This window comes from Primulina huaijiensis, chromosome 15 (genome assembly GCF_012295235.1).
Source record: "Primulina huaijiensis isolate GDHJ02 chromosome 15, ASM1229523v2, whole genome shotgun sequence".
NCBI lineage: Eukaryota > Viridiplantae > Streptophyta > Magnoliopsida > Lamiales > Gesneriaceae > Primulina > Primulina huaijiensis.
The window spans coordinates 13,687,505-13,759,593 of NC_133320.1; the positions used below are offsets into that span (position 1 = coordinate 13,687,505).

General features: G+C 38.3%; 1 protein-coding gene and 1 pseudogene across 1 annotated transcript; one reads left to right on the top strand and one right to left on the bottom strand.

The window, feature by feature from the left end:
• Nucleotides 1–11,511: 11,511 nt before the first annotated feature.
• LOC140959313 (uncharacterized) lies at nt 11,512–12,202 on the bottom strand. The gene is made up of 2 exons (XM_073417176.1): nt 11,941–12,202; nt 11,512–11,780 (listed from the first exon to the last, which is right to left on the bottom strand). Exons 1-2 carry the CDS (start codon nt 12,200–12,202, stop codon nt 11,512–11,514), a joined length of 531 nt encoding a protein of 176 aa, XP_073273277.1.
• A 7,465-nt stretch (nt 12,203–19,667) lies between these two features.
• LOC140959314 (autophagy-related protein 16-like) lies at nt 19,668–39,194 on the top strand (annotated as a pseudogene).
• The last annotated feature ends 32,895 nt before the right edge of the window (nt 39,195–72,089 follow it).

Here is a 72,089-nt window from a genome sequence, read left to right on the forward strand (position 1 = left end):
CGATAGAGGTTAGTTTCTGTCAGACCGTCTAGTGGGAAGCCGTTTAATTTTTAGGCAGCTAGACATCAGCCGATGTCGCACGCCACTTCCTGCTTGTGTGCGAGGAAGCTTATGAAGAGAGGCTACCAGGCATTCCTAGCTAGTATTGTAGCAGTGACAGAGCCAATCAGTCAGAGGCTGGATAATGTGGATGTAGTAAGTGAGTTCTCTAGTGTTTTCCCTAACGACGTTTTAGGCGTTCCACGAGACAGAGAGGTGGAATTCTCTATTGAGCTCATGCCAGGCACAATACCAATATCTAAAGCACCTTATCGATTAGGACCTGCAGAGATGAAAGAGCTCAAGGATCAGATTTAGGATCTGTTACACAAGGGTTTCATTCGCCCCAGCTTTTCTACATGGGGCACACCAGTTCTGTTTGTCAAAAAGAAAGATTACAGCAAGCGACTATGCATTGACTACCGAGAGCTGAACAGGGTCACAGTCAAGAATAAGTATCCGTTGCAAAGGATCGAGGATTTGTTTGATCAGCTGCAAGGAGCATCAATGTTCTCCAAGAAAGATCTTCGATCTGGATACCATCAGCTGAAGGTGAGAGAGGCTGACGTGCACAAGACAGCTGTAGAGCCCAAAATCAGTACACGTAAAACCCATGCAATTATTTAAATTGTTAAATTATTTATTTAAGTTTAAAATGATTTTTAACGGTGCATGACTTATGATTTGCATTATTTTAAATTATTTATGTTTATTGATGCAAGTTAAAATATTTTCTTGAGTTTCATGTTTCAGCCGAATATTCGATATGAGATCGGGAAAAGAGACTGCGATGATTTAGACAATTTACGAAAAATGTGGTATTTTATTTCAAGTCAATAAAATTATTGTTTTAAATGATTTATGAAGTTTTAAGTATTTTAAAGCCTAATTTAATTATTAAGTGATTTTTAAGATTTTAAAGTTTCAAAGTTATCACTTGAGTATTTTATTCTAAATTATGGGATTTTTATTTAAGTTAATAGGGGGTTAGTATTCTTAATTAGCAAGTTAATTATCAATTAAACGCTTAATACCCCACTAACCCATTAACCCATCACCCCATTAACACACACACACGCTACATTCACACACACATGCACATATATACACACACACTTGGCCTTTGCACACATACACACATCTCTTGCACCCTTTCATATCTTTTTGAAGAGAATTTGGAGGGTTCTTAGGCTCTTTCTTCAGCAGCCCCATCTCCACCTTTCTCTTTCAAAATTTCAGCAACCACAGTTGATTTTAGTAGAAAAATCGTGCCTCAAGTAGTCCGGATCGCTTTCTGCACTGCGTCGTTTTGTTAATTTCCGTATCGTGAGTTTTAAAGATCAAAGGCATGTATATTCTTTCGTTTTTGCATCGATCTTATCATAATAATTATTTTGATGTATATTTTATGAAAAACATGTATATGTTATGCAAAAGTTTGAGCAAAAATATTTAAAATGATTTTGGATCCTAAAAACTGAGTCTTCTGTCTTTTTGAATACTGATAATTTTTGGTCTATTTTCTAGAATAACTTTCAACATATAAAACGTAGGAATTTTTGATACCTTTGATTTGATAGTAAATTCGTAATTTTTGGACAAGAAACAAGTGAGTTATGATAATTTTTGTAGGATTGCTCAAGCGGTAAAAATTTCTGCGTCACAAAATCCGTCACCTTCTGTTATTTTAAATTCTGAGACTTATAGGTTGGTTTTCTGGAAATGTTTTCAACATATGATTTGTATTACTTTGTGTTATCTTTGATTTGAAATTAAATTCGTAATTTTTTTGAATCCCTTGACGTTTTTAAGTATGTTCGACGTGCAAAGAAAATATTTTTATGTTATTGAGGTATGCTAAATGTCTTGTGACCAATTATGAACGAGTTTGGAAGTCGGTGAACGTGACCGAGGACCTCTCCACCTCGGTAAAGTATGACCGGGTTTGATCAAGATTGGAAAGCGGTAAAGTATGACCAGGGACCAATCCACCAGATAAAGTATGACCGGGAACTTATGTATATGGTAGTGGACATCCCTGCCAGCCCAGTACTGTGGTTTAGTCTGAACAGGCGCATTAAGTTACGTGTCACTTGCTTTGAAACATATCTCTACAGAAAATGATGAAGTTATGTATGTTCAAGTATGTATGATGCAAGTTTGTTTATGAAAAATTTTATGATGATGACACGTTTTGTTTATGTTAGTAAGTTCAAGTTTCAAATATGTACGTTCTACTTTAAAAATGCAAGTGGCTTTATTATGTATTACTCGTTATGCCCAGTTTATACGTGTTGAGTGTTTAGACTCACTAGACTTGATCGATACAGGTGAGGAGAGTACGAGGAGACGAGAGGTGGGGATCAGTGAGTTGGCAAGGACTGCGCGGAGGCTAAACTTGAGGACCGCTTACGTTTTAAGAAATTTTTATGCACGTATCAAATACTCTGATTTTCACGGGATTACTTTATGATGTTTAAAAAAGTGCTTCTTCAAACTTTGATTGTAGTTGTTTTATTTCAAATATTTTAGACGAGCAGATTATTTGTATCTCAATTTGAAAGTTTATTTTTTATTTAAGAAAATTTTTATTTTTCTGCAAATTTCAAGTAGTTCAAAATACTGTACGTTTAAACAGCCTTCCGAACGCGATACAGACACTATGAGTTTATGGTGATGCCCTTCGGATTGACGAACACGCCAGAAATCTTCGTGGATCTCAAGAATCGCGTGTTTCAGCCATTCTTAGATCAGTTCGTCATAGTTTTCATTCACGATATCTTGATCTATTCGAAGAGCAGAGATGAGCACAGTCAGCATCTGAGGACAGTGTTACAGACTCTACAAGACACACGACTGTATCCCAAGTTCAGCAAATGTGAGTTCTGGCTTGACCGGGTCGCATTCTTGGGCCACATTGTATCTCAAGATGGCATAGAGGTCGACCCCAGCAAAGTGGAGGCAGTCAGAGATTGGCCAGTTCCTAAGAGCGCGACAGAGATCCGTAGCTTCTTGGGATTGTCAGGCAATTACAGGAAGTTCATCCAGGGCTTCTCTTCTATTGCGGTGCCTATGACCTCCTTGACAAAGAAGAATGCCAAGTTTATCTTTGGACATTAGTGCCAGGAGAGCTTTGAAAGACTGAAGCTAGCATTGACTACTGCACCAGTACTAGATATGCCATTAGGATAGGGAGAGTTTGTGGTCTATACAGATGCATCGAAGCTTGGTTTGGGCGCAGTTCTGATGTAGCAGGATAGAGTGATAGCCTATGCGTCCAGACAGCTGAAGGTTCATGAGAAGAAGTATCAGACTCATGAACTCGAGCTAGCAGCAATGGCATTTGCCCTAAAGATCTGGAGACACAATCTGTATGGGGAGAAGTGCAGGATTTTCACAGATCATAAGAGCCTGAAGTACTTCTTCACACAGAAAGAGCTGAATATGCGACAGAGGAGCTGAATATGAGACAGAGGAGGTGGCTTGAGCTGGTGAAGGATTATGATTGAGAAATTAGCTACTATCAGGGTAAGGCTAATGTGGTTGCAGACACTCTGAGCAGGAAGCACGCCGTGATTGCTCATCTGTCAGTGCAAAGATCGCTACAGGCTGATATTCAGATATTTGAGCTTGTAGTTTATGCCAGGGGCGAGGCCCCGAGTCTTGCTACTCTGACAGTACAGCCGACTATGAGGGAAAAAATTCGGGCAGGGCTGACTTCTGACGGGCAGTTGCAGAAGTTGATACAGAGGGACGAGACTAATGGCCAGAGACTGTATACAGTTGTGGACGGTATACTCAGACATAGGGACCGGCTATGGGTTCCTAACAGTGATACCCTTCGAGCAGATATCTTGAGCGAGGCCCACAACACCCCGTACTCCATCCATCCAAGGAGTACGAGTATGTATAAGGATCCACAGACTATTTATTGGTGGCCGGACATGAATCAAGATATTCTGCGATTCGTGTCCGAGATTTTGACTTTTTAGCAGGTCAAGGCATAGCATCAGAGATCTACAAGGAATCTAAGACCACTCCCGATTCCCGAGTGGAAATGGAAAAATATCACCATGGATTTCCTGACAGGGCTTCCGCGGACTACTGGAGGATATAACGCCATCTGGGTGATTGTCGATCGGCTCAGTAAATCATCTCATTTCTTACCGATCAGGAAGACATTCACCATGACTCAGTACGCAGAGTTGTACATCAGAGAGATAGTCAAACTGCATGGGATTCTAGTGTCCATCGTGTCAGACAGGGATCCAAGGTTCACGTCTGCATTCTGGAAGAGTCTCCATCAGGCGTTGGGTACGAAGCTACTGTTCAGTACTGCTTTTCATCCTCAGAATGACGGTCAGTCGGAGTGGGTGATTCCGATTCTTGAGGACCAACTCCGAGCTTGCATGATCGACTTCCAGGGCAGCTGGGAGTTAGAGTTACCTCTTGTGGAGTTCACATACAACAACAGTTATCAGGCATCGATAGGTGTGGCTCCGTACAAGGCACTTTATGAGAGGAAGTGTAGGTCATCAGTCTATTGGGATGAGGTGGGAGAGAGAGATGAGTTGGGTCCGGATTTGTTAGACAGACAGCAGATTTAATGGCCAGGATTCGGGACAGGATGAAGATTGCTCAGAGCCGCCAGAAGATTATGCTGATCAGAGCCGGCGAGATCTTGAGTTCGCAGTAGGGGATCATGTTTTCGTGAAGGTCACACCGATGAAAGGTGTGATAAGGTTCAGGAAGAAGGGCAAGCTCAGCCCTAGATTCATCGGACCATTCGAGATCCTAGAGAGAGTGGGGACACTAGCATACAGAGTTGCTTGAACGCCGAATCTGGTGGGAGTTCATAACATGTTCCACGTCTCTTATCTGCGGAAGTAGATGTCGAATCCTTCACATGTGCTTAACTATGAGCTACTTCAGCTGACCCGCACCTATCTTTCGAGGAGAGACCCACACAGATACTCGACAGGCATGAGAAGAGGCTCCGAAACAAGGTGATCTAGATGGTCAAGCTCAAGTGGCTGAATCATTCCGAGAAGGAGGCCACATGGGAAACCGAGACCAAGATGAGGAGTCGTTACCCGGAGTTATTCGGTACGTTCTAAATTTCGAGGACGAAATTTTGTTTAAGGAGAGGAGAGTTATAAGGTCCATGAATTTACTTCACATAACCTGAGTGCATGCAATCTAGGATTTTAATTATTTATGTGTTTAATTATTTTTATGCATAATTATTGCATGAGAGAATTTATTTCATGAAATTTTAAGAGTTCATGCATTAGGGTTTCTAGGTGAATTTCGCGCTCGAACGAGGAACGGAGACCGGAGAATTATCATGAAAATTATTTTTATTACATGATTAATTTTGATTAATTAATATAAGATGTTTTAAATGTATTTTTCAAGAAATGAGTTTTGTTGGGTATTTTTACCCGCCAGAGCATGTTTCTTCAGCGGTACGCGAATTTTATCGAAACGAGAGACTTTTTGAGGGTTCGAATAATATTTTCAAAAACTTACCAGAACGAAATATTTTTCGGGGGTGTGTTTGGACTTGTTGGGCCCATTTTAAGCTTGGTAGGCCTAAGACACTTGGTAAACTTTTTAAATATCAACTAAGGGCCCAATATTTTTGTAACGTACCGTACTTTTTATGACTTAAAATTTGCGGAAGAATTAAAAATTTTCTTGATTAATAAATGAACCTTCAAAGTTTGGTAAAATAAACTGTACGTCTCAACACAATGTCTGCCAAAAGAATTTTCTTGAACCTCAAAATCGTAACATAAAAATTCAGAGTATTTTCAACATTTCAAATATCATTAAAACTTCAAAACATGGCGGTCCTCGGGTTTTGCCTCCCGCTCAGTCCAAGCCTGCTCCATGATCACCACCCCTAGTCTCCTCGAAATCATCCTCACCTGTATCGATCAAGTCAAATGAGTCCAAAGACTCAACACGTATAAACTAAAAGTAACGAGTAATACATAATAAAACCACATGCAACTTTAAAATAGGGCGTACATACTGAAACTGAACATAAATCAAAACTTGAACGTACATGCATACATAGACGTGCCATTAACGTAGGACCTTTCATAAACATGATTTCTTCGTACATACATGAGCATACATAACATAATCTTTTTTTTTTGCGTAGAGGCATGTTCCAAAGCAAGTGACCCATAACATAATCGCCTGATAAGACTAAACCACAGTACTGGGCTGACAGGGACGAATCCACTGCCACATACATGAGATACCCGTTCATGCTTTAACGGGCGGATTGGTCCCCGTTCATGATTTAACGCTTTCCAATCCTGATCTAAACCCGTTCGTGCTTTAACGGGGTGGAGAGGTCCTGGGCCACGTTCACCGACTTTCAAACCCATTCATAGTTGGAGAGGTCCCCGGACACGTTCTCCGGCTTCCAAACCCGTTCATAATTTGGTCACAAGACTTTTAGCATACCTCAAAACTTGAAAATATTTTCTTTTGCACGTCCAAAATACTTACTTGGCGTTGAGGGATTCGTTGGATCTCGATTGGGGCCACTACTGCACATGCTAACATGAGTTCAAACACTTATCTTTCATTGCTTAGAGGTATGTACTCGTGCTCAACACCGAAGTAAATAAATAGATTATGACATTCTAAATCGCTCGAGACTTGACCTCGTTTAATCATCGTACTAAACCATGATATAGAACCCCCAAAACATATCCTATATTTTATATTACTAACCCCAAAACAAATCCTATATTTTTACATAAATAAATTTTAACTTTCGTACTAAACCATGATATAGAACCCTGAAGCAAATTAAAAAAAAATTTTTAAAATTTTTTTTAAAGGGGTACACGGACCCCGTGTATGGGTCCGGGTACATGCTAGAAATTCGCATTTTGAAATAAAAAGGGCACGGACCCCGTACCAGGGTCCGGCTACGGGTCCGTGTAGGTGCTGGAATCGCGAAAAAACAAAATTCCCTACACTTGTGACCTAATCCTACCTCAAGACCCATTCTTAGGATGCTAAGGCACTGATTCAAACTCAAACAAACGCCCCAAAACAACTACGCATCACAAACAACGCAACCCAATCCGTGAACACGACCTTTGACACCAAAACAATTTATACGACTTCTAATACGACCAAGTGTCTAACTACACGAAACGAAACACCAACAATCATCCCAACAATAAAACTTCTCGAACGCATCAATACATAATTTTATGAAAAACGTAGTTTGAGCAGTCCCACGAAAAACACCATAACTCCCTCAATTTTTATCCAAATATTTCGAATTTACTGTCAAATCGAAGGTATCAAAATGTTATACAATTTGTGAGTTGAAATTTTTCTCAGAATCAGGACCAAAAAGTCGCAGTATTTAAAAAGACAGCAAAAATGTAATTTTTCATCCAAAAATGGTTTAAAAATTTATCCAACCATATTTGCTCAATCTTCTACCCAATATTCACATGGTTTTCATACAAAATACATTGCAACATATACTATGACATGATCGACGCAGGAAAAACAGAATATACGTGCCTTTTGATATTTGAAAATACCATAACGACGATACCGAAGAGGAGATGGCGCGAGGATTGATCCGAGACGAACGTGGCGCTAAAATCTTTGAAGAAAAAACACGAAAATTTGCTGAAAGATGGAGAGGGAAGGGGGCGGCTGCTTTAGACCCCAAGAACCCTAGTTTTCTCTCTTTAAAAATCTGAAATAAGATGCGTATGGTGTATTGTGTGTTTTGGTGTGTGTAAAAACATGTAAGTGTGTGTGAGTGTGTGTAACGTGTGTGTGGGTTTTTTTTAATTAGGAGAAATCTTGCTAAATTAACTAATTAAAATGATAATAAAAGGTTAACCCACACTAATTTTATAAAATTCTCCTTTTTAACAAAATAAATGCACAAGGTCAACTTTAAAAGTTTTAAAATTCTAAAATTCACCTAATAATTAAATTAGGCTTTAAAATGCTGAAACTTAATAAATTAGTTAAAATGACTCAACCTCAACTTAAAATAAAATACTACATTTTAAATTGCCAAATTCGTCACCGGTCTTTTCTCTCGATCCCACATCGAATAATCGCCTGGACATGAAACTTGAAAAATATTTTAACGTGCATCACATAAACATGAATAATTTAAAATAATGCATTTAAATAAATCATGCATGGCTAAAAACTCATTTTAAACTTAAATAAATAATTTAACAATTAAATAAATGCATGGGTTATACGTGTACTGAATTTGGACTCTACAGTTCCTCCTCCACTTATATAAATTTCGTCCTCGAAATTAAATCTTACCGAATAACTCCAGGTAGCGAATTCTCATATCTGCCTCGGACTCCCAAGTGGCCTCCTCCACTGATTGGTTCAACCACCGGACTTTGACCAACTTGGTCACCTTGTTCCTAAGACTACGCTCCTGTCTGTCTAGGATTTGGACAGGTCTCTCCTCATAAGACAGGTCTGGAGCCAACTGTAACGGTTCATAGCTCAATAAATGCGAAAGATTAGCTAGGTACTTCCGCAGCATTGAGACGTTGAATACATTGTGTACCCCGGCCAGATTTGGCGGAAGGGCAACACGATAGGATAGTGTCCCAACTCTGTCCAGAATCTCGAAAGGTCCAATGAATCTCAGACTCAGCTTGCCTCTTTTCCCAAATCTCATAACACTCTTCATAGGTGCCATTTTTACAAAAATGTGATCACCTACGGCAAACTCGAGATCTCTCCTGCTCTTGTCAGCATAGCTCTTTTGGCGACTCTGGGCGGTCTTCATCTTGTCTCGAATCTAGACCACCACATCTGCAGTCTGTTGAACTATCTCCGGGCCAAGTTCTGCTATTTCACCGACTTCATCCCAATGAATCGGTGATCTGCACTTCCTTCCAGACAATGCCTCATAGGGAGCCATACCTATAGATGCTTGAAAACTGTTGTTGTATGTAAACTCCACTAAAGGTAGCTTAGATTCCCAACTCCCCTGAAAATCGATCATACAGGCTCTCAAAAAATCCTCTAATATCTGGATCACACGCTCAGACTGACCATCTGTCTGCGGGTGAAAAGCTGTACTGAATTGCAGCTTCTTTCCCATGGCTGCATGTAGGCTCTTCCAGAAGGACGATGTAAACCTCGGGTCCCTATCAGACACAATAGAAACTGGGATTCCGTGCAATCGAACTATCTCCCTGATATAAAGCTTCGCATATTGCGTCATGGAGAAAGTCGTCTTCACTGGCTAGAAGTGCGCTGACTTAGTGAGTCGATCCACTATAACCCAAATGTCATTAAAACCTCTGACTGATCTTGGCGACCCAACGNCTCTGACTGATCTTGGCAACCCAACGACGAAGTCCATGGTAATATTCTGTCATTTCCACTCTTGGATCGGAAGCGGCTTAAGCATTCCTGCTGGCCTCTGGTGTTCTGCCTTCACCTGTTGACAAGTGAGGCATTCAGACACAACCGACGGATGTCTATCTTCATACCTGGCCACCAATACAAGATCTGCAGGTCTTTGTACATCTTGGTACCTCCTGGGTGGATTGTATACGGAGATGCATGTGCCTCTGATAAGATATCTTCTCTGATTGAATCAAAGTTAGGCACCCACATTCTCCCTCTGTATCTCACAATACCATCTGACACTGTGTAGAGTACATTGCCCTTGGCTTCGTCCTTCAGTCTCCATTTCTGCAACTGCTCATCTGAATGTTGTCCCCTACGGATTAGGTCTAGCAAATCGGATCTGACTGTCAGATTAGATAGTCTGGGAGCTCTGCCCTTACGATAAATCTCTAGGCCAAACTTCTGAATCTCAGACTGAAGGGGTCTCTGCACTGACAACTGTGCTACAATTGCCACTTTTCTTCTCAAGGCTTCTGCGACAACATTAGCCTTTCCCGGATGGTAGCTAATTTCGCAGTCGTAGTCTTTTATCAATTCCAACCACCGCCTCTGTCTCATATTCAATTCTTTCTGCGTGAAGAAATACTTGAGACTCTTGTGATCAGTGAATATTTGGCATTTCTTGCCATACAAGTAATGTCTCAAAATCTTCAACTCAAAAACGACGGCAGCTAACTCAAGATCATGAGTCGGGTAGTTCTTCTCATGCACCTTCAACTGCCTGGAAGCATAAGCTATAACCCGACCATGCTGCATCAACACTGCGCCTAACCCGAGCTTAGATGCATCGGTGTATAACACAAAATCTCCTTGTCCTGATGGCATGGATAATACCGGCACTGAAATAAAAGCTCGCTTCAAAGTATCAAAGCTCTTCTGATATTCATCACTCCACACGGATTTTGAATTCTTCTTTGTCAGTGAAGTGAGTGGCACTGCTATCGAAAAAAACCCTTGAATAAATTTCCTGTAGTAGCCTGCTAGGCCTAGGAAACTGCGAATCTCAGACGCATTCTTCGGTTCAACCCATTCTTTTACTGCTGCTACCTTGGCTGGATCCACCTCAATACCACTGCTAGATATTATGTGGCCCAAAAACGCTACCTTCTCCAACAAAAACTCACACTTACTAAACTTCGCAAACAGCTTGCGACTCTGCAAGATCTGCAAAACTGTCCTCAAATGCTGAATGTGCTCCTCGTGGCTCTTCGAGTATATGAGAATGTCGTCAATGAACACTATGACGAACTGATCAAGGTAAGGCTGAAATACTCGGTTCATGAGGTCCATAAAAATAGCTGGAGTATTTATCAGTCCAAATGGCATTAATAAGAATTCGTAATGCCCATACCTGGTCCTGAAGGCTGTCTTGTGCACATCCGTATCTTTCACCTTCAGCTGGTGATATCCCGATCGAAGATCTATCTTAGAGAACACTGTAGCTCATTGCAACTGATCGAACAAGTCATCGATCCTTGGTAAAGGGTATTTATTCTTGGTCGTTACCTTGTTCAACTCTCGGGAATCGATGCACAGCCTCATGCTCCCATCTTTCTTCTTTACAAAAAGCACTGGCGCGCCCCATGGCAAGAAACTAGGGCGAATAAATTCCTTGTCAAGAAGTTCCTGTATCTGTTGTTTAAGTTCTAGCATCTCAGCTGGAGCTAAGCGGTACGGTGCCTTAGAAATTGGCATTGTGCCTGGCAGAAGATCAATGGAAAACTCCACCTCTCTATCTGGTAGAAGGCCTGCGATGTCGTTAGGAAAGACGTCTGGGAAGTCTCTGACTATTGGCACATCTGATATAGATGGAGTGGGCGCATCAGGTGCAGAAATAACGCTGGCCAAGAAGGCCTGACACCCCTTAGAAATAAGTCTCTGCGCCTGCACGCAAGAGATCATGCGAGAAAAACTCCTCCATCTAGCTAGCTCAAAGAGAAACTGCTCCATACCCATAGGTCTTACTAACACTGACATTTTCTGGAAATCGACCAAAACTCTATTCCTCGTCAGCTAGTCCATTCCCAAAATAATGTCGAACTCTGGCATCGGCAATACTATCAGGTCAGCGTATACTAGGTGGCCCTGTAGTTCTAGATCGATATCTCTGACCACACTGGTACCTAACAGTTCTTCCTCTGATGGGACTGTCACCAAGTAGTTCACGTCAAGATCGATGGACTTGATGTCCAAATGACTAGCAAACGACTCTGAGATGAATGAATGAGTGGCCCCAGAATCTATCAAGGCCTTAGTAGCTAATATCTTAATGAAAATATTCTCTGAGAGATGTTAGCACAACACAACTTATATCCCCAAAGATCTATTATTAGCCTTATGCAACAAACGACACCAAAATGCCAACTAGCACTCTATAAATTCCAAATAAAAAACAATCATGCAAGGCAACAATTTAATACTGTACTGAATTAAATAATTTACCAGTCAACAGCGTCGTGTCTGGGTTAGCTTTCTGTGCATGCATTGCGAACACCCTGCCCTGGGTTGGCTGCACCCCCTGTGGGCAGTCCTTAAGCATGTGGTCACTGGCTCCACATTTAAAGCATTTCCCTGATCCCCATAGACACTGTCCCGGGTGTTGGCGATTGCATTTCTGACACACTGGGAAATTACCGGGCCTCTGCGGAGCCTTCTGCTGTGGGATAGGACCCTTGCCTTTTGGTGGTCCCTGATAGGGCTTCATCCCTTGTTGCCCTTGGAACGGCCTCTTAAACTGAGGTCGCTGCTGCTGTGGAGCTTGATAGGGCCTCTTGCCCTGCTTTTCATTCTCAATATCTCTCTGATTTTGCTCTGCCGCCAAAGCTCTTGACACGGCAACCACGTAAGTAGTAGGACCAGCAACTCAGATGTCACGGCGTAAGATCGGCCGCAATCCATCCATGAAATGCCTCAACTTTTCTCGGGCATCATTAGCTATTAGGGGCACAAAGTAACACCCCCTTTCAAACTTTTGTACAAACTCGGCTACGCTGCTGTCTCCCTGTCTCAACGCCATGAACTCCCTAGTAAACCTAGATCGTAATTCCTCAGTGAAGTACTTGGAGTAGAACACCTCTTTAAAACCATCCCAAGTCAGTATTCGCAAATTCACTGACACTGACGCAGTCTCCCACCATAGCCTGGCGCCTCCGGTCAGAAGGAACGTGGCACAACTGATTCTATCAGCATCTGTAAGCTCCATAAATTCAAAAATTACCTCGATGGACTTTATCCACCCCTCCGCTAACATCGGGTCAGTGGTCCCCGAAAACTCCTTTTGGTTCATCCTTCTGAACCTCTCATAGACTACTTCTGGTCTGGACCTATCCCTAGTACCTCCTCTCTTACTACCCGATTAATCACGCGTCTATGAGGCATACTGTTCCAATAATTTACCCAACATGTAAACCCACATGCATGAACATAATGATAATAGCAATAGATGCACGAAATTTGAACTTTTAAAATATGCACATGCTGAAATCATGATTCAATGCTTACGACATAACATAATTAAAACTTTAAAACTTACAGACTTGAGGTGTGACTTCGTGAGCTTCTTGCAACTGGCAGTAGGCATAACCCTTTACAAGAACACCACTCTGATACCAGTTGTAACGTACCGTACTTTTTAAGACTTGAAATTTGCGGAAGAATTAAAAACTTTTTTGATTAATTAATGAACCTTCAAAGTTTGGTAAAATAAACTGTACGTCTCAACACAATGTCTGCAAAAAGAATTTGCTTGAACCTCAAAATCTTAACATAAAAATCCAGAGTATTTTCAACATTTCAAATATCATTAAAACTTCAAAACATGGCGGTCCTCGAGTTTTGCCTCCCGCTCAGTCAAAGCCTGCTCCATGATCACCACCCCTAGTCTCCTCGAAGTCATCCTCACCTGCATCGATCAAGTCTAGTGAATCTAAAGACTCAACACGTATAAACTATAAGTAATGAGTAATACATAATAAAACCACATGCAACTTTAAAATATGGCGTACATACTGAAACTGAACATACATCAAAACTTGAACGTACATGTATACATAGACGTGCCATCAACGTAGAACCTTTCATAAACATGATTGCTTCATACATACATGAGCATACATAACATAATCTTCTTTTTTTTTTTTTTTGCATAGAGGCATGTTTCAAAGCAAGTGACCCATAACATAATCGCATGATAAGTCTAAACCACAGTACTGGGCTGACAGGGACGAATCCACTGCCACAAACATGAGATCCCCATTCATGCTTTAACGGGCGGATTTGTTCCCGTTCATGATTTAACGCTTTCCAATCCTGATCTAAACCCGTTCATGCTTTGACGGGGTGGAGAGGTACTCGGCCACGTTCACCGACTTCCAAACCCATTCATAGTTGGAGAGGTCCTCGGACACGTTCTCCGGCTTCCAAACCCGTTCATAATTTAGTCACAAGACATTTAGCATACCTCAAAACTTAAAATATTTTCTTTTGCACGTCGAAAATACTTACTTGGGGTTGAGGGATTCGTTGGATCTCGATTGGGGCTACAGCTGCACATGCTAACATGAGTTCAAACCCTTATCTTTCATTGCTTAGACGTAGGTACTCGTACTCACCACCGAAGTAATTGAATAGCTCATGACATTCTAAATCGCTCGAGACTTGACCTCGTTTAATCATCGTACTAAACCATGACATAGAACTCCCAAAACATATCTTATATTTTATATTAATAATCCCAAAACAAATCCTATATTTTTACATAAATAAATTTTAACTATCGTTCTAAACCATGATATAGAACCCCAAAGTAAATTTAAAAAAAAATTTTTTTTTTAAATTTTTTTTAAAGGCGTACACGGACCCCGTGTATGGGTCTGGATACATGCTGGAAATTCGCATTTTGAAGTAAAAAAGGCACGGACCGCGTGCCAGGGTGCGGCTACGGGTCCGTGTAGGGTCTGGAATCGCGAAAAAACGAAATTCCCTACACTTGTGACCTAATCCTACCTCAAGACCCATTCTTAGGATGCTAAGGCACTGATTCAAACTCAAATAAACGCTCTAAAACAACTACGCATCACAAACAACGCAACCCAATCCGTGAACACGACCTTTGACACCAAAACAATTTCTACGACTTCTAATACAACCAAGTGCTTAACGACAAGAAACAAAATACCAACAATCATCCCAACATCATTTTCGATATACTTAAATGCAGCAATGATCACCCATCGATGCCCAATGAAGCCTGCAACAATAAAACTTCAAGAACGCAACAATACATAATTTTCTGAAAAACGTAGTTTGAGCAGTCCCACAAAAAACACCATAACTCCCTCAATTTTTATCCAACTATTTTGAATTTACTGTCAAATCAAAGGTATGAAAAAGTTCTACAATTTGTGTGTTGAACGTTTTCTCATAATCACGACCGAAAAGTCAAAATATTTAAAAAGACAGAAAAAATGTGATTTTAAATCCAAAATTGGTTTCAAAATTTATCCAACCATATTTGCTCAAACTTCTACCCAATATTCACATGGTTTTCATACAAAATACATCGCAACACATACTATGACATGATCGACGCAGGAAAAACAGAATATATGTGCCTTTTGAAATTTGAAAATACCGTAACGACGATACCGAAGCGGAGATGGCGCGAGGATTGATCCGGGACGAACGTGGCGCTAAAATCTGTGAAGAAAATACACGAAAATTTTCTGGAAGATGGAGAGGGAAGGGGGCGGCTGCTTTAGACCCCAAGAACCCTAGTTTTCTCTCTTTAAAAATCTGAAATAAGATGCGTATGGTGTATTGTGTCTTTTGGTGTGTGTAAAAACATGTAAGTGTGTGTGAGTGTGTGTAACGTGTGTGTGGGTTTTTTTTAATTAGGAGAAATCTTGCTAAATTAACTAATTAAAATGATAATAAAAGGTTAACCCACACTAATTTTATAAAATTCTTCTTTTTAACAAAATAAATGCACAAGGTCAACTTTAAAAGTTTTAAAATTCTGAAATTCACCTAATAATTAAATTAGGCTTTAAAATGCTGAAACTTAATAAATTAGTTAAAATGACTCAACCTCAACTTAAAATAAAATACCACATTTTAAATTGCCAAAATCGTCACCGGTCTTTTCCCTCGATCCCGTATCGAATAATCGCATGGACATGAAACTTGAAAAACATTTTAACGTGCATCACATAAACATGAATAATTTAAAATAATGCATCTAAATAAATCACGCATGCCTAAAAACTCAATTTAAACTTAAATAAATAATTTAACAATTAAATAAATGAATAAGTTATACGTGTACTGAATTTGGACTCTACAATTTTATTATTACAGTGTTAATTAACCCTTAAACACCCTCTTAACCTAAACCTAATCTTCTCATCAGCCGACACCTTCCCCTCCAATCTCATCCTCTCGGTTTTCAACATCTCCTCAGTTGCAAAGTCTCGGCCACTTCATTTTCTTGCAAAAGAAATTCTTCCGGCACTCGTTCTTTGATCTTCTCGCGTTTACAACATCAAGGCACGCAATTTACCTCCGTTTTTTCATCACTTACGTCATATACATGCAGTTTTGTTTGCTTCAAGTGTTTAACATTCGGTCCCTGAAAGATTTTCAAATCATGGTTCGGTTAGTATGTTTTTGGCGCAAATCTTTGCATCTCTCACCATTTTCATGTATGCTTGCAAGGGGCTGCCTGTTTTGGTTGTTAGAGGACAGATCATGCCATGAGTTAGAAGATTTAAGATCTGGAGTAAGGGCTCGGTCGAGTGGAAGGGCAGCTAGGGGAGATGCGTTCGTATAGGACTTGTATTGGGGTAGATCGGAGGTGTGGTGTGTACATTCACATGTGGCTCAACCCCAGCCAAGCAGCCGACCCTTTTGGGTCTGTGACGGGGCTGGGTGAAGGCTGGTAGTTGCTGGTCTTGGCCCTTAAGTGGTTCAACGAGGTTGGTGCACGGGTTGTCTCGGGTGGTTTGAAGGTGGAGTGGTTTTAACTGTGGTACACGTTGGCGAGTTTGGGGGCTTAGGGCGTGGTTGGGTCGGTCCCAGGGGAGGTCCACGAGCTGGTCTTGGTCCTAGGATGGTTTAGTCTAGTGCTGGTGTGGGGTCCTTAGCTCCTGATCGTTATTACAATGCAATCTGATTATGGTTAATTAATTACAGCGGAAAACGAGTTTAAATTTTCTTTACAATGAGCCCAAAACATGTCAACTATCATTATATTACTAAAAATAGTATATAATATAGTCTCATCTTAACATGTCACAATATAAAACAAGCCCACACATAATCCAGATCAAATACATACAAACAAACTCATATCCTCGTGACATACCCCGGTATATATAGATGCATATACATATATACTGGAAAAGACCACGAAACCTCAAATCAACCATGACTCCCACCAGAAGTACCATCTCCGGTCTCCTGATAACCTGAAGTACCTGTCATTGTCAACATACAAAGACAACAACAGCCCCCTCTGAGATGAGCAAAGCTCAGTCTGAAGCAACCACAATATATACAACAGATATCTAAACGATGATATATGATATGCAATGCATGTATGTCGTGGAGGTATCAGGTCAAATGCCCATCCACTGAGCACATGTCAGAATCAAACGAATCGCTATCAAATCAATGCTCGAGCTGGCACGCCGGCCTCAATCAGGGATACTCATATGATAACGTTGGCAAAGAGCTATCAAATCTCAAATCTCAATCAATCATTGGGGCCACTAATGTCTATGTTTTAAGGGCCACATAATATAAAACATAGCATCGTGTTCACAAACCCCATAACCAAATCCAATTATATCAGGGTATCCAAGGATCATAGCTCAACGTGGATGTCATGTATGACACATCAACTCAACACATAAGGCATATAGACATGTAATCTCAATCCAATCAATCAAACATATATGATATGATACAGATACCTGTCGTATGTTACCCGTTTGCAACATACCTCAATTCTTCGTTCCAGTCGATATAGCTTGAAGATATCAGTATAATAATCTATCTACATCAATAACTTATTCATTTCAATCAATACCATAATTCAAAATCAATCATATAAGTTTCAAATATCTTTTGAAACTTCAAAAATTCATATCAAAGTCAAATCATAGCATAATTCAATTCCGACTTCAAAACTTAGTTTCTTGTCGGTTATTTTACCACATATATTTATCAGAATTAATAATAAATGACAAATAATTCTTAAATCTCAATCCAACAATTAAAATTCCCTAATGATAATAAATTGGGAATAATTCAAAATAATGTCACTATAATCTTCTCTACTTCGTTAAAATCATACACTATTCAACAATCTTCACTTTCTGTATGATTTAACAAGTTATCGGATTTATTCCAAAAATCGACGAATTTCAAACATCACCAAAAATATAAAATTTATACCTCAAATCGAAGATCTCGTGTCAACGATCCCAGAACTGAAGTCGGTTCGTCGATTGGACAAACCGATAAGTCGTACGATGGAAAAGAAAAAAATCGAAATCTTTTTTTTCCCTCTCACTCTCCCGTCACCCCTCTGTTTTGCTGCCGTGGATTGAAATCAATTTTTCTTTTTTTTTATATTATATTATATTATATTAATAATAATATAATATAATATATAATATGATGTTATATCCCTTTGGACCAACCAAACGATCAAATTTTCCAAAACTCAAAAAATGAAATTTCTATATCTTTGAGTTTTCTACGTTATGTCCAAATCTCAAATCATTTGGACTTCGTATGATCAAGATATGTCATTAAGTACCATTTTGTCCTTAAAATTAATTCATTTTTTAACTTATTTACGAAAATGCCATCAAAATAAATTGAATATTTTTCAACTTATTTATAAAAATACCATCAATACTATTTTATTCTCGGGGTTTCACATTTCTCCCCAACTTAAAAGATTTCGTCCTCGAAATCTCAAACATCTCTATATACATAACATTGGCAAACATATAATATGTCACCAGTTATATTACATATCAAAATTAAAATCAGTAAATGGATCATTATACATTGAATACAATGGAGCAGGTGAAATAGAATCAAACAAGTACGGATATGATTCTCGCATCTTGCTTTCCAAATCCCACGTTGACTCCTCCCCACCATGTCCTTTCCATTGCACTCGAACTAAAGGAATCGATTTGTTACGCAATATCTTCCTTTCGATCCATAATACGAACAGGTTGTTCAACATAAGAAAGAGAAGGATTAAGTTCAACCTCATCAGGTGCAAGTACATGTTATGGTTCTGGCTCATACTTTCTCAACATAGACACATGAAATACATCATGAATGGCAGATAAAGCTAGTGGCAATGCTAACCGATAAGAAAGATCGCCAACTCGATCAAGGATTTCGTATGGACCAACATATCGAGGTGATAACTTCCCTCGCATGCATAATCGAACATTGCCTCTAAAGGGAGATATTTTCAAAAACACTTTATCACCTTTCTGGAACTCTAAGGGTCGTCTTCGTTTATTCGCATAACTCGTTTGACGATCCTGAGCAGCTTTCATCCGCTGTCGAATCAACTGAACCTTATCATTCATTTCCTGTATCATTTCAGGTCCAATCAATTGTCTTTCATCAATTTCATCCAAGAATAATTGTAACGCCCAGATTCGACGACTGTCCTCACTGTACTAAGACGAGTCTTTCCAGCGTGCTTATGTCCTCACTCACACGCACCCTAGGAAACTTCCCAGGAGGTCACCCATCACAGAATTTCTCCAAGTCAAGCACGCCTAACTTTGGAGTTCTTATGTGATGAGCTACCGAAAAGAAGATGCACCTTCATGGTATGAGTAGTACATATCAAATCTTTTAAGCCATCTTCAACTGTACAGTCCATTACATTGAACAGTCTCGGAATCCCTCTCCTTCCGGTGTAAGATCGGTTCATTCATGTTCCCTCCGCTTAGAAGCCTGCCAGGAGCCGCTTATTGTCCGTGCAACCTCATGGCACCGGCGATCACCCCCGTCCCTCTTCGGCCCCAGGCCTCACAAAATGCTTATTGACTCCTTTCCAAATATAGTACTTGTTCTCATTTAATGCTCTCTGATCAGAACTGCAGATTTACTAAATATGTGTTACCATGGCTTCTGTTACACTGTACGTCGAACAGCTAGTAAGAAGTGACCAACTGCGGTGTAGATCCTTAATTTTGACTTTGAATATACGACCAGCAGGGTTTTTCTGATAAATCAATTAAATTTTATTTTATCTTATTTTAGCAGTAGCTTAGCTGTTCTAGAACTTATCAATATTTGCTCACTTGATATTTTAGTTGATTTAATCATCCAGAATGTTGTACAATTATGCCCCTTTATTTACTTAGTCCTTAATATCTGGGTTCTCAACTTATCTGTTCTTATTTCAGTAGGCAAGGTTCATCCAGCTGAGTCAATATTTTTTTTATCATCGAAACTTAGTTTGTTCCAACTACTTGTGTGTTTTGATAGCTAGTAAGGTTCATTTTTATGTTCCAGTGATCAACATACTAAACTTATTTGCTTGTTTCAGGGTTTTATTTTCCTTCCAACTGATTTTGACACTTCTGTACATATATTTAATAGCATGCCCCTTCTTGTAATCTTATATTAGGCGAATGTCATTTATGAAAACATGCTGGATCACTTGAAGGGAAACAATATACAACAAATTGCCCGACAACAAGTGGATGGTGTTGTCCGTCAAAGTGAAGAAGGTGCTGAGTATTATGTTGCGTCGGCGATTCCCACCAAACACATGCGAAGAATCCCAGCCCACAAAGGTGGTTGCTCCGATAGTTTTTGAGTATAATTCTTGTAAATTGGTTAGTGGGGGTCAGGACAAAGCCATCAAAATTTGGGAGACAAATACAGGATCATTAAGTCGTACACTTTATGGTTGTCTGTGCTCTAATTTTGATCTTTTAGTCACCCACGATAACAAAGCTGTCGTTGCAGCCAGTAGTGCAAATAACTTGTATGTTTGGGATGTAAATTCAGGTCGGGTCCAACATACACTCCCTGGCCACATAGACAAGGTCTGGATGTGAGCCGAGTGTCAAACCGCAATGTCGTGAGTGCTGCTTATGACCGTACAATAAAAGTTTAGGATCTTCAAAAGGGATACTGTGTCAATACTCTAATATTTAATAGCAATTGCAACGCCCTTTGTTTTAGCATTGATGGACAAACATTTTGTTCGGGCCATGTGGATGGGAATATCCGACTATGGGATATTCAAACTGGGAAACTTCTGAGCGAGGTTTACCGCCCATGCAAATGCTATCACATCTCTGTCATTGTCTAGAAGTGGAAATATAATCTTGTCCAGTGGAAGAGACAACTCTCACAATTTATTTGATGTGCGTACTCTTGAAATATGTGCCACTTTAATTTGAGAGCAAACTGCAATAGAGTGGCATCCAATTGGAGCAGATCTTGTATTAGTCTTGATGATGGTTATGTTGCTGCTGGATCTGCTGATGGATCAATACATGTTTGTGTTAGAGTAGATGCCCTGCAAGCCAACGTTTGGCTAGGAAATTTATTGACTCAAATGTGACAAACAATCTTTATTTTAATGTAATTCATTATTACATGGTTTGTTATTTCTTAATCAGTATACCCATGTGAACAACATAGATAAAGACCTTGATAATACTTTAATACAAATGAATCGTAATTCGATGTTGAAACTCATTTGTAAACACTGTATGATCTAAATTCGTTCCTAGTCGATTCAGCCGCCTAAAACATGGATAAAAATCGCTTGAGCTCGAGACTAGCATTTGTGATGTTGTGTACAGCGTTTCTTGGTAAGGACATAGAGATGTCCAAACAAGCAGATGGGTAGTCATATGATGATTATACCGAACAACCCTCCCTCGTACTTTCCAAGTGGTTATCATTCATCGAGAGGATAAATCCGTGGTTATGATTGTACAACATTAGTCCTTACGACCCGGGACAACACTGAGGCCCTATATGCTAGGGCTGTGCTTTGACTCGTTTACCGGCTCCAGGAGCGTCATCAGGTGGTGAGGTTGGGTACAGTTGCGACACATATAGGAGCCAGTGCATTGTAGTCGGGATTTACCGCTCACCTACGGGTGTGGATATCCTATGTGACCTGATGAAATAATAGTGCGTGGAATCTTTGGCCAGAGTATGAGATGTACGTTGGAGAAGGAGTTCTCCAATTGTATATGCGATGCCACTATTCATATGTGTCACATAGTTATCGAATTATAATGCAACCCTCGATGAACCAATGGTTGCAGATTCGATCGGGATATATGATATGAAAGGACCGTACTGTACGTTAATCATAACCGACATGTTTTTTCAGGCACTATCAGTGATACCTAGGGAGTAATGGGGCGATGCTACTAGACGCTCGTACCATGATTCGATGGGTTTAATCAGAAAATAGTTTATGAAATTCTCATGATCAAATGTTGGTGCCTGGAATGGGGCAAATTGGGGTAAGACCTAATAAAAGATTATGTCCTGAATCATAAAGAGTTGTGAACCCACGACTAGCTGTATCCCTGGGCCATTGAGGGTCACACAAGCACTGATTTACTTGTTCTCGTTGAGATAATAAATTCATTGAGTTGAATTTATAAAAAATAACTTTGATATGATCAATCGATAAGCTTATAAATAAAGTTTATAGAAATTTTGAGAGCATGACTGCTAAAATAGTCAAAAGTAGTGCACCTGCCTTATTTGAACATTGGTGATCTCGAAATTAAAGTGTGCATCATAATAACAATAAGTTGAAATTGTCACATCGATGATGTTGGATCATCGATCAGGATTATTGTGGGGACCCGGGCTCTAACTCAATTATTTTTGGGATTAAGTGGATCTTTGCTAGAAAATGTGGGTCAAAATTTTGCTTTTAATATCAAAAACAGTTGTATAGAATCATACACAAACAACATTCTTTATTTTATTTCAACAAAGGTAAATACATGTCTTATTCCCTTTCCATAGTACAACTAGAGTTTACCACAACTACATGTCACATGTAAACATTCCTAGTTCATCTGCTACGCCCGAAATCTCCACGCTAACTCGATCTCTCATCCTCTGCGTGACCCTGATCCTGTCCCACCTGTTTCATGCACACAAACAGACACAACAACAGCCGGATACTCCGGTGAGAACAAATCCCAGTATAAAACATGTATACATGCATATACACAATATAAATCATGAACATACTATCATGAGTGAAATCAACAACAATACATCTTATAGTATATGAAACATAATCATAATAAGTCAAGCAATCTAAATCAAACTCATATCTTTGACTCAATTCATATTTAATCTAGAGATCCCGGTGTGAATAAGACATAACAAGTCTCCCACCGACCCTCCCAATCGTGGTGGCTGTACGTCTTATTCCTAAACTTCGGTCTTGTCCGTATCGAATATCTACAATGGGAGTCAATCTTCTCCTATGCTTCGATACCACCGAACGTCTAGAAACTTGGCAATTCTGCCAATGGCTCTCCTATCTTAATGCTTGTATATATATCAAACCAAAGCACAAACATAGCAAGGAATATAAATCTAGTATGTGATTTTGGGAAACTCGAATCAATTCTAACTCGAGTTGTATCTCCCCAATCAAACACTGAATTATACCTTCCTCGTTGTAGTCTTTAGAAATGTCGAGGTCTCGATGTCGAAGCGTGTCACAACAAATCTGAAATGACATGTTCAAAATGCATTCTATCAATCTCAACTCAACTCAATATATATACGATCAATATTAATCTCGGTACATTTCGACGGCATAACGGCGAAATCTCGCGTACCGGTCAACTCAATTATCAATAATCAATATCAATAACTCATAATCATCCCAAATATATTCCATCATCTCAAAATCAACCTAACTCAACTCAAGACATGCTAGAATTACACAAAAATCGCATATCATAACCGTTCTTCGATCCGGTTGCGAATAAACGTTCCCAATAATCACAAGAACAATTAATAACAATCAAACTCTGATTTCACCAATCATTTCAACTTCAAAACATGCTGAATGTATTAATACTTACATCCTTTGAAAGCTTATGATGAGAGAACAAGAATCTACACTCGGATTGAAAATCAGACGGTCGAATCGCCTGAAATCACAATACGAATCAAACTTGAAGCTTTGAGAATTTCTGAAACTTTTCTCGATGTCTGCTGGAGAAATGAGGAAGAATGAATAAAACTATATATATCACATGCATGGCAAGGGGCAAATGGCTTCATCTTTGAATTACACGTCTCGCGCATATGCGCGACTTCAACCGGCGCATATGCGCGAGACCTTCGGTCTCGGCATTTTGGCTGTTCTGCTGCTCGCGCATATGCGCGCACTCTTCTCGCGCATATGCGCAAGACCTACGGTCTTCGCATAAATCAATTCCAGCAACTCACGCATGTGTGCGTCGCTTCTCACGCAAATGTGCGAGGCCTTCGACCTCGGCACATGGAACTCGCGCATATGCGCGCCTCTCTGCCGGCATGTGCGCGATACCTACGGGATTTCAACTTAGGCTAACTCGTGCATGTCCCATTCTGATCGCGACTTGATCCATCTATAAGCGCTACAAGTCATAATCATTAATCTCATATTATCAACATAAAATTCTCGGGCATTACAATTCTCCCCCTCTAAGATATGATTTCATCCCCGAAATCTCAGGTAATCAATCAAAGCTTGTAAAGGAAGCAATATACTCAAAAGCTAAATAAATACTCACGTCATGAAAATAGCTCTGGATATTTCTGTCTCATCTCTGATTCTGTCTCCCAGGTCGCTTTTTTAGTACCATGACGACTCCATTGAACTTTCACCAACGGAATAGTCTTCGTTCTGAGCTGTTTGTATTTCCAATCAAGAATCTGAATTGGCTGTTCCATATAACTCAAAGTGTCGTCAAGCTCGGCTTCATCAGGCTGAATGACATGAGAAGCATCAGGCATATATTTACGCAGCATCGATACATGGAAAACATCATGTATCCAAGATAGAGAGGGAGGAAGCGCAAGTCGATATGCACGATCACCAATCTTTTCAAGAATCTCATATGGACCGATGTATCTAGGAGACAATTTGCCACGTTTACCAAACCTGACAATGCCTCTGAAAGGAGAAATCTTCAAAAATACTTTGTCTCCCTGTTCAAACACTAACGGTCGACGACGTACATTCGCATACTTGGCTTGTCTATCCTGAGCTGTTTTCATTCTTTTCTGGATCAGTCTTACTTTATCAGTCATCTCTCGGATCATATCAGGCCCAAGCTCTGGTACTTCTGAGATGTCATCCCAATACAGCGGAGATCTGCACTTCTTTCCATATAAAGCCTCAAACGGTGCCATCTCGATGCTCGTCTGATAGCTATTGTTGTACGAGAATTCACAAAGAGGGAGTGAATCTTGCCAACTAGTGCCAAAATCTAGCACTACAGCTCTTAACATATCCTCTAAGGTTTGGATAGTCCGTTCTGACTGTCCGTCTGTCTGGGGATGGTAAGCAGTACACAGGTGCAATGTCGTACCTAAAGCCTGCTACAGACTTTGCTAAAAGTATGACGTGAATCGTGGATCACGATCTGATACGATCGACTTCGGCACACCATGCAATCTGACTATCTCTCTGACATATATCTCTGCCATCTGATCATGTCGATACGTCATTCTGTATGGAATAAAACATGCTGATTTGGTCAATCTATCTATCACAACCCAAATCGCATCACAACCCCGGGATGATCGTGGCAACTTCGTGACAAAATCAATGGAAATGTGATCCCATTTCCATTCAGGAATAGATAAACTCTGAAGTAAACCTCCGGGCTACTTTCTCTCGGCCTTCACCTGTTGGCAATTCAAACATTTCGACACAAACTCTGAAATGTCTGATTTCATCTTTTTCCACCAAAACTGTGTCTTTAGATCGTTGTACATCTTTCTGCCACCATGATGAATACTGAACCGACTACAGTGCGCTTCTGATAGAATCTGTTGTTTCAAATCTGAAACATCTGGCACTACAAGACGGTTATTTACATATAGAACATGATCATGTACCTGATACTCTGAGTGATGTCCCGATCTGACCATCTGAATCGACTTTTGAACATTCTGATTATTTTTCTGTGCTTCTTTAATGCGAACAATCAAATCTGGTTCTAATTAAATCGTAGCAAGTCGCAGTGGTCTACTCTCTGTGTCAAATGATAATGCAGACAAACAGCAATCCTTAATCAATTTAGAAACACCTATCGTCGATAAGGATAAGGCACATACCTTTCGACTCAAGACATCCGCTGCTGCATTAGACTTCCCTGGATAGTACTTAATTTCGCAATCAAAATCTTTCAGCAAATCGAGCCATCTACGCTGTCTCATATTCAACTCGGATTGAGAAAACAGATACTTCAGGCTTTTGTGATTTGAATAGATTTCAAACTTCTCGCCGTAGAGATAGTGTCGCCATATCTTGAGTGCAAATACAATAGCCGCCAATTCAAGATCATGAATCGGGTAACGAGTCTCGTGTGGCTTCAACTGTCTCGAGGCATATGCAATCACATGTCCTTGCTGCATAAGAATACATCCTAATCCTTTGTGAGATGTATCACAATATACAACGAAATCACCCGTACCTGAAGGTATCGTCAATACTGGAGCACTAGTCAAACGTCTCTTCAACTCCAAGAAGCTAGACTCACAAGCTTCAGACCACACCAATGGCGCATTCTTTTGTGTCAACTGGGTAATAGGCTTCGCGATACTGGAGAAATCTTTGATGAATCGTCGATAGTACTCTGCTAGATCCATGAAACTGCGTATCTCTGGCACAGAAGTCGGTCTAGGCCAACTGAATACAGCTTCAACCTTACTTGGATCAACAGAAATACCGTCTCCAAATATGATATGCCCCAAAAAGACAACCTGTCTCAACCAATACTCACATTTTGCCAGTTTAGCATATAATTTCTCATTTCTCAGCGTCTGCAACACAATTCTTAAATGTTCGACATGCTCAACCATACTCTTGGAATATACCAAAATATCATCAATAAAAACAATAACTAACTCATCTAGATATTTCTGAAAAACACGATTCATCAGTCCCATAAACACCGCTGGAGCATTCGTTAAACCAAAAGGCATGACAATAAACTCATAATGTCCATACCTGGTTCGGAATGCTGTCTTTTGTATGTCGGCATCTCTGACTCGGAGTTGGTGATATCCAGATCGTAGATCGATCTTTGAATGGACAGAGGATCCTTGTAACTGATCAAATAAATCGTCGATACGAGGCAATGGGTATTTGTTCTTTACCGTTGCCTTGTTCAGTTGCCGGTAATCAATACACAATCTCATCGAACCGTCTTTCTTTCGCACAAATAGCACTTGAGCGCCCCAAGGAGAAACACTCGGTTTGATATATCCCTTAGCTAGAAGATCTTCTAATTGTGTCTTTAATTCTTTCAATTCGATTGGCGCCATTCTATACGGAGTTTGGGATATAGGAACAGTACTTGGAATGAGATCGATGCTAAAATCTACCTCTCGAGCTGGAGGTAACCCTGGAATCTCGTCGGGAAATACATCGGCTAACTCGCATACCACTGGCAACTCTACCAATGCCAGGCTCGATTTCAGTAGATCTACTGAATATACAAGGAAAACTTCTGCTCCTTTCTGTAACAATCGTATCATCGTCAAAATAGATACTAAGGGAATCCGAGATCTGGAACCCATACCGTAGGATTTCCATTCGTCAACCATTTCTGGTCTGAACCTGACAATCTTCTGGAAACAATCTACAGTGGCTCGGTACTTTGTTAACATATCAATACCGACAATACAATCAAAATTAGAGAACCCAAGCACAACACAGTCTAACTCAATCTCGTGACCCTCGAACTGTAGCATACACTGTCTAACTGAAGTCACGGCTATAAGACCACTTCCCAACGGAGAAGTAACAGACACTACGGCAGATAATGACTCGACAGGCAATGCATGTATCAATGCAAAACGTTCTGATATAAATGTATAAGATGCACCTGTATCTATCAAAACATAGGCAGGATAACCGCAAAGAAAACAGTTACCTACAATCACATCATCTGATGCATCTTGGGCCTGCTCTTCTGTCAGTGCAAATACTCGAGCCTGCTGTCTAGGAGGCTGGCTCATTGTCTGGCTACCTCTGGCTCAGGGCTGGGTCTGTGTAGGGGTTGGCTGAAAGGAATGAACAGAAGAAGCTTGCCTCTCAGGCTGATTTACGGAACCAGATGATCCAACACTCTGAGTTTGCTGTACCCCTTTCTGTGGACAAACCCTGGCGAAGTGTCCCTGCTGCCTGCAGATATTGCAGCGACCCATCACGCCCTGACACTATTCAGTGGCATGTCTAGCTCCACAAGAGCTGCAATACACACCTGTATATTCTTTACTCTGACCAGGACCTCTCTGTCGTGATCCACTGGAGCTCGTCGAACTACTCCCTGATCTCTTGAACTGTTTGCCTTTCGCTTTCAATTGGACTTTTCTCCCACTGCTCCTACCACTGCTCTCGAATCTGGGAGGAGGTTGAAAAGAGGATTGTGGTGGTCCTGGACTCGGAGTGACATAAGGAGTGCTTTGTTGCCTAAGCAGTCCAGCTTCCGCCCCCTTGGCACGGTTCAACGCTTCCGCAAAGGTCTTAGGTCTACCGGTATTTACCAAAGTAAAAATATCTGGATTCAAGCCATTAATAAACTGATCTGCAATGGCCTCATCATTTTCTGCAATATGAGGGGCAAATCGGAGCAGTGTAGAGAACTTAGCAACATAGTCTTCGATGTTCAGTTGTCCTTGTCTCAAATTGGCAAATTCAGCACCTTTGTCTTTTCGGTAGGACACGGGAAAGAATCGTTGATAGAACTCTGCTTTGAAAACTTTCCAAGTGATCTCTGTGCCACGATGCTCCAAGGCTCTTTTCGTGGTAAGTCACCAATTCTTTGCAACTTCTTGCAGTTGATGTCCAATAAGTTTAACTCTCCGCTCGTCAGTGTAGTCATGAGATTCAAATAACATCTCGATGTCATCGAGCCAACTTTCACATTCAACTGAATTTTCTGTGCCCTTCAGTGTCGTTGGTCGGAATGACTGAAACCGCTTCAACAAAGTCTCCATCGGTATAGCGGTCACATCCATCGGATCATTGGATGTACTGCCCTGTTCTGGTGCCTGACCTGCTACTGGTTGCGGTACTCGTCGAGGAGGCATATCTGATTATCAAACGGATTAGTACACAATCTGTCTCAGTCCTCCTCTGATCATATACCTCTGATCCAGAATCGGTTTTGATTCAGTCTTTGCAAACAGATGCTGTAATCAACTCAGATAACAATACAACATATAATAGTGAAAGCAATAAATCATGATGTGTGCTAGCATGATATAAGCAAGGAAGACGACTCGATCTACCCCGCTCACTTTCTTCTATCTCAGTCTATACAGAACCTACTGCTCTGATACCACCTGTTGTGGGGACCCGGGCTCTAACTCAATTATTTTTGGGATTAAGTGGATCTTTGCTAGAAAATGTGGGTCAAATTTTTGCTTTTAATATAAAAAACAGTTGTATAAAATCATACACAAACAACATTCTTTATTTTATTTCAACAAAGGTAAATACATGTCTTATTCCCTTTCCATAATACAACTAGAGTTTACCACAACTACATGTCACATGTAAACATTCCTAGTTCATCTGCTACGCCCGAAATCTCCACGCTAACTCGATCTCTCATCCTCTGCGTGACCCTGATCCTGTCCCACCTGTTGTCATGCACACATACAGACACAACAACAGCCGGATACTCCGGTGATAACAAATCCCAGTATAAAATATGTATACATGCATATACACAATATAAATCATGAACATACTATCATGAGTTAAATCAACAACAATACATCTTATTGTATATGAAACATAATCATATTAAGTCAAGCAATCTAAATCAAACTCATATCTTTGACTCAATTCATATCTAATCTAGGGATCGCGGTGTGAATAAGACGTAACAAGTCTCCCATCTACCCTCCCAATTGTGGTGGCGGTACGTCTTATTCCTAAACTTCGGTCCTGTCTGTATCGAATATCTACAATGGGAGTCAATCTTCTCCTATGCTTCGATACCACCGAACGTCTAGAAACTTGGCAAATCTGCCAATGACTCTCCTAGCTTAATTCTTGTATATATATCAAAACAAAGCACAAACATAGCAAGGAATATAAATCTAGTATGTGATTTTGGAAAACTCGAATCAATTCTAACTCGAGTTGTATCTCCCCAATCAAACACTGACTTATACCTTCCTCGTCGTAGTCTTTAGAAATGTCGAGGTCTCGATGTCGAAGCGTGTCACAACAAATATGAAATGACATGTTCAAAATGCATTCTATCAATCTCAACTCAACTCAATACATATACGATCAATATTAATCTCGGTAAATTTCGACTGCATAACGGCGAAATCTCGCGATACCGGTCAACTCAATTATCAATAATCAATATCAATAACTCATAATCATCCCAAATATATTCCATCATCTCAAAATCAACCTAACTCAACTCAAGACATGCTGGAATTTACACAAAAATCGCATATCATAACCGTTCTTCGATCCGGTTGCGAATAAACGTTCCCAATAATCACAAGAACAATTAATAACAATCAAACTCTGATTTCCCCAATCATCTCAACTTCAAAACATGCTGAATGTATTAAGACTTACATCCTTTGAAAGCTTATGATGAGAGGAACATGAATCTACACTCGGATTGAAAATCAGACAGTCGGATTGCGTGAAATCACAATACGAATCAAACTTGAAGCTTTGAGATGTCTGCTGGAGAAATGAGGAAGAATGAATAAAACTATATATATCACATGCATGGCAAGGGGCAAATGGCTTCATCTTTGAATTACACGTCTCGCGCATATGCGCGACTTCAACCGGCGTATATGCGCGAGACCTTCGGTCTCGGCATTTTGGCTGTTCTGCTGCTCACGCATATGCGCGAGACCTACGGTCTCCGCATAAATCAATTCCAGCAACTCGCGCATATGCGCGTCGCTTCTCGCGCATATGCGCGAGGCCTTCGACCTCGGCACATGGAACTCGCGCATATGCGCGCCTCTCTGCCGCGTATGTGCGCGATACCTACGGGATTTCAACTTAGGCTAACTCGTGCATGTCCCATTCTGATCGCGACTTGATCCATCTATAAGCGCTACAAGTCATAATCATTAATCTCAGATTATCAACATAAAATTCTCGGGCATTACAATTATGATGAGATTAATGTAATGGGAGTATGAATCATGGACTTGTAAGATTATAAGCCCATCATGTAAATTTATTAAAGTTCAAATTGGCTTTAATAATTAATTATATTTTAATTGAGTTAAAATATAGCCTATTAAGTTTATATAAAATATGGTATTGATTTATGTAATATGAAAATATTTATGATACCATAATTTTAGTAACTTGCACGCAAAGAAAATAATATTGGATGATTAGTTGTGTGCCATTTTCGAGAGTTACCATGTTTGGATATGAATTAAGAATTTTTAATTAACTTAATTAATTGGATTAATTAAGTAACGAAAGATTAGTATTAAAATAAAGATATTATTATTCTTAATTGGACAAGGATCATCCGAAAGCTTTTGGGTATGAGATGAATTTTTGGAATTTTCAATTAACTTAATTAATATGATTAACTAAATAAATAAAAGATTAGAAAACAATAATAAGGATTTTTTCCTTATTTACTAAGAGGCACCCGAAAGTTGCAATAGTGGGATTGATTAACTTTGGGCTCTTTCATATATTTTCTGAGATACTCTCAAAAGCTCTCGAAACACTTTTCTTTTGAAAAGAAAAAATTCGGCTTGTGTATTGAGTCGATTTTTGTGTTATATCTCCACGCAAAAGTTGTTATAAATTTCTAGTGCAATTTTGAAGAGGAACAAATATTTCAGTCGTGGACCGGATTAGGAGATTGAAGAATGTTCATAGGGATTTACAACAAGAGCTACGTCCGCTAATATCGGAGTAGTTGGAGCCAAGTGAAAAATATTCACTCAAGTTATATTACTAAACATCCTATGTATGTTTATTTATTAGAATCATACGAGTGCTCCAAATAATATTTTGAACGTCAAAATAAAATTTTTAAAACTTCCGCTGCGTCTTGGGCACGAGAAAAACCAAGATCCAACAGTGGTATCAGAGCCAGGTTCTCTATATCATATGGTTTTAAATCATGTTGAATAATATTTCTAACCACACAAGAAAACTTTTTCAAAAAATTGATGCACTATAAAAATTTTAATTTTATCAGATTTAAAAAAAATATTTTTTAATCTGCCCGGAACTGTTCCGGGCAGACCCTGCGCGCAGTGCGAGCGCACGGGCTGCGTGGAGCGTCCGCGCAGCGCCCACGCAGGAGCTGCGCGGAGCGTGAGCGCGACCTGCGCCCGCGGGCGCGCACAGCGTGCCTGCGACTGCCCGAAACGTTCGGGCAGTGCGAGAACGTCTCGGGAACTGTGCTGATTATTGGGCTTGAATTTTTTGGGCCTAGGGTGCGATTTTCTGATTTTTCGAAACTTTGGATTAAATTGATATTTTATGAAAATTAGTTCAATTTATCTTTTGAAAATTAATTTTTGAAAAATTAATAATTTTCTCATAAAATAAATAATTAGAATATGATTTTAATTATTTATGGTAAAAAAGAGTTTTACAAGAAATCAATTATTATTGAATTTATTAGAAATTAAATAAATGTGTTTATTTAATTTATTAAAATTTTTAATAATTGTGGTGGTTAGTAATAAAATTATTAGATACATGATTTATCAATTAATTAAATTTGTTTAATTAAATTGATGTTAATATTTGATATTAAATGCATGAAGGATGAACGAGAGCTTAGACCAATGTGGTAGGTGTATGTTAGGATATTTTAATGTTTTATTCATTTTATTAATATTTGATATTATTAAAGTTGGCTTGGTTTATGGCCCGTTCTCACCCCATGAGATGTATCCCTTATGTGCCATGGCTATTTAAATGTAATTATTAGAAATAGTGTGAGATCAAGACTGGAAGATGGTGGGCCCGAAGCACAAGATGAAGACATGTAAAATATTGGAAGCTCATGTAATAAGTTGCATTTGCATCCCTGCATTCACCTAGGTTTTGGACCTGGATCCATGTCTGGCTCACATGGATCTATTAGTGTTAGCGATCGATCATCCTTATTTATTGTTAAATGTCATATTATGATATATGCGATATATAGTAGTATGCATGTTTGTATATTATTAAATAATATATTTGCATGAATCCGGCAAACATACAAACATGGCACGCGATTTTAAATTAAAATGATGAGACAATTTTGAAATTAAAATTCCTCATTTTGAATAAGATTCAAAATTTATATCAAACCATAAAAGTAAAAATTAAAAGATTTTAATTTATTCTTGCCTTCCATCAACCGTGGTTGCATGTTGATCGCTACCCGCGGACAGTGTCTGGGTCATATTATTGGGGAGGCCTGGACGCCGGAAAGCTGTGACTTCCACTGGACATATGATGTGAATTGAGTGGAACTCCCATGACTTCAGCTCGTATTATTGGGGAAACTCATGGCGACCGTCCACTACAATTCAATATTGATGGGGTTGTTTGACACGTGAAAATAAACGGCGTCATATTATTGGGTCCTTATTAAACGTGAGGCGAAACACGCGGAGGTTGCATAGGGATGCAATTGGATTCTACCTTTTAGAAATTATAATTAGATGATATTATTCGGGATTATAATTGGCTAATTGGACTCTTCTTGCCCACTAAGGAAATACGATTTCCCTTTTTCATCAGAGGGTGGTGGAAATGTAAAAATAGTGGGAGAGAAATTTATAAAATAAAAATCCATATTTTATATCTTAGAATTATTTTAAAATAATCAGCAATCATTATTTTGTTTCCAGATCAGTATATTTTCGATTTCGTCACATAATCCATTTCTGTTATTAACAAGCTAACCGAATCTAAATTTCAAGACTGGTTGGGAAATTGTTCTGAATTCAGAGAAAATGGCATCCACAATAATTTCAGTCCTGTTGAACTGACAAAGCATGAAAGATGATAGGACCATAGTATGCAAGTTAAAGTGTAACATGCATGCTTTTATGTCAAATGAATTGTAGGGACAGTTTGAGGAAATATTGAATGCTGCTGACATTCAAATGCACGTGGAAGAGTTGCATGGTGTATGAAACTCATACAATGAAGCACAACATTTTCAAGGAGCTCATGACTACACGCAAGCAAGATGGGGCTTTGGCCCATGAGCGTGGTGTATATATGACTGAGCTTATTGAGAATGTGGTGGGCCTGGAATATGTGATTCCTAACAAGTTACTAGATAACATCAATTTGTTATCTCTTTCTTCCTCATTTGACGGGGTTATGGTGAACTTAAATTTGAATAAGATAGATGATAGCCTTGAAGAGCTGGTCAATACGCTTATGACTTATGAGATCACCGTAAAACAGGAAAATGTTGTTTTTCTAATGGGCATATTGTCAGGACGAAACATGGCCCACAAGATAAGGGAAAAAAATGTTTTGCCCCTCACAAGAAAAACAAACCCAATAAGAGGCAAACTCTGAAGGACACTTAAAGGGTCTACAAGGCCCGATAAGTCAGAACATATTTATTTCACTGCAAGAAGTCCGGACATAAGAAATTATATGCGCTAGAAATGTTCTTGAAATGATATGTGAATCTCCAAGTAAACAGGATTTCAACAACAAACAAAAGAAAGTTAGATGATCCAAATTCCGCACAAATATGGCACGCTAGACTATGTCACAATTCCCAAAGAAGGATGCACAAACTAGTAAGAGAATGCATGTTTGACTTGTCAGACATAAATTCTCTTCCTACTTGTGAATCCTGTCTAAAAGTAAAAATGACAAAGAATCCATTCAATGGAAACGTGGAACGTGCACATGGTCTATTGGATTTGATCCACACAGACGTTTGTGGCCCGCTAAGTGTTAGCACAAAATATGGGCGATCCTACTTCATTACCTTTACTGATGACCATTCGAGGTATGGGTATGTTTATTTAATGAAACAAAAATCTGAAGCATTTGAAAGGTTCAAAGAATTCAGATCTGAAGTAGAAAACAACTAGAAAGAAGTATTAAGACACTTCGATCTGATCGAGGTGAAGAATACTTTCGTGCTGAATTTTTAGGTTATCTAAAAGAGAATGAGATTCTCTAACAGTGGACTCCACCAACAACACGACAATTGAATGGTGTTTCTGAACGTCGTAATCAAACCTAGATGGACATGATTCGATCTATGATGGGATTCACTGAATTGCCTACATCGTTTTGGGGCTTTGCGCTTGAAACTGCAGCAATGTTGTTGAATAATGTCCATACTAAAGCAGTGGGTAAAACGCCATATGAGATATGGATGAGAAAAACTCTCAAATATTCTTACATGAAAATATGGGGGTGTCCTGCTTATGAGAAGCAGACAGTGGGAGACAAATTGGATAGTAGATCCACTTTGTGCTACTTTGTAGGATATCTAACGAATTTTTTTGGATATTATTTCTATCACCCTAATGAAACAAAAGTGTTTGTTTCAAGAAATGCCACCTTTTTTGAAAAAGAATTTCTATTAGATAGAAAAGGCAAGATGATATAACTATAAAAAATTCGAGATACTCGCTCAACTGTAAAAGTTGAACCTAATCCCCAACAACCAGTAGTTGAAGTGCACGTTCCTAGAAGGTTTGATAGGGTTATCAGACCGACTGCAAGGTACACGCTTTTTCATGAACAAGGCCATGATGAGCCTTGTGTCAAAGATCAATATATGGTCTCAAGCAGGCGTCAAGTAGTTGGAACCTCAGATTTGATAGCACAATCAAAGAGTTTGGTTTTGATAAGAATCCTGATAAACCATGCGTGTACAAGAAATTTGATGGAAGTGCAATGACATTCCTAGTACTTTATGTTGATGACATTCTACTCTTTGGGAATGATTTAGGATTAATGCAATCAACTAAAGTATGGTTAGTAAATAAATTCTCCGTGAAAGACATGAGTGAACCATCCTATGTATTCGGAATACAAATCTATAGAGATAGATCAAAAAATATATTGGGGCTCACCCATGCCACTTATATCGATAACATTCTGAAGCGATTCTCTATGGAAGAGTACAAGAGAGGATATTTACCAATGTGTCATGGTGTTACTCTATCTAAAGCTATGTGTCCCAAAACTGATGAAGAGATAGAGATGATGACATGTAGTTCATATGCGTCAGCAATTGGTAGTATCATGTATGGTATGATATAGACACGTCCTGATGTTGCTTCCGCTCTGAGTGTTACAAGCAGATATCAGGTGAACCCTGGTCCAATGTATTGGAAGGCCGTGAAAGATATTTTTAAGTACTTAAGAAAGACTAAGAACTTGTTCATGGTCTGTAGGGTTGGAGAATTGAAATTGGAAGGCTACACTGATTCTAGCTTCCAATGTGGCATAGATGATTCGAAATCGACATCTGGTTTATAATTCATGCTAAATGGTGTGGGTGTCTCTTGGAAAGGGTCCAAACAAGACACCGTTGCGGATTCCACCATTGAAGCTGAATACATTGATGCATCTGATGCAGCCAAAGAGGCAGTTTGGATGAGAAATTTTGTCCAAGAGTTGGATGCTATTCCTAATGGAGTTGATCAAGTCCCGGTGTACTGTGACAACACTGGTGCCGTTGCGCAAGCAAAAGAACCAAGGTCTCATCAGCTATCCAAACGTGTACTGAGGAAGTTCCACATCATACGGGACATTGTGGGAAGGGGAGACATATCAGTCGAAAGAGTCCCCTCTGCAGATAATATTTCTGATCCACTTACATAGCCCTTGCATGGACTATTGTTTGAGTAGCATCGCGAAGCAATAGGATTAAAGTTAATGGGTTCTTGGCTCTAGGGCAAGTGGGAGATTGTTAGAGTAGATGCCCTGCAAGCCAACGGTTGGCTAGAGAATTTATTGACTTAAGTGAGATAAACAATCTTTATTTTAATGTAATTCATTATTACATGGTTTGTTATTTCTTTATATGTATATTCATATGAACAACATAGATAAAGACTTTGATTATACTTTAATACAAATGAATCGTAATTCGATGTTGAAACTCATTTATAAACATTGTATGATCTAAATTCGTTCCTAGTCGATTCAGCCGCCTAAAACATGGATAAAGGTCGCTTGAGCTCGAGACTACCATCTGTGATGTTGTGTACCGCGTTTCTTGGTAAGGGCATAGAGATGTCCAAACATGCAGATGGGTAGTCATATGATGATTATACCGAACAACCCTCCCTCGGACTTTCCAAGTGGTTATCATTCATCGAGAGGATAAGTCCGTGGTTATGGTTGTACAACATTAGTCCTTACGACCCGGGACAACACTGAGGCCCTATATGCTAGGGCTGTGCTTTGACTCGTTTACCGGCTCCAGGAGAGTCATCCGGTGGCGAGGTTGGGTACAGTTGCGACACATATAGGGGCCAGTGCATTGTAGTCGGGGATTCACCGCTCACCTACGGGTGTGGATATCCTATGTGATATGATGAAATAATAGTGCGTGGAATCTCTGGCCAGAGTATGAGATGTACGTTGGAGAAGGAGTTCTCCAATTGTATATGCGATGCCACTATTCATATGTGTCACATAGTTATCGAATTATAATGCAACCCTCGATTAACCAATGGTTGCAGATTCGATCGGGATATATGAGATGAAGGGACCGTACTGTACGTTAATCATAACCGACTGGTTCTTGCAGGAACTATCAGTGATAACTAGGGAGTCATGGGGCGATGCTACTAGACGGTCTTACCATTATTTGATGGGTTTAATCAGAAAAAAGTTTATGAAATTCTCATGATCAAATGTTGGTGTCTGGAATGGGGCAAATTGGCGTAAGACCTAATAAAAGATTATGTCCTGAATCACAAAGAGTTGTGAACCCATGACTAGCTGTATCCCTGAACCATTGAGGGACACACAAGCACTGGTTTACTTGTTCCCGTTGAGATAATAAATTCAATGAGTTGAATTTATAAGAAGTAAGTTTGATATGATCAATTGATAAGTTTATAAATAAAGTTTATAAAAGCATATAGAAATTTTGAGAGCATGACTGCTAAAATAATCAAAAGGAGTGCACCTGCCTTATTTTGGCATTGGTGATCTCGAAATTAAAGTGTGCATCATAATAACAATAAGTTGAAATGGTCACATCGATGATGTTGGATCATCGATCGGGATTATGATGAGATTAATGTAATGGGAGCATGAATCATGGACTTGTAAGAGTATAAGCCCATCATGTAAATTTATTAAAGTTCAAATGGGCTTTAATAATTAATTATATTTTAATTGAGTTAAAATATAGCCCATTAAGTTTTTATAAAATATGGTGTTGATTTATGTAATATGAAAATATTTATTATACCATAATTTTAGTAACTTGCACAGAAAGAAAATAATATTGGATGATTAGTTGTGTGTCATTTTCGAGAGTTACCTTGTTTAGATATGAATTAAAAATCTTTAATTAACTTAATTAATTGGATTAATTAAGTGAAGAAAGATTAGTATTAAAATAAGGATATTATTATTCTTAATTGGACAAGGATCGTCCGAAAGCTGTTGGGTATGAGATGAATTTTTGGAATCTTCAATTAACTTAACTAATATGATTAATTAAGTAAATAAAAGTTTAGAAAAAATTAATAAGGATTTTTGCCTTATTTACTAAGAGGCACCCGAAAGTTGGAATAGTGGGATTGATTAACTTTGGGCTCTTCCGTATATTTTCGGAGATACTCTCAAAAGCTCTCGAAACACTTTCTTTTGAAAAGAAAAAATTCGGCTTGGGTATTGAGTCGATTTTTGTGTTCTATCTCTACTCAAAAGTTTTTCTAAATTTCTAGTGCAATTTAGAAGAGGAACAAATATTCTAGTCGTGGACCGGATTAGGAGATCGAAGAATGTTCGTAGGGATTTACAACAAGAGCTACGTCCGTTAATACCGGAGTAGTTGGAGTCAAGTTAAAAATATTCACTAAAGGTATATTACTAAACATCCTATATATGTTTATTTATTGAAATCATACGAGTGCTCCAAATAATATTTTGAATGTCAAAATAAAATTTTTAAAACTTTCGCTGTATTTTGGGCACGAGAAAAACCGAGATCCAACAGTTTGGTTGGTAGGAAATACCAAAATAGTTAGCACTCTAAAGGAGGATACATCACCCGTGTTAGGTTGTTCATGGAATAATCTTGGGAAACCTTTGGCTACCTCGGATAAGAATGGTAACATATGCATTTGGACTTGATGGTTTTCCTGAAAATTCGCTATTCGTCTTTACACAGCCGACGGTTGACAAAGACTTCTTAACTGTAAGGTGTGCTTCCGGAAGATTATATAATACTTCAATGTGAATAGATTATTAGTGATTGATTGTTCATTTTTTGTCCTTCATTTGTTATTTGGTGGACAGATGAAGTTTTGTACACAGTTCTGCTTACCGGAATCAGCATGTTTAAGTTTGGATTCTTAGGAACTTTGGTAAATTACTTTTTTTTCTTGGGGAAAGTCATACCTGTTTTCTAACAAATTGTTTTATATTTCACGAGTCTAGAATCTTGTGTTTTTCATGATGATTGAAGATGGACATGTTTTTAATGGGCACATCCTATTTATCTTTGATACCTTGGACCGAAGATTGAAACTATATTACCAAACAGCGCGAACAAAAATGCAATGATTTGATAAAATAAAAAAAAAGAGGGACTAAAAAGTGAAACTATGGTTGACTACATTAGTGTGCTTAACTCCAAAAAAAAAACGTGAGCTTTTAACTTTAAAAAATAATAATAATAATAATAATAATAATAATAATAATAATAATAATAAAAATAATAATAATAATAATAATAATAATAATAATACAAAAGATTTGATATTTTAATAAAATAAAATAAAATAAAATAAAATGCTAAAATATTTAGGTTACTTTTAAATAATCTGGAATCCTTCCAATGAAAAATACCCAGCTCATTCATATTATGCGAATGTAAAATTTTTGCATTTATTATATTCACATATTATTTTGTGTTATTTTGCTCCAGATAGCTAAAATTATATTATAAGTTAAACACGTTTTTTTACACTTAAACTTGTGTATTGCTTAATATTTAGGGTGTGTCATGCTTTGCAAGTTTTTAGAATTTGACTTTGTTAGAATAGATGTCTTGCAAGCCAACTGTTGGCTAGGGATTTTATTGACTCAGTTGTGATAAACAATCTTTACTTTAATATAATTCATTATTTCATGGTTTGTTATTTCTTTATCTGTATACCCATGTGAACAACATAGATAAAGATCTTGATTGTACTTTAATACATATAAATCGTAATTCGATGTTGAAACTCATTTGTAAACACTGTATGATCTAAATTCGTTCTTAGTCCATTCAGCCGCCTAAAACATGGATAAATGTCGCTTGAACTCGAGACTAGCTTCTCTGATATTGCGTACCGCGTTTTTTGGTAAGGGCATAGAGATGTCCAAAATGCAGATGGATAGTCATAAGATGATTATACCGAATAACCCTTCCTTGGACTTTCCAAGTGGTTATCATTCATCGAGAGGATAATCTGTGGTAATGATTATACACCATTAGTCCTTACGACCCAGGACGACACTGAAGCTCTATATACTAGGGCTATGCTTTGACTCGTTTACCGGCTCCAGGAAAGTGATCAGGTGGCGAGATTGGATTCAGTTGCGACACGTATAGGAGCCAGTGCATTGTAGTCGGGAATTCACCGCTCACCTACGAGTGTGGATATCCTATGTGATTTGATAAAATAAAAGTGCGTGAAATCTCTGCCAGAGTATGAGATGTACGTTGGAGAATGAGTTCTCCAGTAGTACATGCGATGCCACTATTTATATCAGTCACATAGTTATCGAATTATTATAAAACCCTCGATGAACCAATGGTTGCAGATTCGATCGGGATATATGAGATGAAAGGATCGTACTGTACGTAAATCATAATCGACTGGATCTTGCAGGCACTATAAGTGATACCTAGGGAATCATGGGACGATGCTACTAGATGCTCTTTCTATAATTCGATGGGTTTAATCAGAAATATGATTTCTGTCATTCTCGTGATCAATTGTTGATACATAGAATAGGGCAAATAAGGGTAAGCCCGAATAAAGGATTATGTCTTGAATCACAAGGAGTTGTGAACCCATGGCTAGCTGTATCCCTTAACCATTGAGGGTCACACAAGCATTGGATCATTTGTTCCCGTTGAGATAGAATACATTCAAGAAATTGAATTTATATTATGATATAGTAATTTCAAGGAGTTGAATTTATGATATTTAAATTTTGAGAAAATAAATTTAAGGAGTTGAATTTATAAAATTTGAGAATTTAATTTATTAAACTCAAAAGTTGAGTTTATTAAATATTAAATTTTGGAGTTGATAAATTCAAGGAGTTGGATTTATAATTTAAATATTAAATTAAAATGTTGAATTTATAATGAATTTAATATATTAAACTCAAAAGTTGAGTTTATTAAATATTAAATTAAATATAGTGAGAAATGTGTTTAATGGGTTTGTAGGAGTACAAGTCCAACATACTAAGTAATTAAAGTCCTTAATGGACTTTGAATAATTAATTAAACTAGTTAGACTAGCCTAATTAATTAATCAAGCTCATTAATGTTAATTAGGAATATTAGGTCATGGTTTAATTATAAATTGGTGTAATCAATCAATAACCTAGCCTCCATCCCATTATGATTTTCGAAAATCACATTCAACTTTTCTCAAAAAAATCGGCCACCCCTAAAGTGAGTTTAGGGTTTGAGTCGCCTCTCGTTTTAATTAATCTCAACGCAAAATTTCTTTCAAATATTCTAGTGCTATTTGGAAGAGGAACAAATCATCTAGTCGTGAACCTGATTAGAAGAATAAAGAAAGGAGTTTCTTAAGAACGTTCGTAGGGAATTCATCAAGAGCTAAATCCGCCTGTACCGATTTAGTTGAAGTCAAGTGATTTAATTCACCAAAGGTATAAAATTCTAACGCCCTATGAATGTTTAATCATAAAACCATACGAGTGCTCAAACAAATATATTTTGATTGTCAAAATAAAATTTAAAATTTTAAAACTTCCGGTGCGTTTGTGCACGAGAAACCGAAATCCAACAGTGGTATCAGAGCCAAGGTTTTTTCTAAATTGTATGGTTTTTATATTGAATAATTTGTTTCTAACCACACAAGAAAATTTTTCAGAAAATTGTAGCACCATTAAATTTTTTTTTTTAGAAAACAAAAAAAAATTCGGATCTGCCCGGAACTGTTCCGGGCATACCGCTCGCAGGGCTGCGTGCGCAGCGCCCTGCACGCAGAGACGCACAACATGCGCGCGCAGCGTGAGCGGTGCGGAGCGTCCGCACGCTGTGCGCGCAGACGCGCCACGGCCCGAAACGTTCGGGCAGCGGGCGGGCAACACGGACGGCCGCCCAGGAGTGTCTCGGGAATCGTGCTGGATGATAAGTTGAATTGTTTGGGCCTAGAGTGCAATTTTCTGACTTTTCAAAATTTTGGGAAAAATTTATATTTTTGAAAATTGGTTCAATTTTTTTTTGGAAAATTAATTTTTGAAAAATTAATAATTTTCTTGTAAAATAAATAATTAGAATATAATTTTAATTATTTAAGGTAAAAATGAGTTTTACAAGAAATCAATTATTATTGATTTAATTGAAAATTAAATAAAAGTTTTTATTTAATTTATTAAATGCTTTAATAATTGTGGTGGTTAGTGATAAAATTATTAGATATATGATTTATCAGTTAATTAAATTTGTTTAATTAATTGAATTTAATATTTTTTATGAAATGGATGAAGCATGATCGAGAGCCTTGACCAATGTGTTAGGTGTATCNGGTTAGTGATAAAATTATTAGATATATGATTTATCAGTTAATTAAATTTGTTTAATTAATTGAATTTAAAATTTTTTATGAAATGGATGAAGCATGATCGAGACCCTTGACCAATGTGTTAGGTGTATGTTATGATATTTTACTATTTTAATCATTTTCTTAATATTTGATGTTATTAAAGTGGGCCTGGTTTATGGTCTGTTTCCACACCCATGCGATGTATCTCTTATGTGCCATGGTTATTTAAATTTAATTATTAGAAATAGTGGGAGATCAAGACTGGAAGATGGTGGAACCAATGAATAAGATGAAGACATATAAAATATTGGAAGCTCTTGTAATAGTTGCATTTGCATCCCTGCATTCACCTAGGTTTTGGACCTGGATCCATTTATGGCTCACATGGATCTAATAGTGTTGGCGATCGATCATCCTTATTTATTGTTGAACGTCATATTATGATATATGCGATATATAGTAGTATGCATGTTTGTATATTATTCAATAATATAGTTGCATGAATCCGGCAAACATACAAACTCGTGGCACCCGATTTTTAAATTAAAATGATGTGACAATTTTAAATTTAAAATCCCTCATTTTGAATAAAATTAAAAATTTTTTCAAATCGAAAAAGTGAAAATTAAAAGAATTTTTTTTTTCCTTGCCTTCCATCAACCGTGGTTGCATGTTGATCACTACCCGCGGACAGTGTCTGGCTAATTTTATTGGGGAGGCATGGACGCCGGAAAGCTGTGACTTCCACCGGACATATGATGTGAATTGAGTGGAACTCCCATGACTTCGGCTCATATTATTGGGGGAACTAATGGCGACCATCCACTACAATTCAATATTTATTGGTTGGTTTGACACGTGAAAATAAACGACATCATATTATTGGGTCCTTATTAAATTTGAGGCAAAACACGCAGAGGTTGCATAGGGATGCAATTGGATTCTACCTTTTAGAAATTATAATTAACTGATATTATTCGGGATTATAATTGGCTAATTGGACTCTACGAGCCCACTAAGAAATACGATTTCCCTTTTTCATCAGAGGGTGGTGGAAATGTCAAAATAGTTGGAGGGAAATTTATAAAATGAAATCAATATTTTATATCTTAGAATTACTTTAAAATTATCAGTAACCATTATCTATTTTCTTTTTCAGTATATTTCGATGTCTACTCGTAATCCGCTTTCAATCATTCTCGATCCAAACAAATTGACTGGCCCTAACTATCATGACTGATTTCGAAATTTAAAGATTGTTCTAAACTCCGTAAGGATTGCGTATGTGCTTGATAAGAAGCCACCAAAGGAGGCATCTCCTATTATCATTAGGACTGAGTTAGCTAAGCTTGAGAAATGGTGAGACCATGATCTTCAAGCTAAGAGCTACATGTTGCTTCTATGTCGAATGAACTTCAGAAGAGGTTCGAGGAGGCGGTGAATGCTGCAAACATACACATTCATCTGAAAGAATTGTATGCTATACAAACTCGTTCAGATAGACATGCTACTGTGAAAGAACTCATGACTACACGCTTGCGAGAAGGGACTTCAGTCCATGAGCATGGTGTTAGAATGATTGGGCTCATCGAGAAATTGGTGGGACTCGACGTGGTTATGCCTAGTGAGCTCTCGACTGATATTATCTTGCTGTCATTGCATGCCTCGTTCGATGGATTTGTGGTTAATTTTAATATGAACAAGCTTGAGCCAGCCTTGAAGAGTTGGTCAATATACTTACTAATTATGATGCCACAATTAAAAACGAAAGCCTGTTCTTTTAGTGGGTTCTTCGTCCGGTACGAAAAAAGGAGACCCAAAAAAAGGCAAGAAGCGTTCTGCCCCTCTGAAAAAGAACAAGCCCAACAAGAAGCCAAATCCGGATCCCACAAAGCCTGACAAATAAGAACAAGACTGTTTCCACTGCAACAAGCTTTGACATTGGAGGCGTAATTGCGAGGAGCATCTTGCCCAAAAGCGTTCTAGCCATGGTATGTTTTATATTGAAGTTAATGTTTCTATTAATTCCTCTTCTTGGGTGTTGGATACCGGATGTGGTTCTCATCTATGCAATGATTTGTAGGTGATGGAAAGAAGCAAGAGGCTTAGAGATTGTGAGACCTTTCTAAGACTAGGAAATGGAACAAGAGTTGCTGGCACTGCCATTGGAGACGTTACTTTAATTTTGGACAATAATTTTAAGTTGTTTTTGAGAGACGTTTTATTTGTTCTTGAATTGGTTAAAAGCATTATTTCTATTTCTTTGCTTGATAGGGATGGTTATTCTTGTGTTTTTGCTTAAGGTGTTTGCAATTTATACAAGAATGAATGTTTGATTGGAACTGGAGAATTAACAAACGATCTTTACAACTTAAAATTAAAGGATATTCCGCTAAACAATGTCCAAGCACATACGAGAACAACAACAAACAAAAGAAAAATAAAAGATCCAAATCTTGCACAAATATGGCACGCTAGACTAGGTCATATTTCTCAAAGAAGGATGCAAAAGATAGTGGGAGAATGTATGTTTGACTTGTCAGACATAAATTTTCTACCTACTTATGAGTCCTGTCTAAGAGAAAAAATGACTAAGATTCCATTCAATGGAAACGTGGAACGTGCACATGGTCTACTGGATTTGATCCACACGGACGTTTGTGGCCCGCTAAGTGTTAGCACAAAATTTGGGTATTCCTACTTCATTACCTTTATTGATGACCATTCGAGGTATGTGTATGTTTATTTTATGAAACACAAATCTGAAGCATTTGAAAAGTTCAAAGAATTCAGATCTGAAGTAAAAAAACCAGCTAAAAAGAAGTATTAAGGCACTTCGATCTGATCGAGGTGGAGAATACTTGAGTGCTGAATTTTCGGGTTTTATAAAAGAGAATGAGATTCTCTCACAGTGGACTCCACCAGCAACACCACAATTGAATGATGTTTTTGAACTTCGGAATCAAACCTTGATGGACATGGTTCGATCCATGATGGGATTCACTGAATTGCCTACATCGTTTTGGGGCTTTGCGCTTGAAACTGCGGCAATGTTGTCGAATAATATCCATACTAAAGTAGTGGATAAAACACCATGTGAGATATGGATGGGAAAAACTCCCAAATATTCTTACATGAGAATATGATAATGTCCTGCTTACGTGATGCAGACAGTGGGAGACAAATTGGATAGTAGATCAACTTTGTGCTACTTTGTGGGATATCCAAAAAATTCTGTTAGATATTATTTCTATCACCCCCAATGAAGCAAAAGTGTTTGATTCAAGAAATGACACATTTTTGGAAAAGAAATTTCTATTAGATAGAAAAGGCAATATGATAGAATTTGAAGAAATTCAAGATACTCCATCAACTATAGTAGTTGAACCTAATCCCCAACAACCAGTAGTTGAAGTACAAGCTTCTAGGAGGTCTGATAGGGTTATTAGACCACCTGCTAGACATACGCTTCTTCATGAACAACACTGTGGGGGCCCGTGCTCTTGATTAATATTTAATGATCAAACATCCAGGATTTATTAATGTAAACAGTGAAATTTTCTATTTTGGGCCTACAGAAATTTCGGCATGACCTATTCGTAAATAGGACATCCCAAAAAGAAAAAACATCACAAATAATATTTATATACTCGAAATAAAGTCATAACATCAATTAACAACCTATAGCCGCATTGGCCAGGACTAAACACATGCAGAGCCGGCAAGGCTCGATCACACAACTATCAATTCAAAACATCGTAAAAATAACAGTACAGCTACACGGGGCATCTCCCCGGTAAATGTATGACTCCATAAGATAGTATATATATGGGAACTCTCAACCATGACTCGATGACTGGGCATCACTACCTGACGCTGCACTAGACGCGTCAAATCCTCCTGGATAACATGCTATGGCATCAAAAACAACAACATCATAAAAAAAACGAGGGGTCTGGCCCCAGTACAACGAACCAGTAATATTATGACAAATATAACTTACATGAAATAAAATCAAGTAAAATGCAATGCAATGCAATGCGTGAATGGTAACAACCGATAACGGATACCAAACGGAGTCCAAATGAATCGCATCAACAACAGTAACAGTGGCCACTCGTGCCAGGGACGTAGCAACGCAACATCAAGTCGCCACTCATCCATGCACGTAGCATCGAGGGTACGTGAGCTACCAGCTCAGCCATCATGCAAGTCATCAGGAGTGCTTATCCTACCCACCCGCTCCATCGATGACGCAACAACTCGATAGATCAATATCAATATCAATAGTAATCAAAAGAGTCAAGGCTCGAAATGCTATGCACTAATAGTATCAACACAAATAAATGCATGAATGCAATCACGTATTCACATAAGCACATAAGGCGCGCCACAACTCATTACAAAGTACTTAACGTCATTTCACATCATATAGACGTCATAATAAAACAGTTCATGCATACCTCAACTGAAATATCTTAATTTACCACCGAAATATCTTAAGGATTTCTCGAAGAATCCAACCCTGTGGCAAATAATATATTTCATATCAAATTCTATTTATTTTTTCCAATATTCATTAATTTAGCCTAAAATTCCAAAATCCTTAATTTAGGCTTTACAATTTCTAAAACTAATATAACAATTATCAATATTGGTACCAAATTTAACCCAACAAAAATACAATAACCTTGCTGGAATCATGATTTGTACCTCAATATTTATATACCAACATGAAGCCTATGACCCAAAGAACAAAAGCCCTCCATCAATTTCCGAACTCTGGCGACATACGACGACGATTTAACGAAGAAACAGGAAACGGGTTTTCGGGAATCTCGATTTTCCCTATCAAAAGTGGTATCAACGAAAAGCTTACGTCGAGAGCTTTCCAATCGTATATTTACTTGAATTTTTCGGCGATCGGTGGTGAAGATACGGTCGATCAAAGTGAACGAGAATTGTAAAGAAATGAAGAACAGAAGCTACGGGAGAAGGCGCGCTTTCCAAGGAAGAATCAGGATGATTATGATTATTATTTTATATAATATTACTATATATATATATATATATATTGTAATGCCTGAGATTTTATCACTGTAATCTGAGATTGATTAACTGATAAAGTGATGTGATTATAGAACGAGTAGAGAAGACATGGAAATGACATGAAAAGCATGGTTCATGAGTGACGGGCAGAGAGTTGCACGCACATGCGCGAGAAAATGCGCGCATATGCGCGAGAGACCAACCGCGAAGGCAGAGGACCTCGCACATATGCGCGAGACGTGGCGCGCATATGGGCGAGCGCGCATATGTGCGAGGAGGGCAGTAGCCAAGAAGCCGAAACAGAACTTTGCGCGCACATGCGCGATGTGAGGCGCACACATGCGCGAAGTAGTGGAGTCCATAAGTGCTGGGACAGAGATCTGGGCACACATGCGCGGGGTAAAGTCGCGCATATGTGCGAGCAGCAGAACATCCAAAGCGCAGAGATAGACTTTCTCGCGCATATGCGTCGAGGGAGGTCGCACATATGCGCGAGACGTGCATCATAAACATAAAGCCACTTGGTCCTAGCCATGCATAATATATATCTTAAGTTTTCCTTTTCCTCAAACCTTCAAAGAAAACCGATAAACATCAAGGGAATTGGCAAGTTTTTTTTGAGCTTAAAATTGTGATTTGTGCAAGATCCAGCCGTTAGAATTTCAATCCGAGTCTGGTACTGCGTTTCTATCGACAAGAGCTTCAACAAGACGTAAGTGTTCTTCTGTTTTGATATGCTTTGAAAATATGCTATTGAAGGAATCAGATACGATTGATATATGGTGTTCTTAATATGTTAGACATCGTATAATCGAAATCGGATTGAAGAACAGATACCGTATGAAATTGTTATGATTTTTCAGAATTGATTTGATTGAGAGTATACAGATTTGGTATCAGATTATGTTACAAATTGCGGGTATGATATTTATATGATGTTGTGATATTGACTCATTTGATGATTGAGTTGTCGGTATATCGAAATGACGCCGTTATATTGTCAAAATGTACCGAGAGTGAATATTGATCCTTACATGTCTTACATGGAATGATATGTTGATATTGTGCTACTCGACATTGTCATTTCATATTTGTATTGACAGCTTTGGCATCGAGACTTCCTTTGAAACCGATAGAAGAAACAACGGTTTCAACTGAACAACGAAAGGTATAAATCACTGTTGAACCGAGAGGATATAACTCGAGTTAGATCTGACTTGAGTTTCCCAAAATCACATACTTATTTGATTGCATTGATTTTTGCAAGTTATGAGATTGATATGCTTAGTCTATTGAGTTGTAGCAAAGCATGTATTTAGTCAGGGCTGAGGTGCCTAGTCAATGGCGGAGGTGCCAAGTCTTTGGTGGATATGCCAAGACACTGGATGCTTGGTTTGTATCGATGTTGCGTAGGAGCGGATCGACTTCTATTGTGGAGATTCGGTATCTTATGCCAATGTCCAGGAATTGGGATCCCTAGATTAGAAATGAGTTGAGTCTGAGATGTTGAGTTACGAGTTTATTTACAGTTTTATATTGATTCATGTCTTTCAGATTATGATACATGTTATTGATATCTGTTGCATGCTTTTATATCGATTCATATGATTTCATGTACACATTGTTTATACTGAGAATATGATTCTCACCGGAGTTATCCGGCTGTTGTTGTATTTGTATGTGTGCATGACAACAGGTGGGACAAGATCAGGGTCAAGAAGAGGATGAGAGAACAAGATTAGCATGGAGATTCGGACCCAGCAGTAGAATATGTTTCATCACTTGATATGTAGTTGTTGAACTCTAGTTTGATATGGATCTATGTTGTACAAGTCTTGTACTTTTAATTTGTGATATGTATATCAGATTGATTACATTATGTTCCGCACGGTATTTAAAAAAAAATTTAGACCCAATATATTTAATTGATCCAATTATTCCCAAGAATGATTAAGAAATGAATTAGCGTCCGGGTCCCCACAGCAGGTGGTATCAGAGCAGTAGGTTCCTTTAGCCTGAGATAGAAGCTAGTGAGCGGGGTAGATTGAGTTTTCTTTCCTCCTTCTGTGTGCTAGAATGGTTAGTACTTTGGAATATACATGTTTACTTGATTATCTGCTTTGATTGGTAACCTGTATTATTGAGAATGCATCAGAACCGATTCTGGATCAGAGGTAAGATGATCAGAAGGGGACTGAGACAGATTTGTCAATTATGATTGCTAACCCTTTTGATAATCAGATATGCCTCCTCGAAGAATCCCAGAACAGAGCAGTACCTCTGCGAATCCGATGGATGTGACAGCAACACCGACGGAAACCCTGTTGAAGAGATTTCAGTCGTTCCATCCACCGACTCTGATGGGTACTGAGACTTCAGTTTAGTGTGAGAGTTGGCTAGATGACATTGAGATGCTGTTTGATTCAATGGACTACACAGATGAGCGGAGAGTTAAACTGATTGGCCACCAATTGCATGACGTTTCAAAGAATTGGTTGATCACAACGAAGAGAGAATTGGAGCTTCGAGATACGACTATCACTTGGAAGGTCTTTAAATAAGAATTCTATCAAAGATTTTTCCTAGTATCGTACATAAAAGACAAGAGAGCAGAGTTTGCGAATTTGAGACAGGTCAGTTGAATGTTGAAGAATATGTGGCCAAGTTCTCTACCTTGTTGCGGTTTGCTCCACATGTTGCTGAAAATGACGAAGTTGTTGCTGATCAGTTCATCAATGGACTGAATCCCGAGATTTTTACACTGGTAAATGCATGGCAACCGAATAATTTTTCTGATGCCCTGAACAGAGAAAATGGAGCTAAAGCCGGCCTGATTAGGCAGAAAAGAGCTTCGTATGTTGCCCCAGCACCGAGACCACAACAACAGTCCTCAACTCAATTTCCCCAACCACCTCCCCGATTTGAAAGTGGTGGTAGCAGCAATGGAAAGAAAGATCTGTTGAAAGCCAAAGGGAAACAGTTTAAGAAATCTGGCAGCAGTTCTTCTAGCTCCAGTGGTTCCAGACATATACTGGGGCTTATTGCAGAACTTGTGGAGGGAGACATCCCACAGAGCAATGCCAAGGAGTACTTGGTAGTTGCCGCATCTGCGACAGCAGGAACATTTTGCTAGAGTATGTCCACAGAGAGGTTCTCAGGGATCCCAGGGAGCTAAATCAGCTGGATCAGGGACACAGCCTGATAGACGAGCATCTGCTGTTCACTCGTTCCAGCCAGCACCTACCCAGTCACATCCAAGGCCAGGAGGAAGCCAGACGGTTAACCAGCCTCCTAGACAGCAGGCCAGAGTGTTTGCATTGACTGAGGAACAGGCCCAGGACGCACCTGATGATGTTGTTGCAGGTAACTGTACTCTTTGTGGTTATCCTGCATATGTATTGATAGATACAGGTGCATCCCATACATTTATTTCGGAGAGATTTGCATTGATTCATGCGTTGCCTGTGGAGTTTTTATCTGCTGTAGTTTTTGTCTCTTCTCCTTTGGGGACATGATTGATATCAGTGAATTCTGTTAAACTTTGTATGCTACAGTATGATGGCCATGAGATTGAGTTAGATTGTATTGTACTTGGGTTGTCTGATTTTGACTGTATTATCGGTATTGATACGCTGACCAAGTACTGAGCTACCGTAGATTGTTTTCAATAGATTGTGAAATTCAGACCTGATATGGCTGATGAATGGAAATTCTACGGTAAGGGTTCTAGAGCTAGAATTCTTTTGATATCTGCGTTATCGATCACTCGATTATTACAGAAAGGAGCAAAGGGATTCCTCGTATATTCAGCTGAAGTACTGAAATCGAGCCCATCATTGGCTGATTTGCCAGTGGTATGTGAGTTTGCTGATGTCTTTCCAGATGAGATTCCGGGATTGCCTCCAGTCAGACAGATAGACTTCAGCATCGAACTTATGCCAAGTACAACACCTATTTCTCGAGCACCGTATAGAATGGCACCGATAGAACTGAAAGAATTGAAAGAGCGGTTAGAGGTTTTAATGGCCAAGGGGTACATCAGACCGAGTGTTTCCCCTTGGGGTGCTCCAGTACTGTTCTTGAGAAAGAAAGATGGTTCAATGCGACTTTGCATTGACTACCGGCAACTGAACAAGGCTACAGTAAAGAACAAATACCCTTTGCCTCGTATAGATGATTTATTTGATCAGTTGCGGGGTTCTTCTGTGTATTCCAAGATCGACCTGAGATCTGGATATCATCAGCTGAGAGTCAGAGATTCTGATATCTCGAATACAACTTTCAGAACCGGGTATGGACATTATGAGTTTATTGTCATGCCATTTGGTTTAACAAATGCTCCGGCAGTATTTATGGGTTTGATGAACCGCATATTTCAGAAATATCTTGATGATTTTGTGATTATATTTATCGATGATATCCTGATATATTCGAAGAATATGATTGATCATGCTGAACTTTTGTGGACTGTATTAAAGATTCTGAGAACAGAGAAACTGTATGCAAAGCTGTCGAAATGTGAATTCTGGTTGAGACAGGTTGTATTTCTGTGTCACATTATATCTGGAGATGGGATTTCTGTTGATCCTAGCAAAGTCGAGGCCGTGATCTGTTGGCCGAGACGGACATCTGTACTAGAGATACGCAGCTTTATGGGTTTGGCACGATATTATCGTCGGTTTATCAGAGATTTTTTGAGTATTGTGAATCCGATTACGCAGCTAACCCAGAAGAATGAGCCACTTGTTTAGTCAGAGGCATGTGAGTCCAGTTTTCTAGAGTTGAAGAAAAGATTGACCAGTGCTCCGGTGTTGACTATTCCGTCAGGTACTTGTGATTTTGTTGTTTATTGTGATGCTTATCACAGAGGATTACGTTGTGTTCTGATGCAGCGAGGCCATGTCATTGCTTATGCTTCGAGACAGCTAAAGCCACATGAGACTCGCTACCCGATTTATGATCTTGAATTGGCTGCGATTGTATTTGCATTGAAGAGTTGGCGACATTACCTCTACTGTGAGAAGTTTGTGATTTATTCGGATCATAAGAGCTTGAAATATCTGTTTTCACAGTCAAAATTGAATATGAGACAAATAAGATGGCTTTATTTGTTGAAAGATTTTGATTGTGAAATCAAGTACTATCCGGGAAAATCAAATGCAGCAGCTGATGCACTGAGTCGAAAGGTATGTTCTTTATCCTTGTCGACGATTGTTGTTTCACATTTGATAGAAGATTGCTATTTTCTGGATTGGTATTTGAGACAGATTGTAAGCCACTGAGATTGTGTGCTATCCAAGTCGAACCAGAGCTGATATTGAGAATTAAAGAAGCTCAGAAAGTTGATAAGAATGTTCAGAACTCGATTTTGATGATCAGAGCAGGACATCAATCCGAGTATCAGGTTCGTGACAGTGTCTTATATGTGCATAATCATCTTGTTGAGCCAGATGTTTCAGATTTGAGACAACAGATATTGTCAAAAGCACACTGTAGTCGATTCAGTATTCATCCTGGTTGTAGAAAGATGTATAACGATTTGAAAAGACAGTTCTGGTAGAAACAGATGAAAGTAGATATTGCAGAGTTTGTAGCCAGATGTCTGAATTGCCAACAGGTGAAAGCCGAAAGAAAGAAACCAGGAGGTTTGTTACATAGCTTGTCTATTCCTGAGTGGAAATGGGATCACATTTCTATGGATTTTGTGACGAAGCTACCACGTTCCTTCAGAGGTTGTGATGCGATTTGGGTCGTGATTGACAGATTGACCAAATCAGCAAGTTTTATTCCGCACAAGATGACGTACAGACATGACCATATGGCAGAGATCTATGTCAGAGAAGTGGTCAGATTGCATGGAGTGCCGAAGTCGATTGTATCAGACCATGATTCTCGGTTTACTTCGTACTTTTGGCACAGTTTGCAGCAGGCTCTCGGTACAAAGTTACATCTGAGTACCGCATATCATCCTCAGACCGATGGACAGTTAGAGCGGACTATCCAGACACTAGAGGATATGATGAGAGCTGTAGTGCTAGATTTTGGCACTAGTTGGCAAGATTCTTTGCCTCTTTTTGAGTTTTCGTACAACAACAGCTATCAGACGAGTATAGAGATGGCACCATTTGAAGCGTTGTATGGCAAGAAGTACAGATCCCCTCTTTATTGGGACGATATCTCCGAAATACCTTAGTTTGGANGAAGTACAGATCCCCTCTTTATTGGGACGATATCTCCGAAATACCTGAGTTTGGACCTGACATGATCCGAGATATGACAGAGAAGGAGAAGCTGATTCGACAGGGAATGAGAACAGCTCAAGATAGACAAGCCTAATATGCCAATGTGCGACGAAGACTGTTGGTATTTGAGGCAGGAGATAGAGTATTTTTGAAGATTTCACCTTTCAGACGCGTTGTCAAATTTGACAAGAAAGGAAAGTTGTCTCCACGATATATTGGGCAGTACGAGATTCTCGAGAAGGTAGGAGATCGTGCCTATCGACTTACCCTACCACCGTCTTTATCTGGAATACATGATATCTTTCATGTATCTTTATTGAGGAAATATCTTACGGATGCAGAACTTGATGACACTCTGAGCTATCTTGAGAAACCGATTCATATTCTTGATAGTATAGAAAAGCATCTCAGAAGGAAGAATATTCCGCTTGTGAAAGTTCAGTGGAGTCGTCATGGCATTGAAGAAGCTACATAGGAAAATGAATCAGATATGAGAAAGAAATTCCCAACGTTATTTCACTGATGTGACTTCTTATTTCAGTTGCTATTAATTCTGTTATTTCTGTTTATTGCATATGATTATGTGCCTGAGATTTCGGGGACGAAATCTTGTCTTAGAGGGGGAGAATTGTAATGCCTGAGATTTTATCACTGTAATATGAGATTGATTAACTGATAAATTGATGTGATTATAGAAGCAGTAGACAAGACATGGAGATGACATGAAAAGCATGGTTCATGAGTGACGGGCAGAGAGTTGCGCGCACATGCGCGAGAAGATGCGCGCATATGCGCGAGAGACCAATCGCAAAGGTAGAGGACCTCGCGCATATGCGCAAGACGTGACGCACATATGCGCGAGGAGGGCAATAGCCAAGAAGCCGCAACAGAACTTTGCGCGCACATGCGCGAAGTAGTGGAGTCCATAAGTGTTGGGACAGAGATCTGGGCGCACATGCGTGGGGTAAAGTCGCGCATATGCGCGAGCAGCAGAACAGCCAAAGGGCCGAGATAGACTGTCTCGCGCATATGCGCCGAGGGAGGTCGCGCATATTTGCAAGACGTGCATCATAAACATGAAGCCACTTGGTCCTAGCCATGCATAATATATATCTTAAGTTTTCTTTTTCCTCAAACCTTCAAAGAAAACCGAGAAACGTCAAGGGAATTGGCAAGTTTCTTTTGAGCTTAAAATTTTGATTTGTGCAAGATTCAGCTGTTAGAATTTCAATCCGAGTCTGGTACTGCGTTTCTATCGACAAGAGCTTCAACAAGACGTAAGTGTTCTTCTGTTTTGATATGCTTTGAAAATATGCTATTGAAGGGATCAGATACGATTGATATATGGTGTTCTTAATATGTAAGACATCGTATAATCGAAACCGGATTGAAGAACAGATACCGTATGAAATTGTTTTGATTTTTCCGAATTGATTTGATTGAGAGTATACAGATTTGGTATCAGATTATGTTACAAATTGCGGTTATTAGATTTATAAGATGTTGTGATATTGACTCGATTGATGATTGAGTTGTCGGTATATCGAAATGACGCCGTTATACTGTCAAAATGTACCGAGAGTGAATATTGATCCTTACATGTCTTACATGGAATGATATGTTGATATTATGCTACTCGACATTGTCATTTCAGATTGTTATTGACAGCTTCGGCTTCGAGACTTCCTTTGAAACCGATAGAAGAACAAACAACGGTTTCAACTGAACAACGAAAGGTATAAATCACTGTTGAACCGGGAGGATATAACTCGAGTTAGATCTGACTTGAGTTTCCCTAAATCACATACTTATTTGATTGCATTGATGTTTGCAAGTTATGAGATTGATATGCTTAATATATTGAGTTATAGCAAAGCATGTATTGAGTCAGGGCGGAGGTGCCTAGTCAATAGCGGAGGTGCCAAGTCTTTGGCGGATATGCCAAGACACTGGATGCTTGGTTTATATTGATGTTGCGTAGGAGCGGATCAGCTTCTATTGCGGAGATTCGGTATCTTATTCCAACGTCCAGGAATCGGGATCCCTAGATTAGAAATGAGTTGAGTCTGAGATGTTGAGTTACGATTTTATTTACAGTTTTATATTGATTCATGTCTTTCAGATTATGACACATGTTATTGATATCTGTTGCATGCTTTTATATCGATTCATATGATTGCATGTACACATTGTTTATACTGGGAATATGATTCTTACCGGAGTTATCCGGCTGTTGTTGTGTCTGTATGTGTGCATGACAACAGGTGGGACAGGATCAGGGTCAAGAAGAGGATGAGAGAACAAGATTAGCGTGGAGATTAGGACCCAGCAGTAGAATAGGTTTCATCACTTGATATGTAGTTGTTGAACCCTTGTTTGATATGGATCTATGTTGTACAAGACTTGTACTTTTAATTTGCGATATGTATATCAGATTGNTATATATATATTAATATTATATATGTGTGTTTATCTTTTCTTCTTTTGGGGTTTGAAACTTGACCCGATCTATCTTATTTCAACTTTCGTGTGCTATAAAATTTAACTATGCATTTTAATATCGCCTATAAACGGATATTTTCTAATACATATTTTAAACACACTATTTAATTATTTGACTTAATTATTTTAAATTCCTCAATTTAAAATATTAAATCTTAATTATCGCCAAATAACATATATTTAACACGGGTCATTACTGTTTACCCCCTCTAACAAAAGATTTCGTCCTCGAAATTAAAACACACAACATACCTTATACAACCTAGTTAGACATCTACCACTGATATTACAAAGGAAAGTCAGAGTACATGGAATAATTTGTGACAGTTTAAAAAAAGTGAGGCCATTCTTGCCGCATTTTAGTCTCCAGTTCCCATGTCTACTCCATTGTACCATAACCAGTGGAATCGTCTTATTCCTAAGTTGCTTTTCTTTACGATCAAGTATTTGCACTGGATGCTCAACATAGCTAAGGGAACTATCCAACTCCACCTCATCAGTCCGCAAGACATGAGAAGGATCCAGCTCATACTTTCGTAACATAGATACATGAAAAACATCATGTATAGCAGAAAACTCTGCGGCAAGACCAAACGATAAGCCAAAGTGCCAATCCTCTCAACAATCGCATATGGACCAATATAACGTTGAGCTAGCTTCCCTTTACGCCCAAATCTCATAGTACCACGAAATGATGATACTTTCAAGAAAACCTGATCGCCAACCTGAAATTCTAAAGGCCTACGCCTTTTATTAGCATAACTGGCTTGACGATCCTGAGCTGCTTTCATTCTTTTCCTGATTATTTCAACATTTTCTTTCATTTATTGTATAAATTCTGGCATAGATAGCTGTCGTTCCCCTATATCTTCCCAGCATATCGGGGATCTACACTTTCTACCATACAAGGCCTCAAATGGTGCCATCCCTATGGTTGCTTTAAAACTGTTATTGTAAGAGAATTCAACAAGTGACAATGATTCCTGCCAACCACCACTAAAATCCATCACGACTGCTCGCAACATGTCCTCGAGTGTCTGAATGGTCCTCTCTGACTGACCATCTGTCCGTGGGTGATAAGCAGTGCTCATTGCCAACTTTGAACCCAATGCTGATTGCAAACTGCCCCTAAACTTCGAAGCAAACCTGGGATCACGATCTGATACAATGGTTACTGGCACACCATGCAATCTTACTACATGATCAATATACATTTTTGCCATTTTCTTATAAGTACAAGTATAATCATAAGGAATAAAATGAGCTGATTTATATAATCTATCCACAATCACCCAAATCGCATCATAACCACGATTTGAACATGGCAGGTGTGTCACAAAATCCATAACAATGTGCTCTCAATTCCACTGTGGCAATTCCAGACTATGTAACATACCACCAGGTCTCATTCTCTCAGCTTTAACCTATTGGCACGTCAAACATCTAGCCACAAAGTCATAAATTTCTTTCTTCATACCTTCCCACCAGTAATGAGATTTCAAGATATGATACATCTTTCTGATTCCAGGATGAACACTGTGTCGACTACAATGAGCTTCTCGATGTATAGATTCTTTCAAATCTATCAAATTCAGAACCACAAGTCTACCATTATAGTGCAGACATCCATCTGAAGCAGCATTGAACTTGTCTTATTGACCTGTCATAGTCAATTCTTTCAATTTATGAACATGCGGATCAGTTCTCTGTGTTGCTTTGATTTTAGAAACAATTTGTGGTTCAACTTGAATTGATGAAACTATAAAGTAGTCGCCCTTAGACTGGTGAGTCCATCATGAAGTTCCCAAATGCTCATGAACTTTTGAAATAGTCAAAGATGCCAACATTTTAGGCTGAACCTTTCTACTCAGAGCATCTGCAACTTGATTCATTCGTCCTANTCCCAAATGCTCATGAACTTTTGAAATAGTCAAAGATGCCAACATTTTAGGCTGAACCTTTCTACTCAGAGCATCTGCAACTTGATTCATTCATCCTAGCTGGTACTGAATCTCACAATCAAAGTCATTAAGCAATTCCAACCATCGATGTTGTCTCATATTCAAGTCGGATTGTGTGAAAAGATACTTCAGACTCTTGTGATCAGAATAAATCACAAATTGTTCCCCGTACAGATAATGACGCCATATCTTCAATGCAAATACAATGGCAGCCAACTCCAAATCATGAACTGGATATCAAGCCTCATGTGGCTTCAACTGACGAGATGCATATGCAATCACTCGCCCATTTTGCATCAAAACACAACCCAATCCATTTATAGAAGCATCTGTACAGACAACAAATCCACCTGAGCCTGAAGGCAAAGCTAGTACTGGAGGTGTGGTCAACTTTTCTTTCAAAGTCCGGAAGCTAGACTCACATTCTGCAGTCCATACAAAACGTCGATCTTTCTGTGTCAACTGGGTAATCGGCCTAGCTATTTTAGAAAATCCCTCAATAAAACGCTTATAATACCCATCTAACACTAAAAAGCTTCGAATTTCAGACACATTTGTTGGTTTAGGCCAGTTTATAACAGCTTCAACTTTACTAGGATCAACAGATACTCCTTGTGATGATATAACATGGCCTAAAAATAAAACTTTGTCCATCCAGAACTCACACTTCAAAAACTTGGCATACAACCGCGCTTCTCTGAGTGTCTTAAGGACTAGTGCCAAATGTTCTTTATGCTCTGTTTTTGACTTAGAATAAATCAAGATATCATCAATAAAGACAATAACGAATCTATCGATTAATTCTCGGAATACACGGTTCATTAAATCCATAAACACTGCGGGTGCATTAGTCAAACCGAAAGGCACAACTAAGAATTCAGAATGCCCATATCGTGTCCGAAATGCTGTCTTAGGAACATCTTCTTCTCGGACTCTAAGCTGATGATATCCGGAACGAATATCAATCTTAGAATACACAGAAATACTCTGCAACTGATCAAACAAGTCATCAATATGCGACAGAGGATATTTATTCTTCACAGTATCCCGATTCAACTGCCAATAATCGATGCACATTCTCATCGTTCCGTCTTTCTTCTTTACGAACAATACTGGAGCTCCCCAGGGCGACATACTTGGTCTGATATAGCCTTTCTCAAGTAAATCCTGTAGCTGTTCCTTGAGTTCTTTCAACTCTGTTGGAGCTAAACGATATGGTGCTCTAGAAATAAGATTCGTCCCTGGCATCAATCCAATGCTAAGATCTATTTCCCTTTGAGGTGGAAAACCTGGAATCTCATCAGGAAATACATCTGAAAAATCCTTGACAACGGGAATGCCTGAAACTTTCAATCGTTCTTCCCGTGTTGCATCAAGAGCATAGATAAAAAATCCTTCATTGCCGATTGACAACAACCTGAACATTTCCATTGCAGATACTAATAGAATTCGAGACTGTGAATCATAACCATAAAAATTCCATTTGCTGCCATAATACGGTCTAAATCCGACAACTCCATGGAAACAATCCACAGTGGCTCGATAATTCGTCAACACATCCATACCCAGAATACAGTCAAAATCAGTCATGGCTAATTTGATTAGATTTGTTATCATAATATTACCCTTAAATGTAATCACACAGTTCAAAAATATCTCACGGGACATCAAATATACACCGGCAGGAGTAGCAACTGACATAGTATCCAACAAAGGAATAGTAGCAATCTCATGCTCATCAATAAATGTAGCAGATAAAAATGAATGAGATGCTCCTGTGTCTATCAATATACGTGCAGGATAGTAAAAAACATAACAAATACCTGCAATCACTCCTCCTAGTGCATCCCGAGCCTGGTCCTGAATCAAAGCATGGACTTGGGATTGTTGTGGCCCTTGAAATGGCTGCGGAATAGGACCTCTGGGAGGTGGGTAACTAGACTGCTGAAATGATTGGGTAGGAGCATATGGTCTAAAGACTAGTTCACGGGGAACTTGACCAAACTGTTGTGGCTGGAACTGCTGTCTCCCTGCATTAGGACATACCCTGGCATAATGTCCAACCTAACCACAATTATGACAAGTCCCCTGAACTCCTACACATTGGGAACTAAAATGTCGACCACCACATCGGTCACAATGCACAGTGCTAGACGACCCAACAAAACCTCCCCCTCGTGCACTGCCTGAACTGGAAGAGCTGGATTGAGACTTCTTCTTGAATTGCTTTCCTTTTGCCTTGTACCTCTGCTGTTTGGGTTGTTGGTGTAGAGGCCCATATTTCGTACTTGAAAATTTGCAGAAAAATTAAAAATTTTCTCTTTAATTAAATAAAAAGCCTCATTCATAAAATAAACTGGTAAAAATGGTTCAACGTTTAAAGTAGCAGCAGAAGTAAGTATTTGTTTTAAAGTAACAACTAAAATAATTTCAACAAAATAAAAACTGAGTTTGGAATAAAAATAGTAAGTGCTGAAAATGAGGTCCTCGGGTTCCTACTACTGCCGACCCACGATGGCTCACTGGTCCCCGCCCTCGGTCCCGACCTCATCAGTACCTACAACAATCAAGTCTAGTGAGTCTAAAGACTCAGCATGCATATATCGTAAATAACAAGTACATATATCATAAAATTTCATGCCATGTAAAGATATCATGTCGTAAAATGTAACGTGGAAATATCGTGTCATAAAGCGTATCATGAAAATCGTGTCATGAATAATTATAAATACGTGCATAACTGAACTGAAAATCGTAAGTGAAATGTTTGCTCTGTAGAGCCCTGTCATGAAATAGCATGTAATAATTTTCTGTTGAGATTATGTTATACGCAAGTGGCCCATGAACTGAACTGAATCGCCTGATCAGACTAAACCACAGTATACTGGGCGGTAGATATCATCACAGACCTTGGACTGGATAACCGTACCAATAAATGAACATAAACCGGTTAGTGACCACCGGGTGAGGTAATAATCCCATGATAAGCTGCAATCCCATGATAGTGAGGTGGCCACAAGCAATATCGCATAAATATCAAAAATGAGTATTTTATATTTTTATCCACATAATATAATAAAATAACATAATTAAACATCCTGTATTAATTTACCAAATGGGTTGGATCGTTCCCAGACTCGCTGCGCCCTAATTCTAACATGAAAAATATGCAAATGATTTAACTTGACCAAAACTTCGTAATTGAACCCGAAACGGGACAATTACACTCAACGACTTAGTATTTAACTATGACTCCGTGTCAACCCAAACCAACACCGAACCATCATTTAGTCATGATTAAATTACACCTAAAATGATGAAATAATGCTCCTAAAGTTGTACAAGTCGAAATTTTTGTGAATGGAGGCCAAAACATGAAACGCTCTTTCGAGAGTCACTTTGGCACATTGCCCCGTAAATCCTCGTACGACCTCTAAACTTAACCAAATCACAAACGGCCAAAAACATGACCTTCCTAACTCAATAAGGTACTGTCCAGTCCAAGTCCATAGGCTAAAATCCAACCAAGAACTCGAAACACACCGCTGAACCGCAGGTACAATTGCTGTCAAAAAGATACAACAGCTGTTGGTGAGTTTCCTTGCGTCGTTTTCGGGACTATTGGCCATTGGCGCTTGAACCACTGACCAGAGTCTCTTACCAACATCCCAATGTGTGGCTTGAACCATGGCTAAGGGCCCTAGGCCAACCACAATACAAGCAACGCCCGACACTACTCACAAACTCCACCCGAGAACGCATCTCACACGCGTGGAGTGTCTTGTTCGTTCTTGCTGTCGTATGTCATTCCAGTGGCCATATGATTGACCATGGCATGATCTAGACACCATGAGGTATTGTGTGAACCATGGCTAAGGGCTAGAAGCCAACCAAGATCCACCCAAACCCCATATAATCGAAACCCACTCATGCAGAAAATAAAAAGGATTGAAAGGACACTTGTCTTGTTTTGTTTTGAAAATCGATGGGACCATGAACCAAGCCATGAAAGGGCATCTTGGTCATGTCCTAGACATGATAAAGAAGGGTTAAAACCATGGTTACAGGCCCGAAATCCAACCAAGATTCGAACCTCACCTTAAACAACAAAAACTGAAATTTCGAGACTCAAACTGGCAACTATGGAGAGTTGCTGTCAAGCCTTGATTCCTGAGTGCATGGGGCTGAAACCAACAAACCAACATGCTCCTAACCTACCCTAGTACGTGCCTAGATGCAGCCTTGAGCGCCTGGAACCGAGCCAAACCCTGAAACAACAAAGGCAGTCCAACCCGTGAAACACAAGTGAGAGCCGAAAAATCTGCACTACGTTTTTTCGAAAATGTCTTGACAAAATTTCGATTTTTGCTTCATGATTTATGCACATATGATGTTTTAAATAATAATATGACTTGATTGAAGAGAAAAGAATGGTATACACATGCCTTAAATTTTTCGTTTGAAAAGAAAACAAACTAGACGACGAGACGGCGCGGCGGAGACGGAGTTGCTTTGCTTATTTCTTGTTGCAAGTCTCGATTCCTAGCTGTTGAAAGGGGACGATTTGCTGCTTATATTTCTTTAGAATTTTAAAGGAAGGGAGGGAGAAAGAGTGATATGGAATGAAGGGAAGGTTGCAAATTAAATGGGTCAAGAATGCACTAGATGGAAGGATTACAAATGAGGAGATGGAATTATACCAAGAAATGATTTTCTCCCTTTATTATGTGGTTCGAAAATGAGGGAATAGATTGGCTAATATTTTGGTTTAATTAAGTGCATGAAATTGCTTAATTATTAATTATTGAGGATTAAAAAATGAGGGAATTATCAAGCCAAGAATTGATTAAGGAATGATATCAAATGGAGAGTTGCCAAAACAATCAAGATTTGTTTCTAAGGAGGGGGGGCCGAAAATTTGGATACTAAATTAGGAAGAAATATTGCTTAATTAATAATTTTTGTTGATTAAAAGTGTATGAATTATCTACCAAGAAATGATAAGGAAATAAAAATGGAGAATTGACAACTTAATTAAATCTTATAATGGGGTGGCCGAAATCTATGATTAAAATGAGGTAAAATATTGCTTAAATCTTGTATTTTTAATATTTAAAGTTTTATCTACTCATTAGGTATTTTAGTGAATTAAATAAATTAGTTTAGGATGGTAATTATCTTGCATGCATGGCTAATTCTTTTAAATTAAATTACTAACATGTTAAGTTATGATTTATTAAATAAAATAAGCCTAGGTTAACTTTTCTCAATTGGTCACATATTTTATTTTAGGCTTTTAATTAAATTATTGGACATAAAAGAATTTATTTACTACTTATCTCTAATTAATTAATTAAATTCTTAAACTTTTTTTTTACATTAAAATAAATTATTCTTTTACTTTAATTAAATTTAGGAATATTTTCTTATCATTAAATTTTATCTTAAAACTCCAGTTCCGGTCCGGCCTCGCTTATTTAACTAAAAAGATAAAACTAAACTTATGCGATTAAAATGAATAATCATGACCAAACAATTTTAAAATGCCTTAAATAATAAAAAATCATTTTTAATTTAAATACTAGAAATTATACATTGCTTCCTCTGTGGCTTCCCACCAGAGTTGTGCTCGGTCTTTATGTTGGTAGATGGCAAGCTTCAATCTAATATCTTGGGAATACTTCAACAAATTAAATAGATGATTTATACTTATTAGCCAGCCTGCTGATTTTTCTCCGCTCTTGTTGCCAAAGAATTTTTGAGGACGTAATTCCTGGAACTGAGAAATTATTAACTGCATTCCTCCAACTTTCTGTGTCAGCTGTTCCACTTCTTGCTCAATCACTACCTGTCTAGCTCCAGGTCTTTCAGGTTGAGGAGGTTCTTGGTTCACTTCTTCTTCAACATTTTGAGCTACTTGTCGTCGAGGTCGACCACGTCTACCTCTAATGATATCTGCAAGTGCTCGAACATTTTGCGCCTCAGATTCTTGCGCTATTTCTTTTCCTTTTCTACCTCTTCCTCCAGGTGCCATTCTAAACGACACGAGGATTAAATCACCAGGAGATAACATGTAAAAGAAAGTTATAGGCAAGTTCTAAACTACATTCCATGCCTAATCATCTAGTCGTTCTAACGCAGGTCAATTCAAGCAAATCACACCAAATAATTCAAATAAGAGCAAATAGTCAAACACATGCACAATCATGTTATTTGTGTCTAGACTCCAGTTCCCTAAACTCTAATTCGAGCATACCCCAGTTACGCTCTAATACCAACTGTAGAAGCCCGTGCTGCTGATTAATATTTAATGATCAAACAACCAGGATTTATTAATGTAAACAGCGAAAACGATTAAAATTTTCCATTTTGGTCCTACAGAAATTTCGGCATGATCTATTAGTAAATAGGACATCCCAAAAAGACAAAACATCACAAATAATATTTATATACTCGAAATAAAGTCATAACATCAATTCATAACCTATAGACGCACTGGCCAGGACTAAACACATGCAGAGCCGACAAGGCTCGATCACACAACTATCAATTCAAAACATCGTAAAAATAACAATACAGCTACACGGGACATCTCCCCGGTAAATGTATGACTCCATAATATAGTATATATATGGGAACTCTCACCCATGACTCGACGGCTGGGCACCACTACCTGACGCTCCACCAGACGTGTCATATCCTCCTGGATAACCTCCTATGGCATCAAAAACAACCACAGCATAAAAAGAAACGAGGGGTCGGTCCCCAGTATGACGAACCAGTAATATTATGACAAATATAACTGACATAAAATAAAATCAAGTAAAATCGATGCAATGCGTGAAAGGTAACAATCGATAACGGATACCAAACGGAGTCCAAATGAATCGCATCAACAACAATAACAGTGGCCACCCGTGCCAGAGACGTAGCAACGCAACATCAAGTCGCCACTCATCCATGCAAGTAGCATCGAGGGTACGGGAGCTACCCACTCAGCCCTCATGCAAGTCATCAGGAGTGCTAATCCTACCCACCCGCTCCATCGATGACGCAACAACTCGATAGATCAATATCAATATCAATAGTAATCAAAGGAGTCAAGGCTCTAAATGTTATGCACTAATAGTATTAACACAAATAAATGCATGAATGCAATCACGTCTTCACATAAGCACATAAGGCACGCCACAACTCATTACAAAGTACTTAACGTCATTTCACATCATATAGACGTCATAATAAAACAGTTCATGCATACGTCAACTGAAATATCCTAATTTACCACCGAAATATCTTAAAGATTTCTCGAAGAATCCAACCCTGTGGCAAATAATATTTTTCATATCAAATTCTATTTATTTTTTTTAAATATTCACTAATTTAGCGTAAAATTCAAAAATCCTTAATTTAGGATTTATATTTTCTAAAACTAATATATGACAATTCTATAGCAGCTAAATACCTAATTATTGAACACTAAAATTCGGAAATCCAATTATATAAATCTGAATTTTCGAAATTAATCCAAATAAATTCCGAAAATCTGGTAGATACCTCTAATCGGCTCAATTCTTGTACCTACAATCAGTAATATAACAATTATCAATATTGGTACCTAATTAAACCCAACAAAAATACAACAACCTTGCTGAAATCATGATTTTTACCTCAATATATATACCAACATGAAGCCTATGACCCAAAGAACAAAAGCCCTCAATCAGTTTCCGAACTCCGGCGACGTACGGCGACGATTTAACGGAGAAAGGAGCGACGAGTTTTCGGGAATCTCGATTTTCGCTATCAAAAGTGGTATCAACGGAAAGCTTACGTTGAGAGCTTTCCAATCGTATATTTACTTGAATTTTTCGGCGATCGGTGGTGAAGATATGGTGGATCAAAGTGAATGAGAATTGTAAAGAAATGAAGAACCGAAGCTACGGGAGAACGCGCGCTTTCCAAGGAAGAATCAGGATGATTATGATTATTATTTTATATAATATAACTATATATATATTAATATTATATATGTGTGTTTATCTTTTCTTCTTTTGGGGTTTGAAACTTTACTCGATCTATCTTATTTCAACTTTCGTGTGCTATAAAATTTAACTATGCATTTTAATATCGCCTATAAACCGAAATTTTCTAATACATATTTTAAACACACTATTTAATTATTTGGCTTAATTATTTTAAATTCCTCAATTTAAAATAATAAATCTTAATTATCGCCAAATAACATATATTTAACACGGGTCATTACAAAGACCATGATGAGTCTTGTGTTGGATGTGATCCAATGAACTTTAAAGAAGTGATATCTGATACTGATTTATCCAAATGGCTTGAAGCCATGCAATCTGAAATGGACTCTATGTATTAAACAAGTTTGGTTTTGCTAAAAATCCTGATGAACCATGCGTGTACAAGAAAGTTAGTGGGAGTGCAGTGACATTCCAAATACTTTATGTTGATGACATCTTACTCATTGGAAATAATGTAGGATTTCTACAATCAACTAAAGTATGGTTGGCAAGTAAATTGTCTATGAAAGACATGGGTGAAGCATCCTGTGTATTGGGAATACAAATCTATAGAGATAGATAAAAAAGGATGCTAGGACTGACACAAGCCACTTATATCGATACCATTCTGAAGCGATTCTCTATGGAAGAGTCCAAGAGAGGATACTTACCAATATGTTATGTTGTTACTCTATCTAAAGCTATGTGTCCCAAAACTGATGAAGAGATAGAGATGATGACACGTATTCCATATGCGTCAGCCATTGGTAGTATCGTGTATGGTATGATATCGACATGTCCTGATGTTGCTTACGCTTTGAGTGTTACAAGCAGATATCAGGCGAACCCTGGTCCAATGCATTGGAAGGCCGTGAAAGATATTCTTAAGTACTTAAGAAGGACTAAGAACTTGTTTATGGTCTATGGGGGTGCAGAATTGAAATTGGAAGGCTACACTGATTCTAGCTTCCAATGTGACGTACATGATTCGAAATCAACCTCTGGTTTTTTATTCATGCTAAATGGTGCGGCTGTTTCTTTGAAAAGTTCCAAGCAAGACACAGTTGCGGATTCCACCACTAAAGATGAATACATTGTTGCATCTGCTGCAGCCAAAGAGGCTGTTTGGATAAGGTATTTTGTCCAAGAGTTGGGCGTCATTCCTAATGGATTTGATCCAGTCCCGGTGTACTGTGACAACAATGGTGCCGTTGCGCAAGCAGAGGAACCAAGGTCTCATCAGTGATCAAAACATGTACTGAGGAAATTCCACATCATCCGGGAGATTGTGGGAAGAGGAGATATATCAGTCGAAAGAGTCCCTTCTTCAGATAATGTTGCTGATCTATTTACAAAGCCCTTGCTAGGACCATTGTTTGAGAAGCATCGTGATAAACATAAAAATTGTACATTAATTAAATATTTTATAATATAAATATATAGTTTTTGTTTTATTAAATGTTTAAATATTATATGTTTTATAATAAATTGTATAAAATATAAGTTGTTGTGTAATTACAAGTTTTTACTACTTTTTACAGATTCGATAAAACAAGAATAAACTTGGCGTTGCAAATGGGATTAAGATGATTCTTGGACCTGTAGAAAGTTGATTATAATATCTAAAATATTGTTGACAAGCATGAGATAAAAATCCTCTCACAATTGGGATCAAATTAAGCAACAAATAAAGTTACCAAAAGAGTGACAGTTTTACTATGCACTAGTATTTTGACCATATCTCTCAAATTACTTGGTCAAATGGTTTAAAAAAAATACCACAACTAGACAACTCAATTATCCACATGTTTCTTTTTATTTGAAGAAGCAAATTCGGAGAAGAAAATTTTCAAAAGTGATGTATAATATAATATAATAACTTGGAACAATAATGAAGACTTATGTGTAAAAAAATAATATTTTATTTGTAGTTGTCTCCCCAAATTTGGCTATAAATAGGGGTGCATTGTAATGTATTGAGATATCCCTCATTCTATGAACAAACTTTTGAGTTCATAATATTTCTCTCTATATTTTTCCTTTATTTCTTCATTTAAATACAATTAGCATGTTAATTTCATATTCAAAGTTTTACACTTTGAATAATGAATAGCTAACTTCCTAAAGTTGAGATGATAAGGTGAAACTCTTGGCATGATAATAAGGTTATTAAAAGGTAAGAATCTATGTTTTATATTATTTAATCATTATTTATTGTTTATGTTATATTTATTTCTTTAAGCATTTTTATACCCTACTTATAAGTGGGAGTTTTGATTTATTGTTGCTATATGTTACACTAAATTCTTGGAACCATTTAAATGTTAGTTTGGTATTACCAACCATTTAAAGTGGATGCCTTGATTTATTATATATAAATATATTATAATATTAAATTCTTGGAACCATTTAAATGTTAGTTTGGTTTTACCAACCATTTAACATGGATTCTTTGATTTATTATATATGAATATATCATAGTATTAATTTATTGGTACCATTTAAATGTTTGTTTAGTTTTACCAACCATTTAAAGTGGGAACCTTGATTTAGTGTTTACAAATATATATAGCACAATAAATACTTGACCACATTTATAAGTTTTGGTATATATTATATACTTATAAGATAATAATTTATAACATAATATAAATATGATTATTTAATATATTGAAACCATTTTATTAAGTGGATTTCAATATTGTTCGTAAATGTTAACTTTATTAAAATACCAAGAGTGGATCCTTTAATCTCAACTACTTAAATTAAAATTTGAACAATTAAAATTTACCCATTAAAGATTCAAACAATTAAAATTAAAAGAAACAAAAACAAAAACAAAACAAAAAGACATTGTAGTGGACTTGTAATTACCTTAGCTTCCATGTGGATACTATATCGGACTCACCGAATTATACTACTTGTGGACAACTTGCTCTTGGGAGTGCAACAATCAAAGTGACAACACATCGCAAAGCAATGGGATTAAAGTTTATGGGTAGTTGGCTCTAGGGCAAGTGGGAGATTGTTAGAGTAGATGTCCTGCAAGCCAACTGTTGGGTAGGGATTTTACTGACTCAGTTGTAATAAACAATCTTTATTTTAATATAATTCATTTTTTCATGGTTTGTTGTTTCTTTATCTATATACCCATGTGAACAACATAGATAAAGACCTTGATTGTACTTTAATACAAAAGAATCGTAATTCGATGTTGAAACTCATTTGTAAACATTGTATGATCTAAATTTGTTCCTAGTCGATTCAGCAGCCTAAAACATGAATAAAGGTCGCTTAAGCTCAAGACTAGCATCTGTGATGTAGTGTACCGCGTTTCTTGGTAAGGACATAGAGATGTCCAAACATACAGATGTGTAGTCATATGATGATTATAACGAACAACCTTCTCTCGGACTTTCCAAGTGGTTATCATTCATCGAGAGGATAAGTATGTGGTTATGATTATACACCATTAGTCCTTACGACCCGGGACAACACTGAGGCTCTATATGCTAGGGATGTGCTTTGACTCGTTACCGGCTCAAGGAGAGTCATCAGGTGGCGAAATTGGGTACAGTTGCGACACATATAGGAGCCAGTGCATCGTAGTCGGGGATTCACCGCTCACTTACGTGTGTGGATATCGTATGTGATATTATAAAATAATAGTTTGTGGAATATCTGGTCAGGGTATTAGATGTACGTTGGAGAAGGAATTCTCCAGTAGTACATGTGACGCCACTATTTATATGAGTCACATAGTGTTGGAAACATAATTTCGGCTGTTTGACAAACCATATATTTATTGGACTAACTAATCAAGAGATCGAACTACACAATTCAATAGAAAGTTTGTCTAACTGAAGAGTATTGCGTATATTATCAAAGGCAACTGAATCCAGCTGAACTGAACTGACGAAGAGAACTGACCTATCTGGACTTTCGAAGACAACTGACTGATCAGTTGGAAACTGATCAATTGATTCATTCAGTTGTGAGCTTATCAGCTACTGCTTATCAGCTGATCATTCAGCTGTACAGGTCATCAGTTGAAAAGGACACTCAACCGTTCAACCGACAACAGTACAAAGCAGACTGCAACTCGTAGTGGAACGCCGCATTTCAGAGACTACAGTGTACGAATGTCAAAGGAATATTGTCGTGGCAATCAACGGATATAAGATTCAAATATTATTTAAAAGTTACCGTTTGAAGAGAAGCCTATAAATAGGCGAGAAGAGCAGTCGAGAAAATAAGAGACGCGAACTATTTTCGAAAACCTTGTTGTTACCCTGCTGAGATTTATTCATACTCAAAGTATAAAAGCTCACGCTTAAAAGATTCATCTGTAGCAGTTGAGGCTATTTTTCGAGCTAACTAGCTCAAGCTATTTTTGTATTACATTCGATCTTTGACTAGATCAGTTGTGCTAAGATCAGTCGTAGCACTGTGAAAATTGTGGTTAACTAAGAGTTTCAGTTTTGGCAGTGTTAAGTCCAAGCTGAAGTGGGTCTGTACAATTTTTGTATCGATCAAAGTCTTTTAGTGCACATCATATCCTTGTGATAGAAGGAGTGACGTAGGAATATTTAATTCTCCGAACATCCATAAATCTATGTGTGTTATCATTTCAGTTAGTTATTCTATCTTTCAATCTTTTTATTTTTCCGCAACTGTTATCAGTTAAACTGATTTTTATTGATCGACAAAATTCCTGTATTAGTTTGTCACCAAACTGATACTTTACTACGACAAGATTTTATAATCTCTAAGTGTTTATTCAACCCCCCTTTCTAAACACTTTCCATCCAACAAACCGATCCTAACAATTGGTATTAGAGCAAGTTGAATCTTGTCTCAGAATATTCGTATCCTCAAAACTGTTCAACATGACTTCATTCAATAAAATACCAATGTTTTCCAGAGAAGATTTTGATGACTGGAAAATCAGAATGCAGGCTCATTAAGCTGCACTGGATGACGAAATGTGGTATGTCATCACTGAAGGTCCCCTGAAGATTCTAAAAGCAAATACAGCAGTTGCCATCACTGAAGGGGCAGCTCATCGCATAGAAAAGCTCAGAGATGAATGGACAAGTGAGGACAAAAGGAAAGCCAACCTAGACAATGTGGCAAAATATATCTTATATAAAACGCTGGATAAAGTCACATTCAGCAAAATCAAGATGTGTAAAACTGCCAAAGAAATATGGGAGAAACTGATCCAGCTATGTGAAGGAAATGAGCAAACAAAAGAGAACAAGCTATCAGTTGCTGTTCAGAAGTTTGACAACATCAAGATGAAGGATGGAGAATCCATGCACGATTTTGATGAAAGGATCAGTGGCATTATCAATTAGCTGAATGCACTTGGAAAGGTGTATTCGAATAAAGAACTGGCACCAAAGATGATCAGAGGTCTTCCCAAAGAATGGGATGTCAAGACTATGGCTATGAGAGAGTCAAAGGATCTTAACAAGATCGAACTCCGTGACTTGTTTGTTGAT

Coding starts and splice junctions, on each gene's coding strand:
- LOC140959313 (XM_073417176.1), bottom strand. CDS start 12,202: ATGAAGCCCTATCAGGGACCACCAAAAGGCAAGGGTCCTATCCCACAG. Junction 11,781..11,940: donor AGACACGACGCTGTTGACTG/GTAAATTATTTA, acceptor AACATCTCTCAG/AGAATATTTTCATTAAGATA.